The following is a 72,089-nucleotide window of genomic DNA, read 5'->3' on the forward strand; positions in this document are numbered from 1 at the left end:
AATGGAATTCAATGATGCGTTATGGACAATAAAATTTGACACAAAATTTCTCGTAGCTGACCTACCTGCGAAGGCTGCGATTTTAAATATGCAGCAGTACAACGCATATTTTGGTTGTTCTATTTGTCTGATTGAAAGTAAGGCAATTGGTAACGGCAGTAGAGGGCTTTACTATCCTAATCAGAGGCACAAGTTGCGTACAAAAGCACGACATGAAAATTACTTAGATTTTATACAAAGAGAAGGACTAGAGACCTTCAGAGGAGTGAAAGGGCCATCTGCTGTCTCGCATATAATTGATAACCTTCCCCTAACAGCTCCAATTGATTACATGCATCAGGTTTTGCTCGGCATAACACGGTCTCTTCTTTTCTCTATTAAGAATCATACGAAAAACGCAAACTTGGAAAAAATAAACAGTGCTACTGAAACAATTGAACTAACAAGTGATTTCAAAAGATCGCTAAGAAGTATCGATGAATTAGAATATTTTAAAGCGAACGAATTGAAGGTGTGGCTGCTCTACATTGGACCGGTTGTGCTGAGGGGAAACATTTGCAAAAATTTGTTCGAGAGATTTCATCTTTTGAGCTATGCAACTCGTCTGCTTCTCTTCTCGAACGAGCATACTGTTTTAGCTGACCAATTGATTAAACGGTTTCATTTGCTGACCGTTGAGGTATATACTGAAAAAGTTTTTTCTGCCAATATTCACGCTTTAAATCATCTGGCATGGCAGGTTGGTTGTTTTGGTCCTCTGTGGTGTACATCTGCAATGATGTTCGAGTCCGCAAACTATCTCTTGAAATGCAAGTTCACAGGGACTGTGAATCATCTGAAGCTTCTCATTGAAAGGTATGTCCGAAACAAATTGTCATGTCAAGAAGTTCCAAGAGCAGACCGTCTTCAAGACCTCTGTTTTAGTTTAAGAAAGCTCAAAACTTTCAAAAGAAGCTGCGTTCCTCTACATAAGGCACCACCAGACTTGCAACACCTTGAAGCAACTTTCTATTCAAATCAGAAATTTGAATATTTCAATCTCGATTCTCAGTTGCACAGTTCGGCCAAAAACTCCTTTGTGTCTTTTAATTTTGGCGGCAGCAGAGGAGTCGGTCAAATTCGAGTGTTTTTCTCGCGTAATAAAGAAGATTTCGTTTCACTTCGGACATTCAAAATTGTATCTGAAATCCGCCCTGTTGAATCCTGTGCTGAAATATGCAGTTTCTACGAAACCGTTGAAACGGAGGACATTCAGACAATTAGCCAAGAGTCTATTTTCGAGAAACTTCAACTTATAAAAATTGATGAGAAATTGTTTTTGGTGCCTTTAGTTAATGTTTTTGAGCATGATTAGGTCTGATCAGCTTCATATTCAAGTAATGATTGCATTTTTTTCATTTGTTTGTTTCTAGTGTTGTTTCAAATTAATGCTCATTTTTTGAAAGTCTAATACAACTCAATCAACGCAAAAAATTCAATTATTCTTAAAAGCTTGTCTTTTTCTTTAACTATTGGGTGTAGGATTGTTAAGGAGATGCAACAAGTTTTTGTTGAGCTAACGTTTGTGTATGCTTTAAAGAAATTGTTGATTCCACAGACGTTTTTTTTGCAGTCAATACTAAAGAATTTGGTTTAGAAAAAAGTGTTCGTCTGAAATGCAAATATTTCGACTGTTTTTTATGTAAAAATAGGGTTCATTTCTTTACCACTTTGTCTAGGCTGCAGAAAGTGGTACATGAAGGCTGTGTTAGACTCTATCTAATTGGCTATAGTTTGAGGAAAACTTCCATTAGTTGTATATAACCTCAATCTATGCAATTTCGTCAATTTTTTCTCAAAAAGTCAATCGTTATGTATAATTATAATGAGCCTCTGGGTCAAGGAGGTGTTCTATGTTACCCATAATATTTTGGTAGTATCTCCTATACATATGGATTGTTATAAACCAAAAAGTTTTACTATAAGGTCAGTACTTCAAAAAGTGAAACTTAAGACGTTCGTTCTCGCATGCTGTCGCTGTTGAGTGGAATAAAGTCTCATTTGATTTGAAACTGATACCATCTGAAATTTTATCCAGGCGAAAACTCAAAACTTATCTGTTTTAATTTTCCTGCACTGTTGAGATTTTAAGTGGTGCTTAAACCAATAATAATAATAATAATAATAATAATAATAATAATAATAATAATAATAATAATAAGAAATGTAAAGTTCTGAAGAGATGTAAAGAAATGTAAAGAAATGAAGTTCGGAAAAGCAAAAAGTTCGTCTGTTTTTTTTGTCAAATTGCTCTTTGTTTCTTGACTATTGAGTGTAGGCGGGCCAATGCAATAAAACAAGCGTGTGTCAGGCTAACGTTAGCTATGATGTAGAGTTTCACAATTAATAATATATAAAGTCAAGTTTTGCTATTTCGTCCAATGTTTCTCAAAATTCGTCTCTTAATTAAAAAGTATGATCTAACCCTATGGGTCAAGGAGTTGTAAAATGTTGCCTATACTGTTTTCGTAATATCTGCTTTTCCTATGGATTGCATTAAATCAATATTTTTTTGCTTTGGGGTCAATACTTGAGAAATTGGTACATTAGAAAGTAAAGTTCGGAAACGCAAAAAAATTGTCTGTTTTTAATGTTAATTGCCTTCTTATTTCTCGACTATTGGGTCTAGGTGGTTCAATGTGATAAAAGAAACGTGTGTCAGGCAAATGTTGGCTATGATGCAAAGAAGTTTCAAATTAGTGTTATATAAATTCAAGTTTTGCAATTTTGTCAAATGTTCCTCTAACGTCGTTTCTTATTTCAAAATTATGATGTAACCCCAAGGGTTAAGGAAATGTAAAATGTTGCCTTTACTATTTTAGTAGTATCTCCTATTCATGTGGATTGCAATAAACCAAAAATTTTTGCTTTGGGGTCAATACTTGAGAAAATGGTACATTAGAAAAGTAAGGTTCGGAAACGCAAAAAGTTTGTCTGTTTTTTATGTAAATTGCCTTCTTATTTCTCAACTATTGGGTCAATGCAGTTCAAAGTGATAAGAGTATTGTGTTTCAGGCTAACGTTGGCCTTGATCTAAAGAAGTTTTCGATTAGTGATATATAAAGTCAAGTTTTGCGATTTCGTCAAATGTTCCTCTAACGTTGTTTCGTTTTTCAAAAATATGATGTAACCCCAAGGGTTAAGGAAATAGTATAAATGTTGCTTATACTATTTTCGTAGTATCTCCTATTAATGTGGATTGCAATAAACCAAAATTTTTTGCTTTGGGGTCAATACTTGAGAAATTGGTACATTAGAAATGTAAAGTTTGGAAACGCAAAAAATTTGTCTGTTTTTAATGTTAAATGCCTTCTTATTTCTCGACTATTGGGTCTAGGTGGTTCAATGTAATAAAAGAAACGTGTGTCAAGCAAATGTTGGCTATGATGCAAAGAAGTTTCAAATTAGTGTTATATAAATTCAAGTTTTGCAATTTTGTCAAACGTTCCTCTAACGTCGTTTCTTATTTCAAAATTATGATGTAACCCCAAGGGTTAAGGAAATGTAAAATGTTGCTTATACTATTTTAGTAGTATCTCCTATTCATGTGGATTGCAATAAACCAAAATTTTTTGCTTTGGGGTCAATACTTGAGAAAATGGTACATTAGAAAAGTAAAGTTCGGAAACGCAAAAAATTCTTCTGTTTTTAATGTAAAAATTCTTCCTATTTCTCAACTTTTGGGGTCTATGGGGTTTAAAGTGATAAGACTAACGTGTGTCAGGCTAACGTTGGCGTTGATGTTAAGAAATTTACGATTAGTGTTATATAAAGCCAAGTTTTGCGATTTCGTCAAATGTTCCTCTAACGTTGTTTCGTTTTTCAAAAATATGATGTAACCCCAAGGGTTAAGGAAATGTTAAATGTTGCTTATACTATTTTCGTAGTATCTCCTATTAATGTGGATTGCAATAAACCAAAATTTTTTGCTTTGGGGTCAATACTTGAGAAATTGGTACATTAGAAAAGTAAAGTTTGGAAACGCAAAAAGTTTGTCTGTTTTTTATGTAAATTGCCTTCTTATTTCTCAACTATTGGGTCAATGCAGTTCAAAGTGATAAGAGTATTGTGTTTCAGGCTAACGTTGGCCTTGATCTAAAGAAGTTTTCGATTAGTGATATATAAAGTCAAGTTTTGCGATTTCGTCAAATGTTTCTCTAACGTTGTTTCGTTTTTCAAAAATATGATGTAACGCCAGGAGTCAAGGAGTCGTTAAAGGTTGCTTATACTATTTTCGTAGTATATCCTATTCATGTGGATTGCATTGAACCAAAATTTTTTGCTTTGGGGTCAATACTTGAAAAATTGGTACATTAGAAAAGTAAAGTTCGGAAACGCAAAAAGTTTGTCTGTTTTTTATGTAAATTGCCTTCTTATTTCTCAACTATTGGGTCAATGCAGTTCAAAGTGATAAGAGTATTGTGTTTCAGGCTAACGTTGGCCTTGATCTAAAGAAGTTTTCGATTAGTGATATATAAAGTCAAGTTTTGCGATTTCGTCAAATGTTTCTCTAACGTTGTTTCGTTTTTCAAAAATATGATGTAACGCCAGGAGTCAAGGAGTCGTTAAAGGTTGCTTATACTATTTTCGTAGTATATCCTATTCATGTGGATTGCATTGAACCAAAATTTTTTGCTTTGGGGTCAATACTTGAAAAATTGGTACATTAGAAAAGTAAAGTTCGGAAACGCAAAAAGTTTGTCTGTTTTTTATGTAAATTGCCTTCTTATTTCTCAACTATTGGGTCAATGCAGTTCAAAGTGATAAGAGTATTGTGTTTCAGGCTAACGTTGGCCTTGATCTAAAGAAGTTTTCGATTAGTGATATATAAAGTCAAGTTTTGCGATTTCGTCAAATGTTCCTCTAACGTTGTTTCGTTTTTCAAAAATATGATGTAACCCCAAGGGTTAAGGAAATAGTATAAATGTTGCTTATACTATTTTCGTAGTATCTCCTATTAATGTGGATTGCAATAAACCAAAATTTTTTGCTTTGGGGTCAATACTTGAGAAATTGGTACATTAGAAATGTAAAGTTTGGAAACGCAAAAAATTTGTCTGTTTTTAATGTTAAATGCCTTCTTATTTCTCGACTATTGGGTCTAGGTGGTTCAATGTAATAAAAGAAACGTGTGTCAAGCAAATGTTGGCTATGATGCAAAGAAGTTTCAAATTAGTGTTATATAAATTCAAGTTTTGCAATTTTGTCAAACGTTCCTCTAACGTCGTTTCTTATTTCAAAATTATGATGTAACCCCAAGGGTTAAGGAAATGTAAAATGTTGCTTATACTATTTTAGTAGTATCTCCTGTTCATGTGGATTGCAATAAACCAAAATTTTTTGCTTTGGGGTCAATACTTGAGAAAATGGTACATTAGAAAAGTAAAGTTCGGAAACGCAAAAAATTCTTCTGTTTTTAATGTAAAAATTCTTCCTATTTCTCAACTTTTGGGGTCTATGGGGTTTAAAGTGATAAGACTAACGTGTGTCAGGCTAACGTTGGCGTTGATGTTAAGAAATTTACGATTAGTGTTATATAAAGCCAAGTTTTGCGATTTCGTCAAATGTTCCTCTAACGTTGTTTCGTTTTTCAAAAATATGATGTAACCCCAAGGGTTAAGGAAATGTTAAATGTTGCTTATACTATTTTCGTAGTATCTCCTATTAATGTGGATTGCAATAAACCAAAATTTTTTGCTTTGGGGTCAATACTTGAGAAATTGGTACATTAGAAAAGTAAAGTTTGGAAACGCAAAAAGTTTGTCTGTTTTTTATGTAAATTGCCTTCTTATTTCTCAACTATTGGGTCAATGCAGTTCAAAGTGATAAGAGTATTGTGTTTCAGGCTAACGTTGGCCTTGATCTAAAGAAGTTTTCGATTAGTGATATATAAAATCAAGTTTTGCGATTTCGTCAAATGTTTCTCTAACGTTGTTTCGTTTTTCAAAAATATGATGTAACGCCAGGAGTCAAGGAGTCGTTAAAGGTTGCTTATACTATTTTCGTAGTATATCCTATTCATGTGGATTGCATTGAACCAAAATTTTTTGCTTTGGGGTCAATACTTGAAAAATTGGTACATTAGAAAAGTAAAGTTCGGAAACGCAAAAAGTTTGTCTGTTTTTTATGTAAATTGCCTTCTTATTTCTCAACTATTGGGTCAATGCAGTTCAAAGTGATAAGAGTATTGTGTTTCAGGCTAACGTTGGCCTTGATCTAAAGAAGTTTTCGATTAGTGATATATAAAGTCAAGTTTTGCGATTTCGTCAAATGTTTCTCTAACGTTGTTTCGTTTTTCAAAAATATGATGTAACGCCAGGAGTCAAGGAGTCGTTAAAGGTTGCTTATACTATTTTCGTAGTATATCCTATTCATGTGGATTGCATTGAACCAAAATTTTTTGCTTTGGGGTCAATACTTGAGAAAATGGTACATTAGAAAAGTAAAGTTCGGAAACGCAAAAAATTCTTCTGTTTTTAATGTAAAATTTCTTCCTATTTCTCAACTTTTGGGGTCTATGGGGTTTAAAGTGACAAGACTAACGTGTGTCAGGCTAAATTTGGCGTTGATGTTAAGAAATTTATGATTAGTGTTATATAAAGTCAAGTTTTGCGATTTCGTCAAATGTTTCTCAAAAAGTCAATCGTATCTAAAAAATGTAATAAGACCTTCTGAGTCAATTAGTTGTTCAATGTTTCCCATACCGTATTGGTAGTGCCTCCTATCCATACAGATGTTATAACTACCCGAGATTTTTCTATTGGGTCAATATTTCAGAAATTCTTACATAAAACAGGTGAAGGTCGGAAACGCTAATTTTTCTTACGTTTTTTATGTTAAAATTAGTCTCATTTCTTTACTTCTGAGTCTAGGCTATTCAAATTGATAAAACAAGCGTGCGTTAGGCTAACGTTGGCCATGGATCAAGAAAATTTTGCCTTAGTGATATATAAAGTCAGGTTTTGCGATTTCGTCAAATGTTTCTCAAAAAGCCAATCTTATTTAAAAAGTGTAATAGGAGCTTCTGAGTCAATTAGTTGTTTAATGTTTCCCATACCGTATTGATAGTGCCTCCTATCCATACAGATGTTATAATTACCCGAGATTTTTCTATTGGGTCAATATTTCAAAAATTCTTACATAAAACAGGTGAAGGTCGGAAACGCTAATTTTTCTTACGTTTTTTATGTTAAAATTAGTCTCATTTCTTTACTACTGAGTCTAGGATATTCAAATTGATATAACAAGCGTGCGTTAGGTTAAAGTTGGCCATGGATTAAGAAAATTTTGCTTAATTTATATATAAAGTCAGGTTTTGCGATTTCGTCAAATGTTTCTCAAAAAGCCAATCTTATTTAAAAAGTGTAATAGGAGCTTCTGAGTCAATTAGTTGTTCAATGTTTCCCATACCGTATTGGTAGTGCCTCCTATCCATACAAATGTTATAACTACCCGAGATTTTTCTATTGGGTCAATATTTCAAAAATTCTTACATAAAACAGGTGAAGGTCGGAAACGCTAATTTTTCTTACGTTTTTTATGTTAAAATTAGTCTCATTTCTTCACTTCTGAGTCTAGGCTATTCAAATTGATAAAACAAGCGTGCGTTAGGCTAACGTTGGCCATGGATCAAGAAAATTTTGCCTTAGTGATATATAAAGTCAGGTTTTGCGATTTCGTCAAATGTTTCTCAAAAAGCCAATCTTATTTAAAAAGTGTAATAGGAGCTTCTGAGTCAATTAGTTGTTTAATGTTCCCATACCGTATTGATAGTGCCTCCTATCCATACAGATGTTATAATTACCCGAGATTTTTCTATTGGGTCAATATTTCAAAAATTCTTACATAAAACAGGTGAAGGTCGGAAACGCTAATTTTTCTTACGTTTTTTATGTTAAAATTAGTCTCATTTCTTTACTACTGAGTCTAGGATATTCAAATTGATATAACAAGCGTGCGTTAGGCTAAAGTTGGCCATGGATTAAGAAAATTTTGCTTAATTTATATATAAAGTCAGGTTTTGCGATTTCGTCAAATGTTTCTCAAAAAGCCAATCTTATTTAAAAAGTGTAATAGGAGCTTCTGAGTCAATTAGTTGTTCAATGTTTCCCATACCGTATTGGTAGTGCCTCCTATCCATACAAATGTTATAACTACCCGAGATTTTTCTATTGGGTCAATATTTCAAAAATTCTTACATAAAACAGGTGAAGGTCGGAAACGCTAATTTTTCTTACGTTTTTTATGTTAAAATTAGTCTCATTTCTTCACTTCTGAGTCTAGGCTATTCAAATTGATAAAACAAGCGTGCGTTAGGCTAACGTTGGCCATGGATCAAGAAAATTTTGCCTTAGTGATATATAAAGTCAGGTTTTGCGATTTCGTCAAATGTTTCTCAAAAAGCCAATCTTATTTAAAAAGTGTAATAGGAGCTTCTGAGTCAATTAGTTGTTTAATGTTTCCCATACCGTATTGATAGTGCCTCCTATCCATACAGATGTTATAATTACCCGAGATTTTTCTATTGGGTCAATATTTCAAAAATTCTTACATAAAACAGGTGAAGGTCGGAAACGCTAATTTTTCTTACGTTTTTTATGTTAAAATTAGTCTCATTTCTTTACTACTGAGTCTAGGATATTCAAATTGATATAACAAGCGTGCGTTAGGCTAAAGTTGGCCATGGATTAAGAAAATTTTGCTTAATTTATATATAAAGTCAGGTTTTGCGATTTCGTCAAATGTTTCTCAAAAAGCCAATCTTATTTAAAAAGTGTAATAGGAGCTTCTGAGTCAATTAGTTGTTCAATGTTTCCCATACCGTATTGGTAGTGCCTGCTATCCATACAAATGTTATAACTACCCGAGATTTTTCTATTGGGTCAATATTTCAAAAATTCTTACATAAAACAGGTGAAGGTCGGAAACGCTAATTTTTCTTACGTTTTTTATGTTAAAATTAGTCTCATTTCTTTACTTCTGAGTCTAGGCTATTCAAATTGATAAAACAAGCGTGCTTTAGGCTAACGTGGGCCATGGATTAAGAAAATTTTGCCTTAGTGATATATAAAGTCAGGTTTTGCGATTTCGTCAAATGTTTCTCAAAAAGCCAATCTTATTTAAAAAGTGTAATAGGAGCTTGAGTCAATTAGTTGTTCAATGTTTCCCATACCGTATTGATAGTGCCTCCTATCCATTAAGATGTTATAACTACCCGAGATTTTTCTTTTGGGTCAATATTTCAAAAATTCTTACATAAAACAGGTGAAGGTCGGAAACGCTAATTTTTCTAACGTTTTTTATGTAAAAAGTAGTCTCATTTCTTTACTACTGAGTCTAGGCTATTCAAATTGATAAAACAAGCGTGCGTTAGGCTAACGTTGGCCATGGATCAAGAAAATTTTGCCTTAGTGATATATAAAGTCAGGTTTTGCGATTTCGTCAAATGTTTCTCAAAAAGCCAATCTTATTTAAAAAGTGTAATAGGAGCTTCTGAGTCAATTAGTTGTTTAATGTTTCCCATACCGTATTGATAGTGCCTCCTATCCATACAGATGTTATAATTACCCGAGATTTTTCTATTGGGTCAATATTTCAAAAATTCTTACATAAAACAGGTGAAGGTCGGAAACGCTAATTTTTCTTACGTTTTTTATGTTAAAATTAGTCTCATTTCTTTACTACTGAGTCTAGGATATTCAAATTGATAAAACAAGCGTGCTTTAGGCTAACGTGGGCCATGGATTAAGAAAATTTTGCCTTAGTGATATATAAAGTCAGGTTTTGCGATTTCGTCAAATGTTTCTCAAAAAGCCAATCTTATTTAAAAAGTGTAATAGGAGCTTGAGTCAATTAGTTGTTCAATGTTTCCCATACCGTATTGATAGTGCCTCCTATCCATTAAGATGTTATAACTACCCGAGATTTTTCTTTTGGGTCAATATTTCAAAAATTCTTACATAAAACAGGTGAAGGTCGGAAACGCTAATTTTTCTAACGTTTTTTATGTAAAAAGTAGTCTCATTTCTTTACTTCTGAGTCTAGGCTATTCAAATTGATAAAACAAGTGTGCGTTAGGCTAACGTTGGCCATGGATCAAGAAAATTTTGCCTTAGTGATATATAAAGTCAGGTTTTGCGATTTCGTCAAGTGTTTCTCAAAAAGTCAATCGTATTTAAAAAATGTAATATGACCTTCTGAGTCAATTAGTTGTTCAATGTTTCCCATACCGTATTGGTAGTGCCTCCTATCCATACAGATGTTATAACTACCCGAGATTTTTCTTTTGGGTCAATATTTCAAAAATTCTTACATAAAACAGGTGAAGGTCGGAAACGCTAATTTTTCTTACGTTTTTTATGTTAAAATTAGTCTCATTTCTTTACTTCTGAGTCTAGGCTATTCAAATTGATAAAATAAGCGTGCGTTAGGCTAACGTTGGCCATGGATCAAGAAAATTTTGCCTTAGTGATATATAAAGTCAGGTTTTGCGATTTCGTCAAGTGTTTCTCAAAAAGTCAATCGTATTTAAAAAATGTAATATGACCTTCTGGGTCAACGGAGGTGTTCAATGTTACCCAAACTGTTTTGGGAGTGCCTTCTATCCATAAGGATTGTGAGGCACCAATTTTTTCTTGTTTTGGGGTCTTCGTTTAAATTTTGGGGTTTAAAATGGTTTTTTTAAAAAAAAAAACTCGATTTTTTGTTAAATGTCCATCCCTTTGTGCCCTTACAGGCACCTTCTCCCATTGTGCTGTATTTTAATTGTGCTTTGTTTCTTTCTTCTATGTTGTGCTATAATATTCCTGGCCTATCCGGGATTTTAGATTTTAGCTATATATATATGTCTTGGAAAAAAAGAGCCTCTATTTTTGCTTATTCTGCAAGAAAAACAGTCTGTTTTCCCTTGTAGTTTAAGAAGCTCATGAGGACTCACGAAAAAACCAAGACTCTATAAATGCCTCGTTTCTGTTATGGATAATTAGTAGCCATAGAACTTCATATTATGAAAAAGTTGTAATCATAAAACTTCATTTATGAATAAGTTTTAGTCATAGAACTTTCATTTATGACAAAGTTGTAGTCCTACCAATTTAATATGCTTTTTGAATGTATGAAGTCTATGATCCATAATATGAAAGTTCTATGATTAAAACTTTTTGTCAACCCGGGTAACTTTCTAATTTCGTTTATATTTTTTTTCAGGATGATAAGTTCAGATGAATGTCTTTCAAAAGTTTCGATGATTATACGGAATCTGATTAACTCTCAATTTCTGTGGTGAAACTGAAATTTCACCCATCTCAATTTCAGTGCAATTTTTTTCCATTCGTTGTCGGTTATGTCACTTCAGAGAGTTAATAGACAAATAAACTGGGGAATAAAGGTTTGCAACCTGCGCAAAAAGGTTGACAGTGCAAGAGATCCTTTATTGAAAGACAGAACTTTAACAGCAGAGTTTTTCTTTAAAAAAGTTTGTCTTCTTAAATTTTTTGATCTCCTCTCACAATATAAAGAGAGCAGTCGAGAGACCAAAAATTCCTCATTCAGGATTTTTGAAAAATACGGATTGAATAAAAACTCCAGACTGTCCAGTTCTTTCCAAGGAATAAGTGCCAATCCAAATGGAGTGACAGGTCACTGATCAGAACTTTTTTCTAGGAACAGGAATAAATTACCAATTCAGATCCGAAAAGAAAAAAACCAAAAACAAGTTTAAGGAGAAACTAAGCAGCGAAATTGTCAAACTGCATGAACGTGTTCCTATAGATAGACAAGTAAAAGGCTTTAGGAATTTTTTCTACTGAACTATAAAGACCAAACTATTCATATATTTACGAGGCGATTTTGAAAATGTAAATATTTAACCAAACGTTTTTGTTGTGGTTATAAATTTTGCTTTTATAAATTTTGCTTTTTTGATGATTTAAAAAAATGATCATATTTTTACCGTGACGAAAAACTTGAAATTTTACTATATTAAAAAATTTATTTCCTAAAGTTTTATTTTTTGTTCAAAAAGCATCAAGGATCATTATAGGGGTTATTTAAAAATTTGAATAGAGCGTCAACTTTGAAATTGAAATGCTGGTTGTCACAGTTTCTGAGGCAGACGCATTGCAAGAAAAGTTTTCAAATATTGTAAGGTCAAATAGCAGTTTATGATAGAGGTTTGTGAAAAACGTTATTAATTACCTGCTGCAGTGATTTCCTAACTTTCATAAAAATCATTTTTTTCTAGTTCTTGATTTTTGAAAATTAATGTATTACAAATTTGAATATAATTTTCTGAAATAAGTTTGCTTTTTTTTTGAAAAAAGTAATCTGTGAAAAAATTTAAATGAATTTCTTCAAAAACATTTTGAACTGTAATTAATTCGAGCAACAACTTCGTTACTTCTTAATCTCTGCTACATTTTCTCTGGACTTCTGTTATCTTGAGATTTTGTTTGCTGCCCATTCATCTTATTTCTTCTTTGTTCTCCCAAAAAAAATCACTCAAGAGACGGCAGGGTTTTGCACTGTTTACGCATTCATTTTAACTTTGTATTCCATTTAGAGTGTACATTTCCATTCATAGTGAAACAGTTCAGATACAATTAAGAGGAAAGAAAAACAAAAAATAAAAAAAAATAAAAAGTTCCGGTTTTGAAAATGGAGGGAGTTTTCTACAAGAAGACTGAAGCTGGTTGTTTGCATGCTAACGAGAAATGTAATTGGTAAACTTTAAAACCATTTAAAAAATGGAAAGAAGCAGAAATTATTAATATTAAATAGTACCTTTAATAAGGCTTGTTCTTGCAAATGTCATTTAGTTTAACATTCAAGCGCATAATTCTGCCGAGCAATCACTTTTGCCGGATTTCGAAATTTACTGTCACTGAAAGGTACTATTAAGATTGATCAAGACTGACTGTGTATTAAGACAGCTTTCTACTTTTTATCAATAAGAAAGTTAGTTCTCAAGTTAAGGTTTAAATTTTCTTTTCCAGAAAGATCAACTTTTGCTCTATATACCCTCTGCCCAATGATAAAATTAGTCGACAAAAGAAACGCAAATAGATCATTGTTTCATATGTCTTTACTTGATTTGCATTTGTTAAAATTTAAAATTTTGAAGTAATTTTTTTAAACGGACGTTTTCAGCTTCCAGTCACATAAAAAAGATAAGCATCCAATTCAGCTCTCAAAATATAATTTCTATCACTGATATCATCAGACAACAGAAAAAATAAAGTGAACAAGAGTGCAATCTGGTTTAGAAATTATTCATGCGTGACTTTGGTATTTCAAAGCGGTTATTATAAAATTACTACTAGCAACTGTTGCGGCATCAAAAAGTCTTTTTTTTCTAAATCAGCCTATGAGCTTGTTTTTCAATGAAATTTTATCCCTTCACATTGAAAAGCACGCAAGGAGGTTTTCATAAGACTTATGTTAGTCTAAGAAACCAAATTTATTTGAAATCGATATTTGATATATTACAATTTTCCCCATTTTTGACAAGTAGACGGAATACCACATATCATGAAGCGCAGTAGTCGGTTGGAGAAAATGAGTAACTATTACTTTTATTAAATCATGACTCAGCTACCAAATCAAATCGTTGTTACTATCACGAGTGATTATTTCCATTTTCATCATTGTCAATTTTGCGGGAGTTTTCAAGGACACGATCTCGTTGGTAACACCACAAGTTAAATTTATTCCTTTGGAGAGAAAAGGCTACGACCTTATACATCATGTTTTAAATTCTGAATTCTGCAAAGAGTCTTAATATAAAGCCGTTTTCTTGCTTCCAGATGCGTAAAAAATAATCAGTTTGCTCGGTGAAATATTTATTTAGTATAGTTCCTATGTAGAGATGTCAACAATAATCGGAGAATTGAGAACTTAAATCAATCTGATACGAACTGGGTTACAGAAAAAGTATTGGTTGAAACCATATTAGCTTGTTTTTTGTTTATATCTCACGAGTGACCTACATATAGATAGCTCCAGAAGTTAGCTCGACACATGATATCAACCTTTCAGAATATTATGGGAATATTTCTATCAAATTTTATGAACTCAATCAACTAAACAAGAGATAAGTTTCCTTGCTCAATAGTTACAATTGAACTTCGATGAAAACTTGTATATGAACTCAAAACAAACATCTAGCTGGTCATTTAAGTCCTTTGATAGATGCGAATGTTTACTGGAGTCCATGTTTTAGCCTAAAACTAATGCTCGTGAAAACTAATTAACAGGCTAAAATTTTGTACTCCCAGCATAAAAATAAAAATTTTAAAGAATTATAATGGGAAAGAACCCAACATATCCATTTTCAATATTTATACCTTTATCAGTTTCTCTGTAGACATTTTCTTAAGTGTAATGCTTGATTTTTCCTTCGCATGATTTTGCGCATCGAGCAGTTTAAAAAAATGATATAAATTAGTGTTCTCTGAGATATAAGTAAAGGTTTAACAATAATAATTCTTACAAAAAATTGAAAAAAATCTTGAGCAATTTTAATATACGGTTTAAAGAGATTCATTGAGAACAACAATCTAGCAAAGTGCTGTAATTTTTGAATTTCTCTTTCTTTTAAGTTCATAAATTTACTGACCTTCACACCTTGTCAATCCTATTTTTAATTCAAAATTGGATTCTTGTTGACCAATCCGCAAAGTATTTCAAACAAAAAGAGCCTTTGGAGGTCAAACCAAAAAGTCATCATTGAATAGATTATAAACTTTAACTTATGTTGCTGAAATTCTGAAAACCGCTACCGCAAAATGTGATCAGATCACTCTAGTGTAAAGGAAATTTCTAAAATTGTTGAATTCTGTTTAGTGGTGTCGCCGGATGTGGATCCAGTCAATCGATACCCTTTCTTTGTTAAAATATATAAAAAGAACACTGGCGTCGACGAATAGTTAGTATCACAATTGTCTTTAGTGAGTATATATGTGCGGAGTGATCACAGCAAAATATTTTTAAGTTTGTTTGTCTAGATTTTGTGAAAACAAAAGTACAAAAAGGTACGTCCTATAAAAATATAATGCGACAAAAAATCACAAGTTTGACGAAATTTGCCGCACAATTAATTTTTATTTTTCAGATGTCTTGAAGTTTTGATATATTCAATGTTCTGACAATTCAATGGATACCCATTTTTAACGATATGAAAGTATCTAAATAATTATTAAGCTTTGGTACCCTTAAAAAAGAACTCATCGCGAACAAAAAAAGAACCTTAAAAGGAACTCATCGCGATAATTTCCACAGACATTTATGAAAGTTGAAACAGTAATGACTTTTTAAACTAAGATTAACGCAAACCTTGACTTCCTTAGCAACTCGGAATATCATTGTCCCTCATAATAACAAATTCATTTTCCCTATTATCGTTCAACAAACCTCTAAATAAATAAATAAGTGCTGCAATAGGGGTTTAATGAAACGTGCCAAACGAGTCTACGGCACAAGACAAAAACAAAAGTCAAGTAAAAATTAATTACACTTAAAAATCGATATCTATGTTTAAAAGAAAATACAATAACAAAACCGAAATCAAAACCAAAACAAATTGACCAGTATATCACTAAAAAAGATATGCCACCACTCCTTAAAGAGACCCGGTAACAATTCAAAAAATAATTATGGACAGGGTAAAGTTCATGAAAAGTTTCCAATTTTGAAATCCATTATTTTCTAAGTGATGAAAATCATTAGGTATCACCTGAAATCATTAAAAAAGTTAATTGATACCAATTGATGTATAACTGAGGAAGCAACTGACACCTGTTAATTTTCACTACCTAAGGAACCCTTTCAGTTTTTAAAAACCTTAAAATTATGATCAATTGAATGACGTTTATATCTCCACCTGGGTCTTATTTGATTATAAATTAGTTCTCATTGCAAAGAGTCAACGTGAAAAAGAAAAAAACATGAAAAGCTAAGCAGCATCGATAGCTAGAGAAAATTCTCATGGGATCAAATTTTGTAAGCCCTATAAATATAAGTCAAAACAGATAATATACCAAACAATTTAGGGTTCCGTTCAGCAAAATGTAATGGTACTTTTCAATCATAGGACTAAATTATATAGGGACAAATTTAAAAACAAAAATCAAATGTTCAAACGTCTTTTTTTGTTTTTTTGAAAATGTTTATCTGAAAGACATTATAACCATAGTTAAATTATAAAATTTGTGAGTTAATTTCATTTCTACATCCAGAAGAAAAAATGAAAGCTGTCACAGTCTTGAACAATTGAAATGACTTCAAACAGAACAAAATACAGGCAAAACAGAAGAATTATTATAGTTTTGTTTTGAAAAAACACCTCTTCAAAGCCTTAAAGTATTAACTAATACTCAAAAGCAAAAATATTAAGTTTCATTTGGAGCTCGTTTTCTGGTATAAACACGTTCGTCAATCTTACCTCGGATTGAATTTATCGTATTCAGCACTTACCATAAATGACAAAAAATCCAAAAATTTTCACAACAAGATTGCGCCCCATTATAATTTTCAGACTTTTTTGTTATAAGAGTCCCTGAAGAGAACAAAAAATAGCACCGATGTTGTGCGCGTCCAATAAAACGCCTAATTGTTCCATATTATTCAAAACAGATAGTACGACAAATAAAGTTTTTCAATGTATCACAAATAAATGGTGCATCTTGCATAAATAACAAGCGAAATTTGAAAAAAGCGGGTAATTTTTATTTCGAGGAAGAATCTAATAGAAATCGGAAAGAAAATTGCTTTTTTGGACTTCCAAAGATTGCGTTAGCAGCTTTCAGATCTCTTTTTCTGAAAAATTTAAGCAAAGTGGGCTAAAAGAGCATATTTGGCAACTTTTTTGAAATTCTGATATTCGAAAAACGTAGCAAACATTTAGCAGAAAAAAACTCGGAGGAAATCATCCATCAATCGTCCTCTATCCTTAGAGGTAAAAGCAATAAAAATATTGTTGACAACATTAAAAAATTGTGGCAAAATTAACAAAATTCGGTGCCAGAATTACGGAAAACACTAAAATCAATCGGAATTGTCTACTATTCACAACTATCTTTTTAAACCTCGATATATCCCGGAAAAAAGAAATTCAAAACAAAAAATTTATGCCATATTCTACGCTGGAAGGGCTTTTTGAAGATAGCACTCACAATCCTCTACGATGAATGTGTCGATCGGCAAAAACTGACTGACTAAAAAAACCCATTTGAGTATATAGTTCCTCCCTCCCACTTAAGTGGGGTTGGAACAATAAACAGTTTTCACAAAATATTCCAATAAACACGCAACAGAAAACCGGCTTTTCTGTGCAATGTTATTTGGCAACAAAAATTCAAAAGCAATGACAGAGAACAATAGGGTCAAATTTCATTGACTATTCTATCAAACATTCTCATATGATGTGTAACAGGGGTTGCAGTGATTGAAACTATCGCGAACTTCTACGAGATACCAATTATGCATTTAATTTGTATGACTGTTGCAATATTTTTGAGGATTTTTTCCGTGCAAATGTTTTGGAAAAAATTGTCGCAAATTGATCATATAGTAAAGAAATTAATCTGATGAAACAGCAGAGAAGCTTATATTGCATTGTACATTTGATCACTTATTCATTGGAAAAGTCATCACGATATTTTAAATTAATTGCAAGATTTAAAATGCGATTGTCATACATAAATATTGTTGCTATAATTGTTATACGTGAAAGTAGTCAGAGTTTTAGGTTTGTTGTCATGATATTTCAAAAAATTAATTTGGTTCTGACTGATTGTACATGGAAAAGTTTCCCTCATTTGGTTTCCACAAAACTAGTTCTTCCATTCTTCTGTTTCGCTATATTTGCAGGCTTTTAGAATTACTTTGAAATGTTTAATATTATTAAGTCCATCTACTCTGAAAAGAACTTTCTTAATATGTGCTGTGTAATGATTAACTCGGATGGTGAAACCTCGAAACATCGCCATGATGATCATATGTTTACGAATACAACAAATACGCTTTTAATTTTTAACTGAAATAGTTTGTTTTAGAAAATAATCAACGTAGCCGGCAGATTGCCGGAAAAAAGCCCCTGTTGATACGCTTGATGCACATTGGGATTGCAACAGAAAAAGATGAAAGTAGAGATAAATTGATCGAATTTTTGTCTGCTCTTTTTTCAATGTCCAAAGGTATTCTAATTTGGCGTGGAAATTCAGTTGGATTCTAAAACTACACTTAATTCAGCTTCTAAACTGAAGGCTAATAAACTTAATACCAATGTCCGCTAGCAAATACTTCAATGAACTTTGGTAACCTAAATCTCAATGACTTAGTGAAAGGGCTTTATCGGTTTATCCTGTCTCTTTTTTTTCTTTTACCTTGATTGTACTCACCAAATTGCGCATTTGAATACGTAAAAGAATTTTAAATGCATCCAGTTGAAACAGAGAGTGAAGTAAGTCAGATGTCAAACGTGAAAATCGTGACTTATGTAAAACGAAAAACGTGATCAAAAGGTCAAGCAATTTAAAAAAAAACAGGACAAGTCCTGACGTGCAGTTCAAGGAATTTTCATTGACTAAACTAAAGTGAGACGTAGAACATTCTGTGAACTGTGAATGTTCTAGGTCCGACTTTAGTCCTAGAATACAAGTTAGAAAGAAAAAAATCAGATAAAAAAGTTTAAAAAATCAGCAAAAATCAATGTCAAAATGCCGCATCTGAACAAAAAACTACTAGCGAGAAAGCAAATTTGTGTGTGAAAAATTTTGATTGAAAAAAACTCACGCCGCAAAGCAACTCGCTTTTTCGCTCCACATCCTCTTTCGGCGTGACCAAAATTACTACTCCAATATGACTTCAAACATCATGAAAATGTGTGAACAGATCTTAAAAAAACATAACCGGAAACATTCCGGAAAAATACTTCATCAAAACAACTAATACTTACCAAAGCCACTTTTGTGAATTTAAAAAAATACTTGAGGCCAAATTATGAAAAAAATCTCTTAAAAACAACTTGTACGATAAAACTGGAAAGTTTTTAAAATTTCTAATATTGCAAAAAGCATATAAATCTAAAGAAAAGTTCCTTTCAGCCATTAGTGTGTCCAGATGCTCGCAAAAACTAAGCAAATCATAATAGGCTGAAAAATTTTTCTTAAAAACAGAAAAAGAAAAATCGCGAAAAATGAAGAAAATAGTTCCAATTTTTGTCTTTTTTTGTGATGTTTCTCAACAAAAAAAGTTCATATCCACCAAACTGTAACTAATTGTTATCTATAACTTGCTCAAGTATCAAGTGGAAGGGTTTATTTCAATACCCATTTGAGTCAGTAAATCAAAACAATCGTAAAAAAACGCAAAAATTAGCCCGAAAATCAGCAAAATACATGAAAAACCTCCGATTTAGCATAAAATTCATATGAACTTTCAGACACCTTCAAGACACTACAAGAATCAGAGCCCTAAAATTAAAACATAATCATAACCAAGCCTCTTAACCACAAAAAACGAAGAAAAATTGCTGCAAAATGCCGCACGTGAACAAAAAATTTTGCTCGCTTACAGAATTTTTTTCACACCTCATTTTCTCGCTCTCTAGAAAACAGCAATATGAACAAAGAACCACTCTTTTCAGTCTGCTCTTCATTTTCTTCAGCAACTCCAAATTTTTTCAGGTGTTTCATTTTCCGCATCAAAATTCACTCCAATAAAATTGATTAAAAAAGGACTTCTCCTATACTTCTCTTTGAGTCATAAAAAAGACAGTACCAATACAAATAAAATTCTTTGAATTGTAATAAAAAAGACAGCGCCCCAATACAATTTAAATTCTTTGAATTGTAAAAAAGGAGATTGCCTAAATAATAGCCGTTGATAGGCTGAAGCGGCTATGAATAATGAAAACTAATCATGAACCTAAAATATGAGATTACAACCTATTTGAGACATTCAATTTGTTTTTTAATGGTACGTACTTCTGACGAACAAGAAAAAAGAACAGATATACGCATATTCTGCAGGATGATGCTCAAATGAATTTCAGGAGTCAGTTTTAAATCGGAATTAATTTCTAAGCAGCGGCAGTTTTCCGCTGGTTTTGCCCTCACAAATTTTTATGTCCTAAAATTTTTATTATTTTTAGGAACTCATTTGAATATAGTAAAACTAGAACGAGTAATCCAAAAATAGAGGAAATGATTTGATCTCTTTGGATAATGATTGTTTCCCTAAACACTATGAATTTAGAACAATTTTCAAATCTACACAAAATTAAAGGTGCTTCCTCGTCAGATGAACTACTTTCAATCAAAATTTCAATTTAGCTATGATTTGTTAATTTGTCAATTCTTTTGCTTACAGTATTTGCGGTGGTGCAATTGTGAATGAGAATATGGTGATGACAGCTGCACACTGTTTGTGGGATATTAGATACAGCAGATTCTACAACACATTGGATATGTGGGTCTCAACAGGTGAGATTTTAATGTGGGTTTCAAACAGAAGGGCTCTAAGTCTAAATTTATTTCCACAAAGAGTGAGTAAGAAAACTGAAAAGAGTTCAGAAAAGAGTCCATCGTTTGTTTACATTAATGCATGGGCAAAGCGCATTTCAGAATCCGTTTTTAATGATGCAATTCGACTTCCTCTCACGTTAGTGACTCTTAACATGTATAACCAAAAATTGGCTTTTTTAAACAGGCGAAGTCGTTATGTTGTTCGATTTCAAACCACAGAAAACCATGCACAAGCGATGCGTGTACTACTTGACTATGATATCAATACTCTCTGAATGCGAACTAATAAACAAAATCATGAATTACAATGTTCAACTAGTAGAGTTATACAAAAACTAGATCTTGTTATGCGATGATCAACCAGTCTGTTGCAATTTAAACTTGAGACATGTACCGCTAATTTTAAGAACGAGGTACATTATAAATAAAAGGTTTTAAATTGTTGTACGGAAAAGACCGACGATTTTCTACATTTCAAACTGAACATACCGACTATGTCCGTCAGCTGAAACCCAACATACAGAGCATTTCTTATTAATTGCTCTTGAACAAAGTTCATAGCAATTATTGAAAACGTGTGTGTCTTTTTTTATGCAAAATTTTTGCTTGACAGTTTTCACTTTTCGAGTGACTTTGACGCCCTTGACTTTTTGGGTTTCGCGTGATCTAAAATTCCCTCTCAATCACAATTTCAAGCACCTGAATTCAATTGGCGGAAACTTAATACTAAAAGTCAAATGAAAAGTGCGCCGAAACTGATGCCATTTTTCACTTTAAATCATAATAGTGGAGTTTGTTAACCTCTAATGTTGTTATTTGAAGCCCACTATTGAACTTCTTGATCCCATTTAGACTTCCCCACTACCCCCTACCCCCCATCCCAACTGAAGCAAGTTGCAATTGATTACAGCTCCCAATAGTCGTTCGAGAGCAATTCTTCCGACGTTTAGTCGGTTATGTTATAATTATATTTAAACCAGTTATACTGACGCTTGTGAAACCAACGAATTATACCAACCCGGACTTGAGTTCAAGAGCAATTCAGCGATGAACCAGCATATTTCAAGAGTGAGAATTTAATACTGGTCTGAAACATTGCTTCTCCAGAATATTTTAAGTTTCTTTATGTGCTGTTTTTCTTCATTATGATTATATTGAGTTCATAGAGTTCGCCCAGGCTAAATCTATCCTGTATAGTCTGAAAACTGCTCATATCCCAAAATTAAGTCTGAGCAGAACACTGTCATACATTTGCAACGTATAACTGGTAATTACTATAGTAAAATACGCATTTTTTTTAACTTAAGCTAGTTTGTAGACGATTACCAAAAGACTATTTAGCTTAGTTGTCACGACTTGCTTCGCAAATTGAATGTTACAAGTACCCACGCGAGAGTTCAAATCGCGTATAACGCAAATCTTGAGGGCGAAAGTTATGCTGAACATATTATATTTCATGCAGTAGATTTTACTCAAAAAGGAAGACTATCCTGTGTAAATTGGGACATAAACAGAGTACAGGCCAATATAAAAAACCAGAATGTCTCAAGACTGATTCAGCGCCAATTTGCTCTGCCACTAGCCTCCGGTAAATAAATTCATCGGTTACAAACCAAACAAACGGACAGTCTGTTGTGCTAAGAACCGAACATCCATAAAATTTCTTGGTGTTTTGTCAACTTTTCAATCGCGTGAACCTGGGCTTTAAAGTAAACGATTGCATAACTCCGGAGTTCGTTTCCGGTTTTGTCATAATTTTGAGATTTTGCGCAGGATCAAAAGTACTAAATATAAGTTCTTACAAGATTGGATCACGTCGCGTACGTTTAAAAAATCTGACGACATATAAGGGGCATAATTTGGAATTCTCTGGTTAATCTAACGGATCTTTTCATTGTTATAGCCATATTTGAGATTGAAACAAGTGAACTGGCAGCTCCAAGCGAAATAATTTAATTTGCTACAATTTTGGATATACATATTTATATATATATATATATATATATATATATATATATATATCAATAATTCTTTAGATGCCTGTTTTTGGGCGAGCGAGGGAAAAAGATGCCAAAACTTGTCAGAATTTGTCATACCTATATATAAATCAATTCCACGCGTCACTTTTGTCCACTGATGAAGAATGTATTGACTTCTTGACTTTGATAGTGTCAATTAGAGCAAAGAGAATGAAATCCCAATTGCTGATTTTTTCATAATCTTCCTCAATAGTGACTCTGGATTTAGCGGACAATTAGCAGTTTTGCAGCTGCTCATATCACGGATCAGTGAAAAATTTGGGTAGTTGAATGTGTCTTTCGTAAGTACTCTAAAATCTTGGGCAATAAACAGGCCAATTATAAACTAAGTATGACGATGCTAAATTTTGATTGGTTGAAAAAGACTTTTGTAAATTCATACAGCACGCATTTATTATCTTGAAATTCAGACAGACGACTCTGCTCAGTACAGTTCAGTTGCTTAATAAATTACTTGAATTGAAAACTTGTAGCAGAAAAAGAGCGTTTTTACCGAACCCGCGCTCCGAATAGCACTTAGCAAAAACTTGCAATTAAAAGTCTTTTTCAACCAATCAAAATTTAGCATCACAACGCCGAGCAAATGGAACTGCCACACGTGACAGATCACTACTACATTAATCTTCCTGGGAAAAATGCAAATGAACCCAGAAGAGGAACCAATCAACTACACCTAATAACTCGCATAAATCTCTGTTGATCCACATCAGTCAAAGTCACAAAACACACTTCCCAAAAAATCAATTTTAAACTCAGTCATGCCTGTACTATTCGCAGCCGATCCCCCTCTTCCATTTAATTTAAATAACAGAATGGCACTGCTAACGAAAATTGTAGCATCGGACAACCCGATCTATTCGAGCTACTTTATCGTGGAGTACTTCTGGCCAGGGCAACCACACAACCTGGACCTAATTACTTGGCGCGTGTTCGTCCTCAAGAGGAGCGAGGACGGACAAAAACTTCAAGAAGTTTGCAGGGGACGAACACGCGCCTTCAGGATGAACCTGACAAGAGGAACAATTCAATTTTTCTAGTTATTTTTTTTACGGCACGAATCTATTTTTCTACAAAACTGCACGATTTTATTTTTTTACTGCATGAGTACTATGCCTGCCACGATCAACACGAACATCATTGAAAAACTTGGCAAAAGTCGAGGACAGAAATTTTCAATTCCACCATCACCAATTGGACAAATATGGCTCCGATATGGCACGAAACTCACATCCATTTGACCAACGCGGAATGTGGTATTCCTTTCACAACATACAGCAGTCGCATTCCCCAGCTCAATTTGTTCACATACATCGGATGAGAAAACAAGCGGCCAAATAAGAGCAAACAGAAAGTAAACTTTTAGCATTTTGATCTGGAATACTCAATAAAAACTTAAAACAAACCACTATTGATGTTGCTTTCCATTTATACTTAATTAACCCAGTAAATCCCTTGACTTTGGCAATACCACTAATCAAGACCCACTTGGCACAGCACACTAGCCAACCCTGTTTATAATCATAAGATTAAAGGTTCGAAACCCATCGCCTCCGCTTTTTCTGAAGAGCCGTAATATGACGATGCTAAATTTTGATTGGTTGAAAAAGACTTTTGTAAATTCATACAGCACGCATTTATTATCTTGAAATTCAGACAGACGATTCTGCTCAGTACAGTTCAGTTGCTTAATAAATTACTTGAATTGAAAACTTGTAGCAGAAAAAGAGCGTTTTTACCGAACCCGCGGTCCGAATAGCACTTAGCAAAAACTTGCAATTAATAGCCTTTATTAGAAAGGATATTGCAACGATAACTCGTCTCCATACAATATAGCACTTGGCACTAGCACCTACACAGCCGCCTCTAAAAAGATAGAAAAGGTAGAGGCAATAAAACAGAAGAGAGTTATCATACTAAGTATCTTGGACATAGGTTACATTTGCCAATGAAATGACTAACAGTGACAAATTTCCTGCTATTTTTTCAATAATTTTCCTGATTGACTAATTGTTCTTTATCGCAAAATTTTTACGTAAAATTACAAATGTTGAAAAATGTTGTCTCTTGTATCCATAAAACGCATCTTTTTTAAGAAAGATTTTCAACATTTGCCGCGTAATGAAAAATTATGCAGTGATTTAGAGGGTTCCGCAATCTGTGAGGGTAGATTCCAGTGGTGTTGGACTAATTCAGTTTGGTTCATCGGTTCGGTTAGACATTTTTAATCGAGGAATCTGAAATCTTTTTTCTAATTAACTCATGCCGAAGGCTAAGGAACACCCAGGTTCAGACCCCGACTTGTGAAAAGACTCAAACAAGGGGTCCAGTTTTGACTAAAAATACACGGTCGAGGTCTTAATTAAAGTCGAGAAAAGTTTTTTATGCGTCAAAATAGGTTCTCTTCATAACAAATAAAGGTTAAGCATGGTCTTTTAATAGGTCGAGCAAGGTCTTTTCATGAGTTGAGGATTTGATTTTTGTGGGATTATTATTAATTTTTGTGGGTTAACTTTTCTATACTTCTTTTTGGAGATGTGTAAAATCTGCCAGCAACACCAAATTAACGTTGCAACAGGCAGCCCAATTTCGAAAGACGGATGAAATTTTGCTAAAAAACATTAAGAAACATTGAAAAATCTGCCAGCAACACCAAATTAGCGTTGCAATAGGCAGCCCAATTTCGAAAGACGGTTGAAATTTTGTTAAAAAACTTTAAGAAACATTCAAACATTCTTTAGATAAATTGGTTTTCGCAAGTAACCTATATTGCGAATTTGTTCAGCTGAATTGAACTAGTTAACAGAGCGCTAAGAATCAACTTTTCATTGGCGATGAGTTTAGTGTGTTATCAGTTAGTTCATTTGATTCCTAAATTCATTTTTTGATTTTGTTAATAATAGCAAAGTTCGTGTTTCGATAAAATAACAGAAACATTGATAAATGTGAACAATCAAACCCGTTGACTACGTTATAAACACTAGCCAAGCTTCAACTCGAAGGCAAGTTGTTTGGGTTCAGCGTGCACATTTTAGGTTGAGCAGAAGTCAATTGATGTCGAACTAAAGTCCAGCATCAAAAATTTGGGCGAGCCAAAGTCTAGTTGAACGATTAGTTCTCGCTTAATTCTTTTCGTGGGCTGTTTGAAAGAAACTTGGACTTTTCATACCATCTTTCGTTTGAGCATGGTTTTTTCATAGGCCGAGGTACGAGATCCTGGGCACGATCCTGGGCACGAGATGAAAAATAGTCCCTTCTGTTAAGCACGTTTTAGTCATTGTCACTTAGAACTAGTAACTTAGACACTCAATAAAGACAGAAAGCAGGTCAATTGAATTTGGCCAATTGAAAGTTAACTCGCTGGATAGATCATGGTATTTTAGGGGACTTTACGATGAGCTTAGAGGACGAAACAGAAACAGCCAAAAAATATCTGGTCGATTTCATGCGATATCATGGCAATTTCGAAGGATACAGGAGAAATGGAAATAACTTTGCATTCCTGTATTTGAAAGAAAGCATAATTTATGATGCAAACAGGCAACCGATCACACTATGCACCAATGAAAGCCTGACCAGAAATTTAGAAGGTCAGTTTTTCAACTAGGTTAGTTCCGAAGGGCTCAAACGAACAAGGACCTAACAGAGCTACTCAAGTACATAATTTCGGAGCCCGTCAAGAACAATACAAGCAGAACCGTCTAATAATAACATCCAATAACAGATGGAAAAAATGCACATTGAAGTCAAGAACGCTGGTTAATTCGAATTCCACTATTAAACTACCGTGTTTGCCTTGTAATGCTTTTAGGCGGGTTTCAGTCGAAAAAGACCAGAGATTCAAAACAGGTAGGCTTTATAATGAACCTTCGGACACAATGTACGTTCTGACCCCACTATTCAACTTACTAAACGACTGAATTGTTTAGCAAATGAGTAAGAGATGGGAAACTTTGAAAAACTTAAGTACTGTTCGAAAAAATTTGTTGTATGCGTAAAATTTTAATCGTTATGAATTTCAACCGCTAAATGATTAAGAAATGCCGTTTTAAAAAAGTTGAGACAAATAATATATATATATATATATATATATATATATATATATATATATATATATATATATATATATGTGTGTGTGTGTAATAAACAGATAAACTTGTACTTCACTAAAAAGCAGATAGGATTAGGTAACAAGTCGATAAAAAAGATTAAAACGGAGCGGAGTTAAAAAATCTGCTGAATATTTTGATACTAAATAACATCATTGGTCATAACAACCATCAATTTACATTTAAGTATACTGCATGGTTTCACTTGTTTTTCAATAGAAAGCCAATTTGACCCGCAATTATTGAGAATAAGCCATAAAACTACAAATTGGCAACCAAAAAAAAGCAACATTCGAAAACCTTGAATGCTTGGAAAAAGAACACATTGTTTAAGCTGCTAAAAATGACAATCACCAAAGAGATCATGAATGTTCATTTGAGCCGCATTCAGACATCAATGGGCCCGTTCCTTTAAAGAGGTTGCGTAAAAAAGCGACAAAAAGAACCAAAAAAGAACCGGTATCAAAATTGAACGTTTTAAATAAAAATTATTGGTGTCGGAAACACAGAAGGAGCAGTCAAAACACAATCAGAAACCACTAACGCCTGCTTGACAAAAAGTTTTTGAACATTTCGTTATTGAGAGTTAGTTGCAAATAGACAAAGCAAGAACGAACAGGTTTAAGCTCAAAATTCCGTCAATTTTTTAAGCAAATTTTTTAGAATCTTTAAAATGAACAGATATCAACTGAAGTTTAAAAAAATTAACTAATACTTCCATAGGAAGTCATTGATACCTGTCATTTTTCACAATATGTCGTCTAACTGCAAAAGATCAAAAGAAGCCAAAGGGAGAGAAATCAATTAGTATTTGCCAGAAACTTCAAAAATTCAAATCTAAAAAATGAAAGCGATTCAATGAAAACATGATGTGTTCAAACTCTCTACAAACATTCAAAATAACTTCAGCGGGACCTGTTGTCCTTTTGATAAGACGATAAGAGACAAAAATCAACTACAAATATAGCTAAACATGCAAAAATCAACAGAATTTCATGAAAACTAATGGCATCAGAGTCATAAAACCATAGTCAAGTTAAAACAAAAAAAAGCTCGATATTTTGAATTGTCTTCCGCTAGAATGAAAATCGGTTTCATTGTGTAAAATCGTAACCAATGGCCTAAAACCAGAACTATCAGAATTTTAGTTGTGAAATATTTCTTTAAGTCGAACGAACAATTAAGTAATGCAACTAGAGACAATATAACAGCTGCAAACACCAGACAACCCTTAAGAGAACATTCAGCTCTGCTTTGGGAACAAGCTACCAAGTAGATTAGGTTCAGTAATGACTTTAACAAGAAACGAAAAGTGAAGTAATTTTGTTAGAGCGGTTACCTTGAACTCTCAGAAATTTCGGGTATTTTATTAAAGATTTGGGATCTGTGGTGCACTGATTGAGAGTTGGCAGAACTTTGGCGCTTGCTGCTATCATATGTACTGTTATCACAAAGTGTGGAATCATAATAAATGTCATCATTGAACTGTTACCATGAAAGTCTCTGTAAAGAGGTTAAACCATCTCCTTCAATATCTTGCGTAATTTATATGTAGGTATCCTAGCTCTCATGAGGTCCAATAAGAGCATATAAAAAGCCACTGCTACGTAGCTGAAGTTCATAAACCGATTATAGCGTATTACTGACCTCAATGCATTTTACGGGGATTTATATGAAATTGTGTTCTATACTGAATACTAGCTTGCTGTAATCCGCGAGTAGCTTGTTGCAACAAAAAAAACCGTTAGTAGTCACTGACATCCGTTATAACTGAAAGAAAATAGAGTTTTACAAAATTCGTAATTTTGGCCAAATCTGAAAATTTTTACAAGTTGGGACCGAAAATCTGTACAACCCCCCCCCGATTTTTTGAAGCCGATATGGCTGAACCAAGCTGGGGTCACCATCGCCTTAGGGCACCCCTAAGCTATTTACAAACCAGGATTGGTAGTGCCAGCTTTACCCAGTCCGGAGCTATTAACACTTATTAGGGGAAAAAGTGATAATTTTGGGGAAAATCCGAAAATGCTGATTTTTGAGTTTCATGAACTCTAGTCATACTAGGGTGCAATAAGGCCCTGAGCCTACGCTTGATTAGGCCGAATACGAACCATACCCCACAAACTGCCCTAAGTAAACAAAAGACCCGGAAACACATATTTAGTAGGTAACTAAGTATAAGTCGACTTGTCGGCCATTTTGAACTTTTTGCTTGTTACGGACGTATGACGTGACCGGACCGTAACCCTACAGCACATAAGCGGACGTGCGGACGGTACCCTAGAAATTCCCCTATGTAAACAAATCGCACGTAAGAACGGAAAAATCTGGAATTCGCATATATGTAAATTGGCGGCCATTTTGACTGATATCTAATAAGTAAGTTCGGTATTTAACACGTCACCTTATTACGGCAGTGGTATTACGGAATGTAAACGAAGTAGCCAACCGTGGTATAGAAGGCTGAAAACCTTGTGCAGTAATGACGGTTATTTGGTTTGAGTAAACAAACTGTTTGCTCGGCTCATTATATAAGCGGCTTACACTATAAGCGCAGCGCAGAAGTTGCAAATCGCGAACGAGTTAATTATCGATTGTTTGGCATAGTTTGCCGGTATTATTGAGCGAGAGGCTCTGGTTAATCGTTATTAAGCGTCGTTGCGTTAACTTTGCCGGAGCGATTGAGCGAGAGGCTCTGAATAGTCGCTGTTATAGAATTAGAGTTATTTGGCTAAGTTTTGCCTGATTTGATTGAGCGAGAAGCTCTGAGTAGGCTTTGCAATTCGGTTACATTATCGAGCACCGATTGCTGTTGCAAGTGAGCGAGAGGCTCTGGAACTTGCGGTATTTGATTGAGCAAGCGGCTCGGATTAGTTACAGTTATTGGGCAGAGTTTGCCTATTGAGCGAGAAGCTCGGACTTATTGTTGTTGTTAGACTGTGGTTCATCAGTCTGTTATTAGCTGAGGGATAATTCCAGCTGTTTTGATTGCGTTTGAGTATAAGCGGCAATCGGTATTACTGTAGAGTTGGATTGAGAAATAACTTAGTTAGTTATTGTTCCAAGCTTGTGCTTGCTTGTGTTAGAATTAGTTATAGTAGTAGTTACTTTGATTGTCGTAGCGCATGTTACCTGATGCCTATTGAGTTATTGTAATTAGTGTTACAGTTATTTAATTTAAGTGTATTAACCATCGACACTTTTGAACAGCCAAGAGCATAACACGGGAAATCTATTGTTGTTAAGAAGAAGACGAACCACCATACTTAAACCTTTCGAATTGTGAGATCTGGCCGCTATTGTTTTCCCGTGATAGGCTGCCTAAAAAAGTTCAGAATCTTACAGTGGCGCTCCTGGGTGGGCTTCTTCTTCAGCGAGACACAATAGGGCGAACATCTACGAGTGGTAACCATGTATCGGAACAACGACAGATGCGTGGGGGATGGCAACGAATGGTGTGACTTTGGCTCGAACCCAGGGCAAGTGGCGAGCGAGTACGGCGAGGAGAACGAAATACACAATCGACAGAGGAATGAAGAGATGGAACTGTTGGAGATTGGTAGACAGCTCTACAAAATGTTTCGATCATGTTCTAATGGACGCGTTGTGGATTTGGAGCAAGTAGATCGCTGGATTGCGGATAATGGACTTAACTCAACAAACGTGTTAGAAATGATGCGAGGACAGGGGGAGGCAAACCCATACACTGGTTCCCACACGCAGCCGTGGGACATAGAGGGACGTGAAGCCTATAGAGCACCGACAGTGAGCTACGCCGAACAGGATGCTGAGACGAAGACCAAACTGGACGAGATAAGTCCCAGACTACAAGCCATTCAACAAGGCATCCACGCATTTGAAAGACAGGGACCCTATGAGATGGTGGAAGACTTCGCACAACGTGTTCATCTGTGGAGTTTAGAATTGAGTTGCTTGGATGGAGGGGAACGAGATGACATAGCAATCGACGTGATGTGCACAAAGGCTCGCGAGGAATTGAGGGCAGGACTCGGAGCGAGCCACCACTATAGCTATTTCGAAGAAATTGTCTGGGAGCTCCAGAGATTGGAAGTAGAAACGGAAATCCTGGTCCCAAGATCAGAGGCCCGAAGTGATGGCAGCGGGGTGGCGGTGTACCAAACATCGAACATGTGGTTAACCCATAGCAAAAATGAGACCCAGCAAGGGAGAGTACTTGAAACTGAAAAACTTGTAGAGGAAACCGTCTCCTCCAAAGACAGCCGCAATTCCACAGCACAATCAATTCCGAGCACTGAGAGGGAAGTGGAAAAGGAGACTGATGTGACTCTCAACAATCTCGAACTGGAGGACACAGTAGAGGCAAGTGCCGAACCTGGAGTACTAGACATCAACTGGTCCAAGAGTATGGAGCTAGAAGGAAGCGAGCATGAATTGGACTCGCTGATTGAATACGAGTTAGAAAACTTAACTTTCCAAACACCAGAGGAAGTGGTAGCCGATTTTGCGGAGCGGGTAATTGCTTGGAGCACCAATCTTGCTCTCAACGAGGCGGACACGGAGTACGCCAGGATTCAAGCACTCTGGCTCAGAACGACAGATCAGATCTACCTTAAATTGCCTAGAGACAGGAACTGGAGCCACATGTCAGATCTAGTCGAAGACATGCAGGTGGTGGAGCGGCAGATCAATGAGAGACTGCAAGAGTCGGTTGAGTGCATCGAATTAGTGGAAACTGAATTAGCAGCAGCTAGTGCAGTCCTGGTGACTGATGAGCCCAAAAACACTGATCATTGGGACAATCAAAATCAAAGAGGGTCTGGTGAAAACATTCTGGGTGACATTGAAGAATCAGAAACGAACTGTTTAGCTCTACTCACCAGTGAGAGGAGAATAAAAACCTACCCCTTTCCTCACATCGAGGAGCGGCCGGACAAAGTAGTCACGTTGTGCACTCAAAAATTTCCATTACTGAAAGTAGTGGCAGCAACACACGGAGACAAACTAGTTTGCGAAACTCTTGCCTCACAAATTGGCCCGCAAGAAGACAACCCAGGCAATCACAAGACAGCTGGTCCGTCAAAGGAGAAGAAAACAAATGTGAAAGAAAGAAAAGCAAGTAGAGGATGCAGAAAACGATTTAGAGTTTGTCACCAAAAGAAAAGGAGGTCGAGCGCAAGACAATGCTACCGGAGCCTACCGCAGAACAAAAAGAGAAACTCTGATTCCGCAATAGGGAACTGCCAACTGCTGAGGTTTTCAGTTTCTGCAATTCTACAAAAGACTTTGCTCATTCTGACAAAACTGATGGAGATTGTATTTCTTACGGCTGCATGGAATGAGGAACGGCAAAGCTCTTCGAATTGTATTTCAGACGCTGAGGGGGACGGGTCCTTGGAAGATCTAGACGAACGACACGAGGAGAACAGAGGAAGCTTACCTGAGGAAGCCTTACACACTGAACTAAACGTCAACAACGCTGTAGCGAAAGTGGAATTAGAGGGAAGAAAGGCGAGCGAGCCAGTTTCAAGCAACGCAGAGCCATCGCTGAGACAACATTCGAACGAAGGACCCGATGAAGAGCTGCAACGCAGCCAGGGACACGCTGACTTTGGCATTCCGACCCCCGATTGCGAGGAGAGCTTCTCAACAGATTGGGAGCGTCTAGCCGCTTCCTTCATGGCGATAGACGAGACGCAGAGTGAGCAGAACTTTGAATTACCACAGTCGGAGAGGCCGAAGACTACGCTCAGAGAATCATTGCATACGAGGTCATCGGACAAGCAGCCAGCCGTCGAACATTTGAGTGCACATCTTGGCTCAGACATAGACTCTAAAATTGAGTTCAAATCTCAGTTGCATGCGGCTGACCATTGGAGAGAAGTGATTGGTCTGGAGGAACCAATGGTAGCTAACAGTCAGGAATTGTTCTCCAAAAGTACCACGGAACTTGGTCCGCCAAGCAGCGAGAGAAGCGGCTGCCAAAAGGAAACCCCTTACCAGGAGAAGTTGACGGCAGAACAGAACCCCACAGGACCTAACCAAAGCAGACGAGCGAACCTGGCTGCACAAGAAGCAGGAGCGACGGACAATCAAACCTTTCCTCCAGCGGATGGGTGGGAACAAAACCACAGATGGAGTCAACCCCTACATGCAAGCCAGCCAAACTCCGGTCAACCTCCGGACGGGAGAAACATGTCTCTCAGCCGATGGGCAACAATGAAGGGAACCCAGTCAGAGTGTAGAAGGGAGGAGCAGCAGGGACAAGAAGGAGGAATCACGTGGGACATTTCAATGGAAACTCAGATCCTTGGTGTGGCTTGTGAAATCCCGTTCGATCCTGGTCCTTCACGAAGTCCGTAAGACTTTTCAAAGTTCCTGCTCATTGACCTTTTGTTCATCCATTCATGGTGCTATAGATCATCCACTGGTGCTATAAGTATTACTAGAGCAGTAATTTGTTGCCCTCAGGGCGAGTTGACAGTAAGCAATCACAAGCTAGAACTCAAATAGGACTAGGTAAACAAATAGGTAAGGTGATATAGGAACGTGTATTGGTTTAGCAGATGTCAAACAGCATAATATGCACTCGCTAGTTAAACGTAAACACACCAAGCATCATTGTTAAGAATCAACAGTCTCAAGCCGGTTATTATCAGTTGGCAACGCGAAACCGCTTAATAAGGCTACTTAGAGAAAGTACGGAGAAAACGAAAACTATAAATGGATCCGCAGTTTAGCGTGAGGCAAGCACTGCAGGACGATGGAATCTTCTCACCAGAAGAAGTCGAAGCCGCTGCCAGGAACGTAGCACGAAGCCTGGGAAGGGACCTTAAAACTGATGTTGACCCGGCGATGCTCGAACTGAAAGTACGGCATCTCAACACTTGCTTCCTTGCCCATTGGGATTATTCTATCCACCAAGTGCTTCTCTATATGGATCAATCGTATATTGGACAACCAGCATTGATGGCCAATGAGATACACAGGCTCGATCTTTTCCAAAGGAATGGGGGTACTCCAACTAAAGATGGGAATATTGGAGGAGTCTCTAAAGAAACACTAAAAATACTGCGATTTTTTGAGAAGGGTGCAAAGTTGAAGAAATATAGAGAAATATCAAAGGTGTGGTAGAGCCCAACCGAGGGAGAGCTTTTTCGCAGTATGTACGACACTCTTAGAGAAGGGAATGTGAGTGGGGTCAATTTGGAAGACGATACGCTCAGGAGCTTGATTCTGAGACAAGTGATAGAGCGAGCTGATAAAGAGGCGGAAGCTTAAATTGGACATTTAAATAGGATGAAGAATATTGGCCTAATCGAAAACTTTTTGTGTGTTCGAAAATTCTTGGTTTAAAAGTTACAATTTTACTGATAGTGCATTTTGATCTGATGTTAAATTTATCCAGGAGGATAAAAGGTATAGAAGGGAGGTATGTAAAATCGTAACCAATGGCCTAAAACCAGAACTATCAGAATTTTAGTTGTGAAATATTTCTTTAAGTCGAACGAACAATTAAGTAATGCAACTAGAGACAATATAACAGCTGCAAACACCAGACAACCCTTAAGAGAACATTCAGCTCTGCTTTGGGAACAAGCTACCAAGTAGATTAGGTTCAGTAATGACTTTAACAAGAAACGAAAAGTGAAGTAATTTTGTTAGAGCGGTTACCTTGAACTCTCAGAAATTTCGGGTATTTTATTAAAGATTTGGGATCTGTGGTGCACTGATTGAGAGTTGGCAGAACTTTGGCGCTTGCTGCTATCATATGTACTGTTATCACAAAGTGTGGAATCATAATAAATGTCATCATTGAACTGTTACCATGAAAGTCTCTGTAAAGAGGTTAAACCATCTCCTTCAATATCTTGCGTAATTTATATGTAGGTATCCTAGCTCTCATGAGGTCCAATAAGAGCATATAAAAAGCCACTGCTACGTAGCTGAAGTTCATAAACCGATTATAGCGTATTACTGACCTCAATGCATTTTACGGGGATTTATATGAAATTGTGTTCTATACTGAATACTAGCTTGCTGTAATCCGCGAGTAGCTTGTTGCAACAAAAAAAACCGTTAGTAGTCACTGACATCCGTTATAACTGAAAGAAAATAGAGTTTTACAAAATTCGTAATTTTGGCCAAATCTGAAAATTTTTACAAGTTGGGACCGAAAATCTGTACACCCCCCCCCGATTTTTTGAAGCCGATATGGCTGAACCAAGCTGGGGTCACCATCACCTTAGGGCACCCCTAAGCTATTTACAAACCAGCATTGGTAGTGCCAGCTTTACCCAGTCCGGAGCTATTAACACTTATGAGGGGAAAAAGTGATAATTTTGGGGAAAATCCGAAAATGCTGATTTTTGAGTTTCATGAACTCTAGTCATACTAGGGTGCAATAAGGCCCTGAGCCTACGCTTGATTAGGCCGAATACGAACCATACCCCACAAACCGCCCTAAGTAAACAAAAGACCCGGAAACACATATTTAGTAGGTAACTAAGTATAAGTCGACTTGTCGGCCATTTTGAACTTTTTGCTTGTTACGGACGTATGACGTGACCGGACCGTAACCCTACAGCACATAAGCGGACGTGCGGACGGTACCCTAGAAATTCCCCTATGTAAACAAATCGCACGTAAGAACGGAAAAATCTGGAATTCGCATATATGTAAATTGGCGGCCATTTTGACTGATATCTAATAAGTAAGTTCGGTATTTAACACGTCACCTTATTACGGCAGTGGTATTACGGAATGTAAACGAAGTAGCCAACCGTGGTATAGAAGGCTGAAAACCTTGTGCAGTAATGACGGTTATTTGGTTTGAGTAAACAAACTGTTTGCTCGGCTCATTATATAAGCGGCTTACACTATAAGCGCAGCGCAGAAGTTGCAAATCGCGAACGAGTTAATTATCGATTGTTTGGCATAGTTTGCCGGTATTATTGAGCGAGAGGCTCTGGTTAATCGTTATTAAGCGTCGTTGCGTTAACTTTGCCGGAGCGATTGAGCGAGAGGCTCTGAATAGTCGCTGTTATAGAATTAGAGTTATTTGGCTAAGTTTTGCCTGATTTGATTGAGCGAGAAGCTCTGAGTAGGCTTTGCAATTCGGTTACATTATCGAGCACCGATTGCTGTTGCAAGTGAGCGAGAGGCTCTGGAACTTGCGGTATTTGATTGAGCAAGCGGCTCGGATTAGTTACAGTTATTGGGCAGAGTTTGCCTATTGAGCGAGAAGCTCGGACTTATTGTTGTTGTTAGACTGTGGTTCATCAGTCTGTTATTAGCTGAGGGATAATTCCAGCTGTTTTGATTGCGTTTGAGTATAAGCGGCAATCGGTATTACTGTAGAGTTGGATTGAGAAATAACTTAGTTAGTTATTGTTCCAAGCTTGTGCTTGCTTGTGTTAGAATTAGTTATAGTAGTAGTTACTTTGATTGTCGTAGCGCATGTTACCTGATGCCTATTGAGTTATTGTAATTAGTGTTACAGTTATTTAATTTAAGTGTATTAACCATCGACACTTTTGAACAGCCAAGAGCATAACACGGGAAATCTATTGTTGTTAAGAAGAAGACGAACCACCAAACTTAAACCTTTCGAATTGTGAGATCTGGGCGCTATTGTTTTCCCGTGATAGGCTGCCTAAAAAAGTTCAGAATCTTACACATTGCTTCAAATACAAAAGATTTTTTTTAAACACGCTTCAACAGAATTTTTAAAAGGAAAACGTCTTCAATTTGTATTGCTGAGTAACTAATTAATTACAGAATAAAATAAATTTGGATGCTGGTTTCTTGTATTTTTATTTGACACTATTTCAATTTCAAGAAAAAAACTTTAATGAGATTCCTTTTCAAGAATGTGGCATTGAAGGCAATGGTCTGTCATATATCATGGTTGGATTGGGACAAACTGGAAACGGAGTTGCAGCTACTCGGCTGAAGGTAACACTTATCAACATTTTGGCTGGCTCAATTTATAACCCCGAATGGCCACCATAATAAATTTACCAATCATTAAATGCAGTTACGGTTTCTTACTGATCACATATTGTGTCCTACGAACCATATCAAGAATATAAACGGCTTTAATGGGGAATGAATTTTCTGTTCTATGGTAAGTAAGTATCATATATGGTACTTTTTACGGTAGGTAAGTTTGGCCAACCCGTTAATTCCGTTCAGATTATTCATTGGGAGCTTTATTGTAAATCACTCTGATGTAGCCATGGGTAGTGATTGTTCTTTCCAGGCCTGCTAAAAGAGATAAAAGAATCACTTCAGTTACGTGATAGGGTGCTGACCTCTTGGACAGATAGTTTTTGATAACAGCAAAAATTGCCTGCAGGATAGCAAAAAGTTCCATTTAATTAATAATGGAGTCAGCTTTTCATCGGATATTTAGGCGCTCTCCTTTTTCAGCGACTCGAAAAGGAGTTTTGGAGAAGTGTCTTTTTCAGTCAACTGTATTCCAGTTAATTTTGAAGCAGGAAAAGAACATTTAGAGTGGTTTAGTTGATGGACAAACAGAATAGTGGCATAAAAAGAGAGTAATATTTTGTTCATTCCATTGTTTTCTAGAGAGCGATGTATGCAGGTGTGAGAAAAATTTTCTGTGAGTGAGCAAAAAGCTTTGACAAAATTGATGAACAGAAGAAATTGATGAACTATAGTATTAAGAGTATCATAAAAAAGGAGACGAATCATTTCAATTTATTTCACAGTTAATTGAATTACAAACAATTTCATTTGAAAATTAAGAAAATTTTTTAACAACCTTGTTTGGTCTCAATTTAAATGTCTGGAATCAAAACAAACATCCAATTTAACCAGATTGACTTATGTATGCCTTTTCTCTGACATTCTAAAGCTGAGTTGACTGCCATAAGGGATCGTCGAGACAAAACAGTCCCAGACAAAATAGCCGGATACGAAAGCAGATGAATCTGTTCCAGTAAAACATTCCTCAACAAGTATTGAAGAAAAAAAATAAAACATCAGTTACGAAAAGTTACAAACATAAGCTCTGAATTAGGTTTCCGTCGTCTGTGTTGGTTTAGTTTTGATGAGTTTAATTTAAATTTGCTTCAAAATGCAATTGTTCATTTTTTAAATAAAAGTCAGCCTAATATTAGTTTATGACGTGTTCTATGTTGTTTTTCGTGTGTTGAATCTGTCTTTAATGGGGACAATTTTGTGTGGCATTGTTTTTTCTGCTTTCTGTGGGTTATTTATACTGGGATTGTGTTATATTTTTCCCAAAAAAATGAGCCAACGGAGCCGAAAAGTCATTTTTATTAGGGAAACGTACCAAATATGCAACGCTTTTAAGCCATTCAATTTTTCCTAAAAATTTCTGTAAAGTTTAAGTTTTGAAACACTATTTTGGCGCACAAAATAAGATCATCAACATTCGCTTTAGTAATGGTCCGTTCTATGGCCAAAAGCGTAGTGCATGTTGTCTATTTTAGAGTTTTAAATATACTAAAATAGACAATATGCAGTACCCTTATAGCAATAGACCGGTCCATTACTAACCATTTTCAGGAACAATTGAATGGCTAAGAAGCGTTGTGTATTTGGGGTACATATGTGACCTTGATATGTTGTGTTGTTTTGGTTTCTGTAGCACATGGAAGTTCATCCCAGGTACTGTTACGTGAATCTCCAGACATGGACCAGTTGGTATGATTTCCTGGATACACAAGAATCCCTCTTTTGTTGGGATGCAACAGATAGATGCTCTTATGATGGTTAGTTTACAAAACAATTATTGTAGATTCATACATTTTTAGAATTTAGAACACATTTCCATTTTTTTGTCATCACAGGGCATCTAAAAATCAACTTTTGGGTCTTTCCCATTATAGCCCGCACATGAAATTAAAGCCCCCCATTATGGTATGTTTACCATGATTGGGGTGGGGCAATAGGTTATCTGAGCACGAAGCTGGGGGGGGGGGCTATAATGTGAAAGACACAACTTTCCTAACTTTTTTTTAGATTGATTTCAGTTCATATCTTTTATTTCCAAAACTAAATGAAGGAAACTTAAGCATAACAAAAGTTTTTGGCGACATCAAAGAAGTATTTCTACTTGTTTCTGCCTTTACAATGTACAGCCAATTTAGTTACAGGTCATAGTCTTTAGCAGATATCTCAAAACCAAACGCTCATAAGGGACGACATATTTTTTCGCCAAGGGCTTATATTAGTAGTGGCTAGGTCAATGCTTATATCTAATAATCCCCTCCTACCTTAATTCAATAACAGGCAAGATGACATTCCCAGGTGTATTACAGAAACAGATGCATGTTTGAAGTAATAAAATGTAAAGATTTGTAATGTAAGTAGAAAAAGCATACTAAAAAACTGTAAATTTGGGATGCAAAAAGAACTCAAAACCATACGTTTTATTCAAAAGAAATAAAAGTGCACATGTTTCATTTGGCGCAGTGCTCAATTCAATAAGATGAGATAAGTTGCTTTGGCAGCGGAAGGTTTGGGGTTCCTTCCTCTCTCTCTTCAGTGAACTTGTCAGTGGATTTGTTGTAGAGATTAACAATCTGAGTGACACAAATAAAATGCGAATTAATACGAGAAAAAGCTTGCAAAAACCGATTGGGAGGCTTGAAAAAATGGAAAGAAGAAGCTCATAAACCGCACTCAGAGATCGGTGGATGTGGTGGCTGAGCTTACTAAATCAACAACCAAATTGAATAGCGCTTCAAGGCCATTTCAAGCAGTGAACTTAGAATAGCATGTCAAACAAAATTTAAGTTTCGGTTTAGCAGTTTATCAATTAGCAGATGTACTCCAATAAATGTACCCATTCACCATTGCTATCGACGAACATTGGTATTTTAAAGTATAGGTAAATTGTCCTGTTGTATATCGGTTTGAAAACAGCAATTAAATCGCTATATGCAGAAGATATATCTACCCTTGGTAGTGTTATAAAAAACTCACCACTTCTATTATCGATGTGATCTGTCTGCTAATGTTATTTCCAAAAGATTCGTTTATTCTGTGAATGTATAGACTAAGCATAATTTGTAAAAATATCGATAAATTTTAATACTTTTTTGTTGTCCTTCTTGCTTCGCAGTTTAACGTAGTTGGAGCTTCAATCAATAGTATTTTTGATAACAAAGTTATCTAATAGTTCTGTGGTGAGAGTTTTCATCCTTAGTAACTCTTTTTTGACATCTTTAACACCTCATTATTTATTCCATCGCATCGACTTTATATTTCTAGAAATGGTAATTGTATGTTTTTTATTTGCTTGTTCGGATCCACAAATCTGCAAATTTGTTGATTAGTTGTTTGTAAATCACTGGTTATAACTGCCCTTTCGATTTCTTAAGCAATTTTATCACCAGTAGAGTCTCCTGTTGGTGAAATGTCTCTTAAAACTAATTTTTGTGCGTCACAGGTCTTCCTGTAAAGGCATCTATCAATATTTGGATTAGTTAATTCTGGTAGTTCTATTTTCTTTACAGTTTATATCTTTTAGAAATCTCTATGTTTTGCTTTTGCCTCCTTTTAAATCTTGTTCAGTTACATTTTTTCTATTGATGCAAATTTTTCTAGTGCAAATCACACAGTGCAAATTTTAGAAAATTCATAGACACTATATTTTACTTGTTTACACATTTTTTACAGCTTTATCCAACCCGTTCATTTTCAATTTCTGTGGGGACGCATCTAGCTGTCTTAACTCTCTCATTATTTACAGTAAACATAGAAGAGTTCCTAATTCTTGATTCACCTAGTATTGATAAAGATAGTGGGACTTCTAAACGTTTTTTAGACATTTTTATTTTATTAAATTTGCAACGTTATTTCCATAAACTGGTGTTTTACTTCAAACAACTCTCCACGTTATTAGTGTATCCAGTTTATAAGCATTGGAGCTGGCATTGCGTAGAATAATTTTGATTTAATTTGAAACTATAATAAATATAAAAGTCTTAATTTTTAAAAATAATTTTCATTGTACTTTGTGCTTGAGTTCTATTTCCATCAAAGTTTAACATCTTTTTTCCATGCCTTTGCTTTTGTTACAATTTAGTACTTTTTTGCTTCACTTATTATCTTTTTCTGTACCACAACAGAAAATGTATTCTACGAATTTTTCAAATTGCGAAAAAAAAGTTTTTGGGAGAGAATTTTTCTTTTATATACATTTTCTGAATAATTTTTGAATTGAGAAATATAGCTCTCTAACAGCTGTAATGCAGCCTAAATTTTGCTGAGCCACAGTCTAGGAAAATATAAACAAACTGTTGGCAGTAAATTTTTGAGTATTGACGCTTTTCTTCAAATATATTTTAACCCAAATGTCAGCAGCGTAATGCAAATTTCTTGCTAAAGAATATAAAATGAGGCTTAATTGCTTTTTGGCTTAATTCGCTCCTTTTAAGTCTTGTTTTTGTTTATTTCCAAAAATATTCCAATTGCTCTTTACATTCCGCTCAATCATTTTCCCTTTTTGGAGTATCATCTAGTGATCTATTAAGTCAAAAACAATTAAAAATTACAAGGTCTGATAAAGTGTCTGCCTATATCACATAAGTTTTGAAATATTGTTTCCACAGAATGCTGACATCACTGTCTTAAAAAGAAAAAAAGAACATTTTTTTACAGGTGATGCCGGAAATCCAGTAGTTTTGGTGGATTCGATGAAGAATATCTGTCTGGCTGGAATCCACCTTTATACAAATGACAAGTGTCTGGAGCCCAGTGGTAGGTTGATCGGGACAAATTTAGCATACATACAGGGTTTGTATATCAACCGCAAGCGAACAGCCGACAAGAACGAGAAAGAGAACCTTTATTTGTTGGGGAACCGTCTAGAATGGGTTTAGGATGTGTGGCAGCAGGAGGGAAAATAAAACTGATTTAATGTTGAGAGGGTAACAAACAGGGAAAACAGTGGTGACAAATATGACAGGGAAGTTAAACTGAATCTAATTGAAAAAGGGGATTATTGTCAAGTTAATATAATTTAAATTTACCACTGCAACAATGTTGTCAACAGATTTATTTCCAAGGATTAGATCCGCCGCCACATAGAAAAACCCAGCTGGGTTTCGAAGGGGGAGATTTCAGTTCGACCCAAGTTAATACTTTTGTCTATGTTTGGGTTCCACCAACAGGTTCCCAGACAGAAGACCTCTTCTCTGATTAGATCATCTTTGAGCACACGCCTGAGCATCGTGCGCTTGAAATATATCTTCTGGAAAAATGTTCAACCGGATAAAAATCATGCAGCGTATTTTGAGGTGAGAAAAGGCTGTTCAGAAATTAGTTCTGTTTGGGACAAGCTGATTGGAATTCATTGTTCTATGATCATTGACAGCCCCGTTACTGCCCGGGTCGAGATGTCAGCGCCGTTTCAGTGCATTTTTTTTGTAAAGTGCGCTGAATGTGCTAATATTATGTAAGAAATGAGCTGAATGCGCTGAAATGCACTGAAACGTGCTGATTTTTCAAAATTCTCAGCCCAAAAATACGTAATTTTGCTCTGAAATGCGCTGAAACTTTGTAAAAATGTATTCAAATTTCAGCGCATTTCTTAAAATTATTTAGTGGACTTAAACACTTTTTGACAACGATTCCTCAATTTCGAATCATTTAGTTTTCCTGTTATAACGATTAACTTTTTCTTAAAAAATGCGCTGAAAATCTCTGAAAATATGTAAGAAATGCGCTGAATTTTCAGCGCATTTCTTCCTAAACTGTCTATTAATATAAAATTAAATTAAATAGGCACAACAGAATGAATCTGTAGCGCAGTGGATTGAGTGAAGGCTGCGTCACCGGAGAGCAGGGTTCGCTCCTCAGTGATTGGTATTTTTTGAAAACTCAGTGGTTTACAGCGCGTTTCTTGCAAAGTTTCAGCGCATTTGAGCACATTTTAGCGCATTTTTATGTAAAATTTTTGCGCTGAACTTTTTGAAAAGTCGACGCATTTCAGCGCATTTCTTACATAAATTTTCTCGCCCCGGGTGTCTGGCCTATCCAAGAAATCGGGCCGTTTGATCTGACCGATGCTTAATTTTGGTATGTTCGATTTATTAAAATTATATATTTAACCCATCGTGAAAACGACAGAAGAGTTCAGACCAACACAACATCCTTTTTCCAGTAATTCTCCAATCAAATAGACGCGTAATAGATATAGAACTTTCAAATATGATTGGTCGAGACACAGAATAGCACTATAAGGCAGACCCGATGTGGGCTCCTTTTACAGCCTTAAAGTATAAAGAGCTAGAGCTACTTATTTCTGCGAGCGAAGTAGACTTACCTATTTCTCTAAGACTAACCGACTCTGTAAAACACTGAGAGTAAACTTCTATTATTACGGTGGTTAAGAAGTACAGCACCAGAGTCATTGGTATACACATGGTGTATCTAACGAAAAGGCTGACTACAGTTAGTTCAGTTCTCTCTATACAAAAGAGAAAAGTGCCTTCTCAGTTTCTGATTGGTTGAAGGTGCAGATTCATTATTTCCACTGCTACATCCATCCGGGGTTGAGAGTTTCAAATCCGAATCAGTGAAATGTAGCAGAAATACGTTGCATGTGTCATCCTCCTTGAAAGATAGGATGAAGTGAGTGATGAGTTGTGTCCTCTCTGAAGTGTATTGTGACTTGTGTCGTCGTCTGAAGTCCCTGTCAGTGAAGTAGTGACTAGTGTCGTCAGTGAAGAGGTTTTTCTTGTGAAACCAGTAAGGGTGCCAGTTACAGGGTGTGTTGGCCAGTAACGTCAGTCCTGTTGAGAATATGCCCAACTGCTCTCACTGTCCTGTAGTGAGGATTTTATTCCCAGTTGAAGGATCGCTTGTAGTGCGTAGTCTCTCTCTGGTTTGTACGAGGAGATTTCTATTTATCTCTACCTGGTACAAGGTTTGAACCAGTGGGATTTACCAGCTTACCTTCTGGTGGAAATCCATCTTTTAGCTACTGTGTGAGCTACTTTTTCTAATAAATCTATTAGTGAGATTTAATACCTTCTTTTGTAAGTCCCGACCGGGGAGAAAAAGAAAAGAACTGATCATGATCTTCAGTCTTGTGGAAAAAGAGAAGAATATGTGAAAGATGTATATTCGTTAGAGAGGAGAAAGTTAAGATAATAAAAAGAGAGAAACGAAAAAAGACAAGGAAAGTAGTTTTAAGTGAGTTTTGTGAGACCAATGGGTCTCGTTTTGTGGGTCTGTGAGCCCAAGGTGGTGCTGTAGGGCTGTGGCCTACTTCCAGTATTCGGACTCGAAACTCGGAGCTCGATTGTCTGGATCACAGAAGAAGGCGAGGAATTTCGAATCACGTGCCAGACGAGCAGCAAGGGCACGGGGATACAGATCAGCGTTACAGTGTGGTTGTAACGCAAGAAAGTGATTAAAGAACTCTAGTTCTTCTTGTGAGGGCTGGGGCGATTGTCGAGCTTATCGGCCATCCAGTCCCTGTAGACAACGTTGAAAGTGTGGCCATAGGTACATTTCGTGGCGCCTCCTTCTACACATTGTAGATACTTGATTGGGAAAAGGATGGGGTGATTAGTCTTGGCGTAGAGTGGAGAAAAGATGAAATAATTCTTAATGGGGTCGAAATTACGAAGGGTGCCTTCACAATAGTTGGGATGTATTATGTAGCTGTAGTTCATATAAAATGGTGAGGTCAGCTTTGTGTTAGCATACTGGAGGCTAGAATTCATGTGGTTGATCGGGTTAGTGTACTGTTATTTACCTCCATCTGTATGGGATGTAAAAAAATTGTGAATAAAAGGGGTCGTATTTGGCAAAAATTTTGTAGGGTGCAGTGTCGCCAGTAAAAAAAGTATTAATGTAGTCATTTGTGCGATCAGCGAGTGCAAAAAAGTACTTCAACAGATGAGGCAGGCATTGAAGAGGCAGATCTTTGTCTCGTCCTTCTTGGACATATTCGTTCTCTAAGTGTGCGAGAGAACAGGAACTGGTTGTTGGTTTCAGCGTGTGCTGAGGCGGGGCGGATGTATAGCTGATTCTCTCTGGCACATGTATACCCTGGATGGTATTAATGCCGAGAGGGTTTTGTAAACTCGTGGAATCTGAAATTGGGTCTTTGTGATCTGTGTGGAATGCCGTGTGTTAGTGCAAAAGGGTTAGGTCTCGCGCGAGAGGATGAGGGCTGTGGGCCTCGTGAAGGGCTCGCTATGTGACGAGCAGGCTATTGTGAAGCCTGTATCGTTGAGGAGCGAACTGAACATATTTCATGTGCTGTTGCCCGTGGACACCTCCTAGGTGAGAGGTCAGTGCAAGGGTAGTTATCGGTTGACGTGGGTCGGTCATAGGGGGTCGCTGAGGGAAAGATTGTTGTGGTCTCAGAGGTGGTGAAGTCGCTGTATATGCTGTGTTGGCATCACTGGCGATGGGTAAACCAGCGGCTGTGATCTTGGCCGTGCGCCACGGATCCTACCAGAGTACGCCCAATTGGGGACAACCATCTCTGGTGTGGAGTGACCTGATTGTTCCGCTGTGGCCACTTCATCAGCCCAAGACGGAATGTTTTAGGCTGAATTGTTCATTGGGCTGTGGATACTGCTGTGTGCGCAGTTGAAACGAGTGGAGGTGACTGTGGCACTTGACTGGTTCCCCGGAGAAGTAGCTCTTGTGACGAGCTTTGCAGTCCTCTAGGGACTGAGGGTGAACTCGTATCGCTGTCGATGTACAAGTGATGATCACCTGAACTGGAGGAAAATCAGCCGCGCATAATTTGCAGTGTTCACAGACTGTGGCTGTGAGGAAGATTGCGCCATCGTGAAGAGACGGAATGTTTGCATTTTGCAAACTGGCTCGGGTACTCTGGGTGCCAATACCAACAGAGTGAGGGGTTATGACAGAATGTCATCAACTTCCAGCTTGATGAGGTCGTATGCTGTAGGATCGACATTTTGGAGGATTGGTGAGCCTCCTTCTTGGTGGGTAGAGACTGCAGTGGAGTTACTAAAACAAAAAGAGTGTCAAAGACGAGTGCTTGCGAAGTTAAGGAAAATTTCCTCTGGAATTTCCTGGTAGTCAGGATCTTTATCAAGAGAGTCGCGTGAAAGAGAAATTCCACGTGAGCGTCTACGCTTATTAGGTTGAAAAGTGTGTAGGTTTTAAGATTGAAAATCTGGCTTTGTACGAGAATCAATTGGTGTTTCATAGCATTGATAAATAGAAGCTGGTAGACTGGAGTTATGGCTTTATTTGAATTATTGGAGGGGAGGGGAATTAATGCGTACAGGGGAGGAGAAATACTTATAGAAATTTTCAAATTTTTTTTGAAATAAATTCAATTCATGTTGAGAGTGTGGAGTGCAACTGTCAATTGAGTGTCTACGTCGTTTTTAGGTGAGGGTGGTTTATTTTGTGTAGAGTCAGATTGTAGCATATGGAATATTGATTGTGAAAATACTCCACAAAATCCAGAGATTTTAATTTTAGCCAATGTGATATTCGGTCCTAAAAGTGATTTTAAATTATAGGTGTTAAATGCACCAGAAAATAGGCCGAAAAGGCACTGTAAAAAATAAAAACATTCCAGATTATGGCTATTTCTTTTAGTACGTACTAAGGGTATCCAAAGATTCCTACGAGGGATTCCTTTAAATAGTTGCCGTTAATCAAGTCACACCAATCAAGTCGGTGGAGGTTGAATTCTTTGCCGTTAATAAAAAATTTTTTAATAATTAATCATTATATTCGGTGCGTAATTGTGAGAGTTGTGCTTGTATGTGTGCTTGTTTTGCAAGATCGGCAAAAATTACTGCGCGTGCTACTTCAAATTTTTCAGCTGCGTCATCAACTAATTGATTAAATTTCATCTTATCTACTGATTTAGTCCAGTCGTGTTGAATAAAAATTCCAAGTTGTTGCGCGGTAAAATCAGTGTGGGTGAAGCGGTTTTCAACTTCCTCAGGCGTGAAAGTTTTAAAGGGTTTTCACGTCTTAATTGGATAGGGTATTAGGCGATATGTGTCATCGCCGTCTGCGTTGAGTGAGAATTGTTGATCAAAATTTTCGCATTTACATGGTGCTCTAATGGACCAGGGGAAGGTGTTACGGGTGACTTGGTCTACAAATTGTAATTTGTTTTGATATTATATAGGAATACGTTCGAAACATTGATTCTCTAATAGATAAAGGGGCGATGAAACAACTTTACGTTGAAAGAGTAAAATTACATTCTGACTTTTAAGTGTAGCGAATGTGTGTCGGTGTCCTGTAATTATATAACCAACTAAAGGAAATTTCCGTGTGAGTAAGATGAAAGCGGTTTGTTTTAAATCGCGATATAAGTCGCAGAGTTTCTTTTAAATTTTCAAGATTGTTTGATCCGTTTAGAGCAAGACTTGACTGATCATATAATCGAGATTTGCATCGATTTGGACATTAGGGTGAACAGCGCCAAAGAGGGGTTTTGTGAGACCCTCAAAACGAGAAAGTGCGGATTCATCATAAAGGTGTTTTTGAAAACCAATTGAATACATGTGTGTATTGTGTTTATGGCCAGAATTATTTTCATTATTTTCAAGAGTTTCAATGAAGTATCTTTTTGGAATTTAATCAGGCGTGCATATGATCTTCCAACATCAAAAATACGGCAATTGTTTTCTGGTTCCCAAACACTGTGGCCTTAATAGCGTGCTTTTGAGGGCAGTGACCTTGTTCCAGATCACACTTTATGCGAATTTTGCCATAGTTAATGTGTTCTGAGGCAACATCAAAGGTGAGAGCGATGTTAGTTAATTGAAGTGACTATCCTAGTGTGTGGATGACATGATATTCGTGTTCTGGGTCTTTACCGGGACAGTTAGCCCAGGGATTATCTGTGGCATTGAGAATCCAGTTATGATCTCGTGGGTTATAAACCTTGCTTCCGTTTTGGAAAAAAACGTCTATAACGATCTAAACAAAAACGGCCTTGTTTTTTTTTCTATATTAGCTTGCCAGCGGGGGTCTTCTAATACATCAAATTGTATTGTTTGAGGATGATAATGATTTTTACTGATTAGACCAACGTGTGAAAGTTCTCGACGAGCTTCAATTTCTGTTGGAAAGAAAGGTAGCTCCATATTAACATACCAATTATCGTGATCAAACCGAACACATCTTTTGAGTGCGATTTTGTGAAAAAAGTTTCCCTTATTGCTAAGTTTAGTGATGGCGTGTATGGCGTAAGCGCGTACTTGGAGTGTTCGGATTTGTGAAAAAATTTGTTTTTGTGCGGGGAGGATTTTGAAATCGGCCGACTTAATTTTAAATTCACCAATTTTTATGAGTTTATAATACTGCATATTTGTAATATGCGTTGGTGAATAATCATAGTGCGTGACGACAGGATCTTGTATGCCTGTTTTAGGTGTGAAAATATTGTGTTGGTCAACTTTAATTGGTTATTTTGCGGGAAAAGGGTATGAAAAGAATAAGTTAGGTGATATGAGAATTAAGTTTGTAGTGGACATGTGTAGGAGAGTCCAGAGTGTGGATTTTAGAAGACAAACTAGCCTGCGGCGTTTTTTGTGTATCTATCAAATTTTTAGTGTATTTCTTGTCAAATGAAGGGTGATGGATTTGTTTTAACTCGAACGATAGGCGGTGCTGCGGCCTGTTCAACAATTGTTTCAACAGAGAATATGATTTTTGATTGCTTTAGTAATTCGTGAGCTCTTTGTCTTTGAACTGGTTTTATTTTAAAAGATTTAGAAATTTTTTGTTTAGCATAATTATGCAATTGTTCTCCGTTGTTATGGTCTCCAAAGGGGGCGGGTGGGGGACAATAAGTTTGTGATCTAACTTCAGTGGTAGAGTTAGGTAAGTTCGTGTTGTGTCGGGTTGTTTCCCAATACAGTGATGAGAATGTTGACCAGGATCTGGTGTCGATGAATTTGAGCTTAGAGTGATAATGGGTGCTGTACCCGGAAAACTGAGATGTAGTGAGCTTTGAAATGATGTTGATGAATTGACTATATTAAAAGAGTGGTTCGAGTGTGCTTGTGATAACAAGCGTTCAAAATTAGTTATTTGACCTTGTGGCGGATTAAAAGGATTGTTTGCAATTTGTGGTGCAGTAGGTGAAGAAAATTGAGAACTGATTGGATCGGAATTAAAAGTGTCAGAATATAGGTTAATATCATATGTGGTATCGTGAATATTTGAGACAGTGTGAATTGGTTGTGGCAATTCTGAGCTACTAGTCTTATCTGTGTTTGCAAAATTTATTGGTTAACTGGAAAACCATGGAGTGTTTGAATAATTAAACAATTCAGCTTGTGGTGCTCGTGGAGGAGCTGATATGAGTGTGGGTGGAGGGGTGTCGTATTTGGAAGAAAACCAGAGTTTGGTAATAAAGTTTGTGCGGTTATTTGTTGCTGTTGTTGAGCTTGCGTTTGGTGTATTTGCGTTTGACTTTGATGGGGGTAAATGGGATTACCGATTGCGGGTAAAGTGCGGGGGGGAGGTTAAAGTGTCCAGTAGGACGAGGTCTATCTGCAGATTGGACAGTCAGGATAGTCAGGATTGGATAGTCAGGATCTTTATCAAGAGAGTCGCGTGAAAAAGAAATTCCACGTGAGCGTCTACGCTTATTAGGTTGAAAAGTGTGTAGGTTTTAAGATTGAAAATCTGGCTTTGTACGAGAATCAATTGGTGTTTCATAGCATTGATAAATAGAAGCTGGTAGACTGGAGTTATGGCTTTATTTGAATTATTGGAGGGGAGGGGAATTATTGCGTACAGGGGAGGAGAAATACTTATAGAAATTTTCAAATTTTTTTTGAAATAAATTCAATTCATGTTGAGAGTGTGGAGTGCAACTGTCAATTGAGTGTCTACGTCGTTTTTAGGTGAGGGTGGTTTATTTTGTGTAGAGTCAGATTGTAGCATATGGAATATTGATTGTGAAAATACTCCACAAAATCCAGAGATTTTAATTATAGCCAATGTGATATTCGGTCCTAAAAGTGATTTTAAATTATAGGTTTTTGAATGCACCAGAAAATAGGCCGAAAAGGCACTGTAAAAAATAAAAACATTCCAGATTATGGCTATTTCTTTTAGTACGTACTAAGGGTATCCAAAGATTCCTACGAGGGATTCCTTTAAATAGTTGCCGTTAATCAAGTCACACCAATCAAGTCGGTGGAGGTTGAATTCTTTGCCGTTAATAAAAAATTTTTTAATAATTAATCATTATATTCGGTGCGTAATTGTGAGAGTTGTGCTTGTATGTGTGCTTGTTTTGCAAGATCGGCAAAAATTACTGCGCGTGCTACTTCAAATTTTTCAGCTGCGTCATCAACTAATTGATTAAATTTCATCTTATCTACTGATTTAGTCCAGTCGTGTTGAATAAAAATTCCAAGTTGTTGCGCGGTAAAATCAGTGTGGGTGAAGCGGTTTTCAACTTCCTCAGGCGTGAAAGTTTTAAAGGGTTTTCACGTCTTAATTGGATAGGGTATTAGGCGATATGTGTCATCGCCGTCTGCGTTGAGTGAGAATTGTTGATCAAAATTTTCGCATTTACATGGTGCTCTAATGGACCAGGGGAAGGTGTTACGGGTGACTTGGTCTACAAATTGTAATTTGTTTTGATATTATATAGGAATACGTTCGAAACATTGATTCTCTAATAGATAAAGGGGCGATGAAACAACTTTACGTTGAAAGAGTAAAATTACATTCTGACTTTTAAGTGTAGCGAATGTGTGTCGCTGTCCTGTAATTATATAACCAACTAAAGGAAATTTCCGTGTGAGTAAGATGAAAGCGGTTTGTTTTAAATCGCGATATAAGTCGCAGAGTTTCTTTTAAATTTTCAAGATTGTTTGATCCGTTTAGAGCAAGACTTGACTGATCATATAATCGAGATTTGCATCGATTTGGACATTAGGGTGAACAGCGCCAAAGAGGGGTTTTGTGAGACCCTCAAAACGAGAAAGTGCGGATTCATCATAAAGGTGTTTTTGAAAACCAATTGAATACATGTGTGTATTGTGTTTATGGCCAGAATTATTTTCATTATTTTCAAGAGTTTCAATAAAGTACCTTTTTGGAATTTAATCAGGCGTGCATATGATCTTCCAACATCAAAAATACGGCAATTGTTTTCTGGTTCCCAAACACTGTGGCCTTAATAGCGTGCTTTTGAGGGCAGTGACCTCGTTCCAGATCACACTTTATGCGAATTTTGCCATAGTTAATGTGTTCTGAGGCAACATCAAAGGTGAGAGCGATGTTAGTTAATTGAAGTGACTATCCTAGTGTGTGGATGACATGATATTCGTGTTCTGGGTCTTTACCGGGACAGTTAGCCCAGGGATTATCTGTGGCATTGAGAATCCAGTTATGATCTCGTGGGTTATAAACCTTGCTTCCGTTTTGGAAAAAAACGTCTATAACGATCTAAACAAAAACGGCCTTGTTTTTTTTCTATATTAGCTTGCCAGCGGGGGTCTTCTAATACATCAAATTGTATTGTTTGAGGATGATAATGATTTTTACTGATTAGACCAACGTGTGAAAGTTCTCGACGAGCTTCAATTTCTGTTGGAAAGAAAGGTAGCTCCATATTAACATACCAATTATCGTGATCAAACCGAACACATCTTTTGAGTGCGATTTTGTGAAAAAAGTTTCCCTTATTGCTAAGTTTAGTGATGGCGTGTATGGCGTAAGCGCGTACTTGGAGTGTTCGGTTTTGTGATAAAATTTTCGGTTTTTGTGCGGGGAGGATTTTGAAATCGGCCGACTTAATTTTAAATTCACCAATTTTTATGAGTTTATAATACTGCATATTTGTAATATGCGTTGGTGAACAATCATAGTGCGTGACGACAGGATCTTGTATGCCTGTTTTAGGTGTGAAAATATTGTGTTGGTCAACTTTAATTGGTTATTTTGCGGGAAAAGGGTATGAAAAGAATAAGTTAGGTGATATGAGAATTAAGTTTGTAGTGGACATGTGTAGGAGAGTCCAGATTGTGGATTTTAGAAGACAAACTAGCCTGCGGTGTTTTTTGTGTATCTATCAAATTTTTAGTGTATTTCTTGCCAAATGAAGGGTGATGGATTTGTTTTAACTCGAATGATAGGCGGTGCTGCGGCCTGTTCAACAATTGTTTCAACAGAGAATATGATTTTTGATTGCTTTAGTAATTCGTGAGCTCTTTGTCTTTGAACTGGTTTTATTTTAAAAGATTTAGAAATTTTTTGTTTAGCATAATTATGCAATTGTTCTCCGTTGTTATGGTCTCCAAAGAGGGCGGGTGGGGGACAATAAGTTTGTGATCTAATTTTAGTGGTAGAGTTAGGTAAGTTCGTGTTGTGTCGGGTTGTTTCCCAATACAGTGATGAGAATGTTGACCAGGATCTGGTGTCGATGAATTTGAGCTTAGAGTGATAATGGGTGCTGTACCCGGAAAACTGAGATGTAGTGAGCTTTGAAATGATGTTGATGAATTGACTATATTAAAAGAGTGGTTCGAGTGTGCTTGTGATAACAAGCGTTCAAAATTAGTTATTTGACCTTGTGGCGGATTAAAAGGATTGTTTGCAATTTGTGGTGCAGTAGGTGAAGAAAATTGAGAACTGATAGGATCGGAATTAAAAGTGTCAGAAAATAGGTTAATATCATATGTGGTATCGTAAATATTTGAGACAGTGTGAATTGGTTGTGGCAATTCTGAGCTACTAGTCTTATCTGTGTTTGCAAAATTTATTGGTTAACTGGAAAACCATGGAGTGTTTGAATAATTAAACAATTCAGCTTGTGGTGCTCGTGGAGGAGCTGATATGAGTGTGGGTGGAGGGAGTGTCGTATTTGGAAGAAAACCAGAGTTTGGTAATAAAGTTTGTGCGGTTATTTGTTGCTGTTGTTGAGCTTACGTTTGGTGTATTTGCGTTTGACTTTGATGGGGGTAAATGGGATTACCGATTGCGGGTAAAGTGCGGGGGGGAGGTTAAAGTGTCCTTTTAAAGTGTTTAATTTGATTGGCTGCGCCGTTCCAAAGCGGCAATTTATATATGTGCGTAAATGTTTATTTTGGTTTAAATAATTCTGTACTTCGTTATAAACTTCGATTATCTTTTCACGATTAAGAAATCAATGTGGAAAGGTTCCTTTCTGTAACTTTTCAATATGTGGGTGATCACCTAAGTGGTCAGTATATGTAAACAATCTTGTGTAAGTATTGCTATCCATGTATTAATGTTCGGAAAATAGTGGTTTTCCGTGACTGTTGCATGTGTTTTTTCACAACCAGGGTGTCCTGAAAGATCATGAGAGTGTGCCTTATAAAAAATAACTAGGAGGAAAGAGAGTGGTAGGCAAATTTTTGGTGATGTTGTTTCTTGTATGTAATACAGGAGATTATTGTCGTTAATGCTTAAATTTTGGAAACGTCGATAATAGTGTAGTAATCCTTTTTTTTGCTCGTATAGTGAGTGAAGCGGTTGGGGGGGGATTTTTATACTGTTACAAAAGTAAAAGTTTTCTTAGAAATGGGTCTTGTTGTTGTGTTTTATAGAGAAGTGTATACGGTGTCGGGTTGTTTCCCAATACAGTGATGAGAATGTTGACCAGGATCTGGTGTCGATGAATTTGAGCTTAGAGTGATAATGGGTGCTGTACCCGGAAAACTGAGATGTAGTGAGCTTTGAAATGATGTTGATGAATTGACTATATTAAAAGAGTGGTTCGAGTGTGCTTGTGATAACAAGCGTTCAAAATTAGTTATTTGACCTTGTGGCGGATTAAAAGGATTGTTTGCAATTTGTGGTGCAGTAGGTGAAGAAAATTGAGAACTGATAGGATCGGAATTAAAAGTGTCAGAAAATAGGTTAATATCATATGTGGTATCGTAAATATTTGAGACAGTGTGAATTGGTTGTGGCAATTCTGAGCTACTAGTCTTATCTGTGTTTGCAAAATTTATTGGTTAACTGGAAAACCATGGAGTGTTTGAATAATTAAACAATTCAGCTTGTGGTGCTCGTGGAGGAGCTGATATGAGTGTGGGTGGAGGGAGTGTCGTATTTGGAAGAAAACCAGAGTTTGGTAATAAAGTTTGTGCGGTTATTTGTTGCTGTTGTTGAGCTTACGTTTGGTGTATTTGCGTTTGACTTTGATGGGGGTAAATGGGATTACCGATTGCGGGTAAAGTGCGGGGGGGGAGGTTAAAGTGTCCAGTAGGACGAGGTCTATCTGCAGATTGGACAGTAGTAATGACTGAGTATGGATGTTCCTCGGTTTCTTGTGTTTGTGGTTTTTAGTTGCTCCGCTGTATGAGCAACTAGGCAATTCTGAGACGGGGGGAGCACTTGGGTTAGTGTTGGATTGTTGACTAGAGGACACAATTGTGACAATAATCTTTGGCCCAGAGTGAGGCAATTATCGCAATAATAAACTTTATAGTCAGTAGAGTTGGGGAAAACAATTATTAAGAGATTTAAAGTGGGTACAATTACTCGGGTTGCTGCGCAGGCTGATTCTGGTGAGATGACATTATGGAGACAGATGAGATCTAAAAAATCAGCAGAAAAAACTGTTAATAATTCAGCGATTGTTTAATGTTTTCTTTCAAATGAAAAGATAACATGTGGATATGTAATTTCATTTGGTGGATTGTCGTTGTTTGACAATACTTTGATATTGCTCATCCAATCTTAGGAGTTCTCTAATGTATTTAATATCATAAGTCTGGTGTAGCGTCAAGATTAACAGTGTAAACAATATCTGTTTATAGAATTTCAGAGAGTTTAGGTATTGCTTGTGGTGGGAAGATAGGAAGATGGAAAAGAGCGACGTGTTCGTTTTTAGAATCTCTAATTTAAAAAACCCATTCACAACAAGTGTGTGAATATAGATTATGATCAGGGTTAAAGGAATTATCTTGAAAATGGACCTGTCTAGGTTTAAAAATTTGGATATATCTGAAAGTGTTCGCGTAGGGTGTTCTTTTAAACAATACTTCTAGTCTGTGTTGAGAAGCTATGTGCATACCTGTTTTGTTGAAGAGGATGATTTCAGTACTGTGAGACTGAAAGTTGTGAGTTAAGTGTTGTTGTCGTTGTTGCTTCCATTAGCAGATTTTTGAGAGCTTTCTGTGAGCTGTCAGTGAGGTGAGAAGTTGAAAGTTAGAAAGGATGAAGAACGAAGAACTGTACTGTGAGACAGTTATTTTTTGTTAAGGAGAGAAGTGAAAAGCAGAGATTACTTAGAAAGTGAGAGATTTTCTAAGTTGTGAATTAGAAGAGTGGAGAACAGGAGTTTACTAGTAGATAATTGAATAGTGTTGAGAGAAAGAGAGAGAGAGAAGAGAGGAGAAGCAACTAGGTTTCAAGAGCGGTGGACTGAAAAAGGATTTTAGACGATATGATTTTACCTGACTACGACTTTTTAGTCGGATACAAAAATGTTACCGAATCATATCTTCTTGACAAATAAATGAGATTAGGGAATTGTTCCCTAACCGAACCGTGGGTCGGTTATTAACTTAGTTTTTAGTTAATTTCCTTTTAATCATCTTCGTGGGGCATGGCCTGTAATTCCTTTCTTTTCATTTCCTGATGGAGGTTTTTTCTGGTTCTGTTAGGGTAGCAGGTGAAGAGATAGTCCGTGTGCTTTGTTTACCGGGCTAAGGGGTTTGATTAACTTTCCCAGTGAAAGTAAATATATTACGGGGGAGAGGGGTGAAGGAACTATCCGAATTATTTGTAGCTATTTAGCGTGTTATGCCAAATCGTATTTGACTATTTAAAGCGAGAATAGTGATTTAACGTGTGTTATATTAGTGAAGTGTGATTAGTTTTAAGTGTAGGTTGTTCGTGAAGCCGAAATCTTTGATTGTGGTATAAGGACTCTATAGTCCTTTATTGGTTGTCGTCGAAGGCGACTGTTTCTTGTAGTGTAGTTTTCCGAAGTGTGTTCGGGTATTTCAGACAGGCTACTAGGTAGTTGAGGGGGAAGGTCATCTGTGGATGGTACCTTTAAATTGTCTGGACTGAACAAGACCATCTTCGACTTGGTAAGTGGTAGTTTTCTTGGATAGAGTTTTAAAAGTGAATTATCCGAGAAATATTTCTAATTTGTTCTTGAACGAAGAGTTCTTTGGGGTAATATGGTAATATATTACTTCCATTTGTTTACCAGAGAAACCTTCTAGTTTATACGTAACCAATGTTGGATCCTCTATTATTTTATAGGGTCCAATTTTTGGTGGTTGGATCATTTTTGATACTCCAATTCGTGTGGTTTTGTCTACAAATAAACCATAAGTGTTTAATTTGATTGGCTGCGCCGTTCCAAAGCGGCAATTTATATATGTGCGTAAATGTTTATTTTGGTTTAAATAATTCTGTACTTCGTTATAAACTTCGATTATCTTTTCACGATTAAGAAATCAATGTGGAAAGGTTCCTTTCTGTAACTTTTCAATATGTGGGTGATCACCTAAGTGGTCAGTATATGTAAACAATCTTGTGTAAGTATTGCTATCCATGTATTAATGTTCGGAAAATAGTGGTTTTCCGTGATTGTTGCATGTGTTTTTTCACAACCAGGGTGTCCTGAAAGATCATGAGAGTGTGCCTTATAAAAAATAACTAGGAGGAGAGAGAGTGGTAGGCAAATTTTTGGTGATGTTGTTTCTTGTATGTAATACAGGAGATTATTGTCGTTAATGCTTAAATTTTGGAAACGTCGATAATAGTGTAGTAATCCTTTTTTTTGCTCGTATAGTGAGTGAAGCGGTTGGGGGGGGATTTTTATACTGTTACAAAAGTAAAAGTTTTCTTAGAAATGGGTCTTGTTGTTGTGTTTTATAGAGAAGTGTATCGGTTACTTCAGTTTGTTATTCGTAAAAGTAGTTATAGAGGGTGTGTGACTTTGGTATAAAGTCGTCCATTGCTGGGAGTGAAAATTTTATACTATTTATTATTGCAGCGTAATTTGCGTCGTGGTTGGATTGTATGAAAGGTTCTGTTTTGTTTGTGTTTAGTGTGACATCTGTGTGTTGTATGATAGGATAATTTTATGGGAACGAGTAGTTGTTTATAAATTGATGTAGTTTTTGTTGGTGCATGTTCTCCAAGGGCTGTGCTTTGGTTAAATTCATAGTGTGAGACTGGGAGATAAAGATCATTTTCTAGTTGTTCTTTGAAATAATTATCCTTAATCTGTAAGTAGATTGGAAGGTGGGGTGATTCTACATGAGTGTCTGTAGATACTGAATTAATATGTTCTTTTGATACAGCTTAGTGACACTGTGTAGGTTGTGTATTTTGGTTGTGCGTCATAAAGAATTTGATTGAATATGGTATTTCGACTGTGCAAAGACGGTGTTCGTCTTGTGTTGTTGTCGTCAGTGAACGACTTAGTAGACCTGGAATTGAAAGATTTTTTTCCCTCCGTCCAAACTATGTGTAAGTTTGGAAAATTTTTTGTATTAATTGAAATTTGTAAAGACTGTGATTTGGTTCATTCTTTTGTGTGAATAAGAAGCAATTTAGTTTATGGTCAGTGTATAATATTTTTTGGTGTTTAGATCCTTGAATAAGGCATTCATGTTCTGAAAGTGCAGATTTGATGGCCGAGCATTCGCGAAGAATGGTGGATAATCTAAGTTCTGTGGTGGAAAATAGGCAAGAGTTTGCTGACACTAGCTCCAATTTTCCAAATTGATTTTTTGGAGAAGTGCTGCTCCAATGCCATAGTTAGAGGCATCGCACAGAATATAGAAGGGATTAGGGATTGCCGGGCAGAGTGTTCCGTCCGTAAGTTCTCTTTTGGACTCTATCAAATGTTTGTTGTAATTCAGGAGTCCATTTAAAATCTGTTGTATCTCTGAGTTGGAAAAAGAAGGTCGAAGAATATATATATATATATATATATATATATATATATATATATATATATTAAATTAAAGGTGAGAAATCCGAAATAGCTCTGAATTTCTTTTTTATTCTTGGGTGGTTGTAGTTTTAAAAATCCATCTATTTATGATTTGAGTAGATGTATTTCATTATTTTGAATTTGGTGTCCCAAAAATTTAACTGAGTGTAAGAAAAAGAAAGATTTGTCTGGAGCGGCTTTGAGGTTTTCATTCTCTGAAATAGTGTGATATTGAGTAAGTGTTTGCAACATTGTGTCTGTTGTTGCGTCTTGCATGAAAACGTCATCCAAATAAGTGATTATTTTGTTTTCCTAATGTGTGGTTTGAAAATACTGCTCATGAAGGATGAAAAAGCTGCTGGGCCAGTAGAAAACCATAGAGTAAGCGTTTAAAACAGTATTGTTGTCCAGCAATCACATAATTTGTGAGTCTTTGTGATGGTTCATTAAGTGGTATTTGATTGTATGCGCTGTTCATGTCGGCTATAGAGAAGATTGGTCTTTTAATCCGTGTTAGAATAAATTGAGTTAGTTCTATGGGCCAACTATATTTTGTTTCGTCAATCATTGTGTTAAATTGACGAGCGTCTAGGACCATTTTTAAGGATTCTCCTTTTTAAGGATGATTACTGGGTTAATAAATGTAATTCCGGTTGTCAGAGGGTCTGTATTTACGGGTGCTATGATATCAAAGTGTTCTTTTATTCAAAGCCACTCTACCTTGTAATTGGAGTGGAATACGAGTAGCGCTTTGATTTTTAAAGATAGCGGTTGCTTTGAGTGGCAGATTTTGTTCTACTATACTTTTCCCAACTTCGAATTTGGAAGTTGCATAATATCTTTGAAATTGTGTGCGAAGTTGTGCTATTTTTTCAAATTGTGCTTGAGTTAATTTTGTGTGTTCGAAATTAAACATGGTGAGAAATTCTTTATCCGTTTCGGTGATTTTTGAGACGTCAAAGTGTATGGTGAATTTTTTTGTTGTGATTTGAATTTGCGTTCTTGTTGTTTACTAAGGTTTAAAAAATAAGTGTTTCTGACATACCTTGGGTGAGTCAATTTAAAGTATAAGCATCCGTGAATTCTGTGAGTTCATTTATGCAATATTTTGTGGTTTGATAGTCATTGAGTGAAACATCTTGTTTTGCATATCCAATTATTACTTTTACGAGTGTTAATGGGTGATGCAAAGGATTTTTTTATTAAATATCGAATGAAGGATTGATAAGAGTATTCGACATTTTTTATATCCATTATAGAAAAAAACATATTCTTGCGTAGTGGTATGAATGGGAAAACAGATTCATAAAGGATGGTAGCGCACGCATTTTCATTTTTACAATCATATGCAGTTAAAAATATGTTAAAATACGATGTTCAAATGGTGTTAAGTATTTTGAGTGATCTCCAATTAATGGAAATAATTGTGAATAATATGGGGGTGGTTTAATTGAGGAATCGTAAAATTTTAGCGATTTTATACCATTATAATGTTTAATTTCGAGTGTATGAGATGGACATTTTATTGAATCTACGTTTTTTTTCTAGGAAGCTTGTCTCTAGAATATTAAATTTTTTGTTTGATACATGGAAAATGAGTGCAAATGAAGTATTTTTGAGAGTACGACTCTCGGTTACATCTGGGTAGAGTGTAAGTTTAACTGTACCTTTTGACTGTAATTTAGAATTTTTTGCTGGTGAGAGAACAAATGTTGATGCTTTCATTAGCAATTGGTGATATTCTTTGACTTCGTTCCAGGTGTTAAAATTTAATATATTGAGTGTTGTACCAGAGTCTAATAAAAAATCTATATCTAGATGTGGTGGGAGATTGTTTTCTTATGGTCGAGCGTTTGTTGTGTGTATATTGTGAGTGGTAGTACCCATATGTTATTTTTACAAGAGGTGCAGAGAATGTATTCTTCTGTGAGAGTGTTACATTCTTCCTGGCAATTGGTATATTCATCTTGTGTATCCTGACTTAATTCTAAAAGTAAATCATTCAATTGCTGTTCGAGGATTGTTTCCTCTGAGACATTTGTAGTGTTAGTATTTTCAATGTTTGACGTAGTGTTGTCTGGTTGTTCTTGATCTAGCAATGACTTAATGTAATTCCTAACGTTACGAAGTCTATTTCGTGAGAGCGGTTGTCGTGAACGATTTCCGTCTCGATTATATTGAGGTGATTGTATTCTAGAATTATATTGTGAATTATTTTGGAAATATGGTCTTGGGTATGTTGAACCGTTTCTACTCGGTGGTTTAAAATTGCTATTTCTGTGATAGGGTTTTGAGTTATTTTGTCAGAAATTATTTGGACTTCTGTGTCTTGAGTGATTTCATTGTTCTCTGCTATTGCTGCGGGAGCGATGTGAAATTGGTAGTGGTTTACTTGTCATATTATTCGATGTGAATTGTCTGTTGGGAAGGTTTTGATTACCTTTCATTGCTTGATTAAAAGTCTTTGAAATTTAGGTTTATCTAGTGGTTTTGTATAAATTTTCTCAGGGCACGTGGAAATACTCTGTCCTGAGCGTGAGCATTTTCTGCAAAATTTTAGGAAGAGTGGTTTTCCTTTGAAATTAGGGTCATTTGAGTACTTGTGTCGTACTACGTTTATTCCGTGGGTAATATCTTGTTCCATTATGTGTATATCATCTAACGCGAGGTTGTCTATCTCAAGAGAGAGGTTATTAATTGGGGGTGAAAGAGTGGAAATTGTACTTAACTTGTGTCTATCGATATGTGTTCTTGTAATATCTTCTTGGTGTATATTTTTTCAACAAGATGTGCAAATGGAAGTTGTGGTTCCAATGCGGTTGATTTGTGGTTTGCAATCTTTTTAAGTTCTATTCTAGCTAATTGTGGATCAAGTGCTTTGACAAGTGCGTCATTCATTTGCGCGTTCCGCATATCCGGGGCATTGTTAACATATGCTTTTCGAGTCATTTGTTCTATTCTTAGTGCTAGCGTCTTAATTTGCTCACCAGAAGCACGTTTTAGCTTTCTAGTAATAATTTCGCTTGTGTTTGCGTGTTAAAATGTTTTCTGAAATTTGCGGCAAAATGCTTGCCAATTCTTTTTAATATCTAGTGGAAGATGTGAATACCATTGTCGTGCTGGTCCTATTAGGGCCGTCTGGATCATGGTAATTCGTTTCAAGATCCAGGTTTTATGAAATGGTGAATCTGTCCGATCTGGTCCTGCTTTCATTACCATATTTGCTGTGATAGCATTTAAAAAATCTTCTGTTGTATATGTGGGACCAGTACCATCAAACGGTCTTAAAGATTGTTGCATTGGTACCAAGCCACCTGGGTAGGGATACATCATTTGTGTATTCCTACGAACTACAGGTGATGGCGTTTCTGTAGACGCCACTTGGAAACAATAAGGAGTCGGTGCAGTTGTAATTTGTTGTGTACTTTGTGAATTTATTTTTCTAACGATATTTACTAACTGTTGTGGAGTGATTTGAATATTTTGATTAGTCCCCTGTGTGGGTTGGGTTGAGTTCTTGAGAATAATGGGTTCAGTATTAAAGCGTACGGAATTTTGTCTGTGTAGACGTGGTAGAGGTGTTTTCACATTTTGGTAATGTTGGTATAGTTGTATTTAATGGGTTTTAGATTTGTGTCAATTCAGTTGAGTTCACAGGTTGTCTGTGTCGGTGATTTTGGTAAATATATGTGTTTTCAGTAGTATTAGCAGTAGAGTTATCTAGGTTATTATTTTGATCACTGTCTTCAAGATCAATTATTTTGTTTACCCTGTGAGATGAAAAGAGTGTTCCATCATCTAACAGTGTTGAGTTAAAGTATGTTTCGGTAGTCTCGTTTATACGGCTTTCTAGTTGTTGAGAGTGAATTTTTGTATCCATTTTTTTAATGGTTGAGACTTCCAGGGAAGTGTTTGTGTTTTCTGTGATATTCATACAAGTAAATGGTTGTGTTTCCGCATTATAGTTTTTAATTTATATGTTTTGATGGTTAATGGATAATTTTTATATAGTTTCTGATGGAATTTCCGTAATGTTTACAAAAATTTGTGGAAAACAATTCGAGTCATATATATATAATGGAGTGTTTTTGGTAATCTGGTGATTATTCGTGGATAAGTTTCTGCTTTAATTTGGTGGCTTGAAAGACGTGTCTAAACAGACTTTTCCAAAATCTGTGTAGATACCAAGATAAAAGTGTAGAAGAATCAGAAATCTCTTCTTCCTTTAAGTCTGCATCTGTGACAGAGCTTATGTAGAATCTCAGGAGTTGAGTGAATCCTTTCATTTTATGTCTGGCAATTTTGTGTACGCTTTATTTTTGAAAATGCGAAGCATTAGTATTAAGTGCAGGTGCAAGACGTTTAAGAAACTCAAAAGAAGATTTTCTAAATACTCCTTCTCTATCTCAGGGTTGTATTTCAGACCATGTTTCATTAGGGAACTCAAAGAGTGTGTCTGATAATGGGTGAAACAGAGTATCGTATATTAGCGAGATATAATTTTTTTGAGTGGATCGCAAATGAAGTGAACTGAACCTTTTGTGAGTTGAGTTCCGTAAATTTAAACTAAGTATGAAAGACAGGCGGTTCGTGAAACCTGTGATGCTTTTTCTGATAAAGAAAGGTTAGGTTGTTGTTCTATTGCAAAGTAGTGGTATTAAAGCTGTTTTGCTGTGTTTTAGAGTATATTTGACTCATCTTGGTTTTGATAGTGTTTAAATTCAAAGAGTAGAATTTCGCGTGTTAAACGCCTGTTCTGTTGTGTAAGAACAGCTAGTTGTAATTCGTCCGAGTGTTTTGGTACGTGGGAAGAGGGTTGATCAAAGTGATGATCCATTTTTGTTATATCGTTGTTTTAAATATTAGTTGTTTTTGTTTTGTTGGGGTTAAGTTCCCTTTTTTCTTAAATTTTAAGTAAATAAAGATTAAAAAGCTATGTGAACTAGTTCTATGTTTATTTCGCAAGAGAGAAAGCGGTGTTTTGTGTGAGTTCTTTTTACTGTTAGAGTTTGTTAACTCACTGTTTGCACCAGTTAAGGCAGACCCGATGTGGAGTCACTAATTCTTTCATTTTGGTAACTAATTCAACTTCCTGTACTGATTTAGCTTTTGCAAATTTTAAAACAGAAAAGGAAGTCGAAGGATTAGAAATTAGTGATTATTCTGCATTTTTCATCGAACTAAATTTTCTGAGTGGCAAAAATAATTGTAACATTAAAGTCGAAATGAAAATATGGAACAAGTTAAACGAAAAAGAAATGTTGCTAGATGCAAATTACTGGCTATAGGAAAAATTTCTGGAAGCTGCGCCGGGCATTAAATCCAACGAGTTAGAGGAAAACTGGCAAAAATTTATTGAAATAATTAATAAACTCATTGAAAAATTTCGGCGTATTTTGTATGTTTCATATAAAAATTCTCAAAATGAAAACGGTTGAATAACTAGCAAGATGCAAAAGTTTCTACAAAACTAGCAGCTTTGAAGAAAAATAAACTTCTCAAAATAATTACAGGAGAAACCCAAATGAGCTCAATGTAGAAATATTTAAGAAGCAAAAAAAATCGTAAAAACGTTGTGCAAGAAAGCGAAATCCCAATATTATAAACGAAAATTGAGCTTCTCAAGCAATAAAAACTTCAAAAAAAATTTCAGTGCGATCAACGAGTTAAAATGAAATGATATTGAAAAGAAATATCTGATTGTCCATCAGCAGAAGATTTTCTTAATTATTTCAACACGATTAGAAAATTTATGTTAAAAAATTTGAAAATGTTTAGCACAATGAAACTCATTGCTTTGACTTCACGTTATAACTAGAAGATTGCAATGTAGTAGAGGCTTTCAATGTTTTTGATAGCCTGAAGAAGAAGAAAAGCGCAAAAATTTTTGAACATTTTAATTTCCGTCTGAAGAAACTAAATCCTGCCATTTGCGAATAAATTGCAATTTTGGTAAACCAGTGTTTTTCCTGGAAATTTTCCTTAATTTCTAGAAACAAGCAGTGTAATTCCTATATACAAATCAGGAAAGTATATTCAATAACAATCGCCCAATCTTTCCGGCACTGGCAAAATTTAGGGAACACCTTTTTTCTCCCTAATTAACCAATTTCTAACTAAGTACAATTTATTAAATCGTTATCAATTTGGCTTCAAGAACAAAAGAAGTACAATTGAGGCCATTTTAATCGTAAGAGAGAGAGAGAGAAAGATAAAGGAGAGAGAGAGAGAGAGAGAGAGAGAGAGAGAGAGAGAGAGAGAGAATAGGAGCACTTTTGTCAGAAAGAAAATTATCACAATGTACAATAATTGATTTAACCAAAGCTTTTGATACGATACGGTAGATCACACAATTTTGATTGCCAACTGTAAAAATTACGGTTTGAGGGGAGTTATTGGAAACTTGTTACGCTCTTATTTAGAAAACGGAAAACAAATTTTTGACTTGAAGAGACAAAAGTCTTCGACAATTAGTAAGCACTGGGGTTCCCCATGGTAGTGTACTCGGTCCTCTCTTGTTTCTCAATTATGTAAATGATCTAGTTGTAGATGAGGCTAATTCCAATTTGACTCTTATTACTGACGACTGTATTTTGTTTCGGAATGATATCTTAGACAAAGCCAACGAAAAAAACCTGAAAGTAAAGTCTTGGTTCAAAAACAACAGACTAATGTTAAATAGCGACAAAACTATTATGATTGCTTCCTCGAAGAAAATGTTGAAAACGGAACAAAATTGTTTACTGAAAAATTTGCGATAAGTGGCAGATAGCTTGCAATGGAAATTCGCAATAAAAAAAAATTTGATATACACTGCGAAAAGTTAAAAAATGAGCTTCAAATGTAGCATCTATTGTATATCTTATGCGTGCCTTTTTCGGCAGCAACCAGCTACACCAAGTTTATAGAGGATACATTGAACCAATTTATAAAAAACAGTATTACTTTACGGCACTGCAACCAAATCACTTCAATCGAGATATAAAAACAACAAAAATGACGATTCAGAACTCTTTCAATAAGAAAGCCTTGCTAAGATTAAAGAAAAATTCAAAAACTGCTACATTAGAAAACTACATTTCTTTGAGTTGTTGAAGTTATAAACAAAAATTCTGAGACAAAAATCGGAAGACCCCGACGTTAAAAATTTCATAACAGAAGAAGAAATCTCAAAGTTGCAAAACAGCACAAGCAGGCTGTACATTTCGAGAAACAGAGAAAATAATAAAAATAAAATTGATAATAGGGTACGATTACTTTTCAATAAATGCGATTAGTGGGACAAACCATTTTGATATCGGTAATGAGATGCAAACAAGATGGGTTGTATTTTCCGGATTTTTATAGATGTAATAATGATCATCTCCTACGTTTATTCTAGTAGTATTTTTTCTATCTAAAACAGAAGATGCCAGGGTTTTTTTACGGCAATGTGGCCATAGATTAGTAGTCAGATTTTTCAATTTTTTGTAAATATAACTGGAATTTGACTCATCGAGTGTTTGCTCAAGAGACATCACTCGATGGACGAAATGTCTGCATCATGCTCTCTCGAAAAGTTGTAAATTTTTCTAAATATTTACTTTGATTTTTTTTCAGCCTTTTGAATAAAATTTATAATTATTATATAAATAGTACAAGTCTGCCGCCCATCGTACCACAATGCAGTTGATTCAGTATGCATGATTTAATTCATCATTTTCTTAACTATCGTAATTAACTATAATTAATATTTGAATAACTCTGCGACATTCTGGCGACATTCAGCATTTTAATGTTGTGTGGTCAATAATCTACAGAGTTTGCGTTTGAATCTACAACATTGTCACATTTTTGAATTAAACTACCATTGAGATTCAGACTGTATGCGTAACATTTCTCATACTTTCGTAACATTAAAACGCATTTAGTTAAGCTGGTTTTTACAATCAGAAGCGTCGAAGAAAATCAAATTTTACATTTCGTTGTTAGCGCATTTCTGATAGCCAATATTACTTCTACCAACGCACCACCTATAACAACAGTAGTATTGTTGTTTTGAATTATTTTTAAAAATTATAGCTACCTACTAAAAATGTGAAACACATTATTATTTTTTGCCTGTTTTTCTCTAACATTTCATTCCTTTAGCTTGAATCTCTGATATTTGTTACTCCGTTTAACTCTTAATTTGATAAAAAGGGATCACACTTAAATTCATTGCATTATTCGCATACTTTTTTGATTCACTGTGCTTCATTGCTTTGGGTTTGTCACAAAATAGGTCCAGCAAACATTTTGATAGACAAAAATGCATCTGAAGACGCCACAGATCCGGATATGTTTTAATGGGATATTCAGAAAATGTTCCTCGCTTACTTTTTGAATTTCCGGAAGTAATGTTCGCCAAGCCAAGAAATAATTTAAAAAAATTACGAGATTAAGTAGCGACAAATATTTTCTTGCACGGTAAACTTTACAGATCGAATACCTTAAACATAGCAGTTTTCAGCAATATATTTTACAAAAAACACTTACCTGTTGATTTCTCAATTGTGTTCAAATGGTAATATTCAAACAGACATTTTTGTCAATACATGAAATGTGATATATCAGAATCATGAAGCCAAACAATTATGCATGAGGCCAAGGGAACTGTTCAATCTACCTTTTGAGTGGTAGAAATGTGGTTTTAATTAACTTTCAACTTAAGATATTTTATACTTATCAGAAACAAATTTTCATTCAAGCTTTGTTCTTTTGTTTAGTTTGAAGGAGGTGATTCTCTCCGAAGTTCTGGTTGCAGTTGTATCCAGCTATCGGTCTCACTATTAAACAAATAGTTATTTTTAACTTCATGTGTCTTTATTTGCTGCCTCAACAACTCAGAGGTAGCCATAGTGTTCAACAAGAAGGACAGGTCAGCGGAATAATAACAGAGGAATGAACCCTATCTCAGTCATTACCGAGCTTTTTTATGTCAATAATTCGTTGCAGAATACTTTCGCACCGACCTGAAAGAATTTGCGCCATAATCAACCATTTGTCGCTGTTTTCTTAGAAATTGTTGCTGCTTTTGACAGAATTCATCGTCCGACGGTATTCCAAAAAATTTGGTAAGCATTCTAAAAAGTTAATATCACAACGGTCAATTCCGTGTGGGTATATACAATGACTTAACAATCCATTTATCAATGAAAAGAGGAGTACTTCAAGACTGCATTTTAACCTCCATGAATTTTAATGTTAACATTGCCTGAATAATGAAGTCAGCCCCAGCGCGAATTTGTGAAGTAGCAGGAGGCGATGTAAGACTCTCGTGTTACTTCAACGGAGAGGATGCAGAGCGCTTCTTTAAAGAGATATCAGTTGCCACTTCCAGAATGGGACCTACTATCAGCGTCCCCAAAAGGAAATCTGTATTTTCCATTGCGCCGCACCAACTATTAGCCTGGAAAACACCAAGATCGATAATGAAGAACATTTCAAATATCTGGGATCAGAAATCAATACGAACAATTGCTCTGATGTGATTACGAAGCGCATTGGGAGAGCTCACTACACTTTCAACTGACTCAGAAAACAACTGTGAAAAAACAAAGTGCATCTGCCCACAAAAATGAGAGTTCAATAGTCAGTGGTTCTCTCTGTCCTATATTTTTGCGCTGAAACCTGATCAATAACAGCTAAAAACCTTGCAAAGCCGGAAGTTTTCCATAAATAATGCCCGAGAAAGGTCGTACGAGTGAGCCGTTGACAAAAATTGCGCAATAAGGACATCCTGCTGAAATGCAAGACTACACCCGTCGGGAAAACACTGACCAAAGAAGGACTTATATGGTTTGGGAAGCTCTGCACCGTAGGTACAAACGGCAAACCTAATAAACTGTTAATGCAAAAACGTGGAACCATTTGGAGATGGCACAAAAGCTCCCCAAATAAAAACTAGGTCTTGCAAGTGCTCGCTGACGTGAAGCATCTACTCTTGCGGACAACACCGGAAACAGTTGAGGATGCCCGAAAGCGGTCTGTGCAGAGTGTTGAACAGGGACCTCATGGCTGCTGAATCTGGCATTCAAGTATATTGCAGATGGCAACAAGCGATGTGATCGAACTTCATGCTCATTACTGTTAGGCATAATGCTCGTCGCTTTTTCTCAAAAAATTTATCACGCCATATTCGCTTTATTAGGATTTTGTCAGACTCTGGATGTTGTTTGCGAAAAAGAGTAAGCTTAGTCCAATAGGATCAGATATTGGTCTTTGCTTAATTTGATGGCGTTTAACATAAAGAAATGCAAAATGTTTTAACTGTTTGACAAAATCTATGATTTTTTAAATTAATTTTTCATATCTTTCAATCAATAGTCATATTTGAAGAGTGAAAACATTGCGAAAAACTTTTCAATATTTGCTGTCCTTTTACAATACATTTTCTCACTCGATCTCGGATAAACTCTAAACAAACTAATAAGAGTACGATAAATTGTTTCAAAACAAAAACTGCGCGTTTATAAATGGGTTTTCTCTGAGTAAAAATAAGGAAAAAATCATACATTAACTTTATCTCAGAGTTTATCCCAGATCGAGTGAGAAAATGTATAATAATAGGACAGCAAATATTAAAAAGTTTTTCGCAATGTTTTCACTCTTCAAATATGACTATTGATTGAAATATATGAAAAATTAATTTCAAAAATCATGGATTTTGTCAAATAGTTAACATATTTTGCATTTATTTGTGTTAAACGCCATTTCTTTGTGATTAAAAACAAGAGTGAGAAGTGAACAGTTTTGGAGTTCTTGATTGGGGTTGGTGAAGGGGTTTCTTGAAGGGTTGGTGAAGGGGTTTCTTGAAGGGGTTGGTGATCAACAAGTTTGAAAGAAAAATCACACTAGTAACATTCTGAATTTTTCCAATAGAGGTTCCAATTTTTCGTAACATGTCAGTTCCTCGGAAATGAAAACGGTTTCTAGAATGACCAGCCGTCTTTAAAGTGTCTCCACGATGTCACTCAATGAATGCTTCCTCAATTGAATTTTATTGGTTTCTAAACAAAAAAATCACTGGTATTATATTATTTTCTAGCTAAAAATATAACAATGGTTTTTCCCGAGTCGGCATTATCGTTTTCGCTTTTCTTTAGCATTAAACATATGAAAGTTTTGATGTCGTCGTTTTTCAAACGTGAGAGAGATTCAAATCCGCCGTTTTACCGAGCTTCGTATTTTTAATGTAATTTCTATAACTATTCACAAAAATTGTTTCCTTCGTATTTTGAAATTTGTTTTCACGCGGAGAGTTAAATTGACACGCGCGTTTGCATGGATCGTACAAAACCATAAAATTAAGCCGAAAAAATTGTGTGTGTGTGTCTACAAAACTGAGGAATGACACTCAATTTTTTGGGTGGTGCACACGAGACACTTCAACAGTTGCTGAGACAATCTGTTTAGACTTTTGTCCATTTTTAGAAAATTTTTGTGAAAATTCTTTCATAACGTTAAACTCATCGCTCACTAATTCTAGCAACGAATGCCCTCGAAGCTTCGTAACTTTCACTGTGCATTTGAGCAGTTTTAATTATAAAACTTTTGGCGCGTTGAAACAGATTATGATTGTTTATTTTCATTGTGAAGGCTTATTATGCATTTTCAGATATGCTTGCTGGTTTGGAACTTTTATGGCTCGTGTAAAGTTCTTCGGAGAGTGTGTTTATTGTCTGTACCAACAATAGCAACATGATGGCAGAAGCAGCTCGAAACCTTCTGAATGGTGAGATTACTTATATGAAATACTTTGATTGCAATTTAAGATTTTTTCTTGTAGGATCACATAAAGAGTTTTGTGTCAGGAAACAGTTATTGAAACATCTGACAAAAAAATCATTATACTCCACTTTTAGTGTAAAATCACGTGATTATATTACAATCACGTGATTATATCACGTGACTATTATTATTATTATTATTATTATTATTATTATTATTATTATTATTATTATTATTATTATTATTATTATTATTATTATTATTATTATTATTATTATTATTATTATTATTATTATTGTTATTATTATTATTATTATTATTATTATTATTATTATTATTATTATTATTATTATTATTATTATTATTATTATTATTATTATTATTATTGTTATTATTATTACTATTATTATTATTATCATTATTATTATTATTATTATTATTATTATTATTATTATTTTTGTTGTTGTTTTAAAAAGTTTTGTTTATTGAAGAAATGTTTCAGGTCGGGCAGTTGCGATTCCACAAAGAAGACAGTTTGATAAAACCACTGGAGGTCTATTAAGACCAGGAAACGACCAGTGGGATGATTTCATACCGTCTAATTTTGTGCAGCGTGTCAAATCTCTCATCCACCCTCTTGATTTTGCACTTCGAAGTGCTTACAGTCTGTTTTTGTCTGGTGTTTACAGCTGGACTGCATGGCGCCATAACATATCATCAAATAACTCCTTTACTCAGAGGAGCTTGACTGTTCACCCAGACTTGTTTCAGTTTCATGGAGACAATCTGTTTCACGGAAGCATAGACTTTGCGGATGTATATTGGATTGATGCAGAAGATGGAGCTGATTCAATAAATGATCAGGATGAGCAAGCTGAATTTTCTAATGCCGAGCTTCTGTTAGAGACCTCAGATGAATATGCTTTTGATCTTGAAGACTGGCTCGAACACAATGATGAGTTCTTCAGTCAGTCTGAAGAGCACGGAGAGGGTCGTTAGTGTAAACTGCTGAAAATGGGTTTGTTATTTGCATTTTTAAAAATCCACAACATCCCGGGTCGAGGTGTCACCGCTAAAAATCGCTAAAAGATGTAAGATTTGCGATGAATTTGAGTAAAAGTGTAAGATTTGCGTTCAATGCGATGAATGCGGTGAAAAAAAATCATTTAAGCGATGAAAATTTTTTTTCACCGCTACAAGCAGAATGTGGTGAAGAAAATTTTTCACCGCTACCAGCAGAATGCGGTGAAAAAAAATTTTTCACCGCTAAAATCGTAAATCTTACATTTTTTCACCGCGCTAATTTCAACTCTTATCTTATAGTCACAGGAAATATCATTGAATTAAGTGACAGATGGCGCAGTGGATTACGAAGTTGATGACACGAATGAGGTAGAGGTTCGAACCCTTGAACGGCAGTTTCTTTTTGTAAGAATTCCGGTGAATGCGGTGAAAATAAATTTTTCACCGCAAAAATCAACGAAATTCTTACAACAATTCACCGCTTTCAGCGCATTCAACGCTAAAAGATGCGGGCGCTTTGCGGTGAAAAAAGTTTTTTTTTCACCTCTATTCACCGCTAATCTTAAATTATTTTTTGACAAAACCTCGACCCGGGATGTTCCCTGGTCGAGCACACTAAAAAAAGTTCAGGTAAATTTACCTTAACGCAGTTAAGGTAAACCTTTGTTAAGGTAAAATTAAGGTAAAAGTTACCTTAACCTTACCTTAACTTGAGTTAAGGTAAAAAAATACCTGAACTGTGTTAAGGTAAAATTACCTTAACTTACCTTAATTTTTTTAATAACTTTCTACAGTACATAATTGTTTAATTTTAGTAAAATTATCAAACAAAATGTTGAAGTTTATTACAAAAGCTTTACAATGATCCTTATATGAAGCAATTTGAGCTAAAATTTGTCGACCTACACTACATCAAAAACCAAAAATACTTTCAGTGAGTGCTCAAAAAATTCAAAAGGCAGTTACGCAACAATTTTGCAAAAATTGGTATTTTTATGAGTGCTGAGAAAAAGGAACTTAACACGTAAGATTTTGCGCTCAAAATACTATCTTTATACAGTTTAACAAAAAGTGTTTCTCAGTACAGTGAAGGACTTGTTCAAATCAATTGAGGGCCTAAGTAGGAATGCGAATGTCCAAATGAGTTCCAAATCAGAAAGGTTTATCGTTCTAGGTGCTCTGAGATAGAAGTACTTAACACGTTGTCAGATTTCGAACTCAAAATACCATCTTTATACAGTTTAACAAAAAGTGTTTTTCAATATAGTGAAGGACTTGTTCAAATCAATTGAAGGCCTAAGTAGGAGTGGGAAAGTCCAAATGAGTTCTAAATCAGAAAGGTTTATCGTTCTAGGTGGTCTGAGATAGAAGTACTTAACACGTTGTCAGATTTCGCACTCAAAATACCATCTTTATACAGTTTAACAAAAAGTGTTTTTCAATATAGTGAAGGACCTGTTCAAATCAATCAAAAAACACCTTAAATTTTTACCTTAATTTTTAAGGTAAATTTACCTTAACTAATATAATTTACCTTAAATGTTCAGGTAAAATTTAAGGTATTTTTAAGGTAAATTTCAGGTATTTATTCAGGTATTTTTACCTTAAATTTTAAGGTAATTTTTGTGCGTTTTTCAGGTAAGTTTAGGTAATTTTACCTTAACTGTTCAGGTGTGTTTTTCAGGTAAATTTAAGGTAT

General features: G+C 35.7%; 2 protein-coding genes across 2 annotated transcripts; both read left to right on the forward strand.

Annotated features, from left to right (window-relative positions):
• The first annotated feature begins 36,570 nt into the window (after window positions 1–36,570).
• Window positions 36,571–41,575, forward strand: LOC142345546 (uncharacterized). Its single transcript, XM_075397631.1, has 3 exons — window positions 36,571–36,642; window positions 38,327–38,450; window positions 41,347–41,575. The coding sequence occupies exons 1-3, from the start codon at window positions 36,592–36,594 to the stop codon at window positions 41,565–41,567; spliced, it is 396 nt and encodes a 131-aa protein (XP_075253746.1). The 5' UTR covers window positions 36,571–36,591; the 3' UTR covers window positions 41,568–41,575.
• A 23,910-nt stretch (window positions 41,576–65,485) lies between these two features.
• LOC142345547 (uncharacterized) lies at window positions 65,486–70,435 on the forward strand. The gene is made up of 3 exons (XM_075397632.1): window positions 65,486–67,725; window positions 69,255–69,371; window positions 69,870–70,435. Exons 2-3 carry the CDS (start codon window positions 69,338–69,340, stop codon window positions 70,364–70,366), a joined length of 531 nt encoding a protein of 176 aa, XP_075253747.1. The 5' UTR covers window positions 65,486–67,725; window positions 69,255–69,337; the 3' UTR covers window positions 70,367–70,435.
• Window positions 70,436–72,089: the final 1,654 nt, after the last annotated feature.

The sequence above is a fragment of the Convolutriloba macropyga genome, chromosome 9 (assembly GCF_964194025.1).
Source record: "Convolutriloba macropyga chromosome 9, txConMacr16.3, whole genome shotgun sequence".
In the NCBI taxonomy this organism is placed as follows: Eukaryota; Metazoa; Xenacoelomorpha; order Acoela; family Convolutidae; genus Convolutriloba; species Convolutriloba macropyga.

Coding starts and splice junctions, on each gene's coding strand:
- LOC142345546 (XM_075397631.1), top strand. CDS start 36,592: ATGGTTGGATTGGGACAAACTGGAAACGGAGTTGCAGCTACTCGGCTG. Junction 36,643..38,326: donor TTGCAGCTACTCGGCTGAAG/GTAACACTTATC, acceptor TGGTTTCTGTAG/CACATGGAAGTTCATCCCAG. Junction 38,451..41,346: donor AGATAGATGCTCTTATGATG/GTTAGTTTACAA, acceptor ATTTTTTTACAG/GTGATGCCGGAAATCCAGTA.
- LOC142345547 (XM_075397632.1), top strand. CDS start 69,338: ATGATGGCAGAAGCAGCTCGAAACCTTCTGAATG. Junction 69,372..69,869: donor AGCTCGAAACCTTCTGAATG/GTGAGATTACTT, acceptor GAAATGTTTCAG/GTCGGGCAGTTGCGATTCCA.